We start from the raw sequence: 72,089 nt of genomic DNA, 5'->3' as shown, positions 1-72,089 counted from the left end.
ATCAACAGACAATTTGCTGGAGGAACTTAGTGGGTTGAGCAGCATCTATGGGAGGAAGGGAATTATCAACATTTTGAGACAAAACCCCGCATGAGGACTGAGAGGGGAGAGGTGAGGTGTCAGATAAAGAGGAAAAGGGAGTGGTGAGAATAGAGACTGGGGTGATTGGTGGACTGTGGAGGGGTGCAAGAAGACAGGCAGGTTGTGCCAAGTAGGGCAAAGTTAGTCAGGAGATTCCCAATTATGTTCACTGAATCTCTGGCAGCCTTTGAGCAGAGAAAAATCAAATGAGCCTTATAAAGATTTCTGTCAGGTAGGTCTCAATTTATCTGAACACCTCTGTCTCTAGGTCATGAATGAAGACCTTCCATATCATTGAACAGACAACTTAAGATAGTATAGCTCAGTACAGGTCCTCTGGCAACATTGAGCCAAACTATTTAAACCTACTCCACAATCAGTCTAACTGTTCCTTCCTTCACAGCCCATAACCCTACATTTTCCATACATCCATGTGCCTAGGAGGCTCATAGATGTTAATATTGTATCAGCCTCTACCAGTATCTATCTGGAAGTGTGTTCCAGGGACGTTCTATACTCTATGTAAAAAAATCCTCCTTCTGACATCTCCCCTGAACTGTCTTCCACTCACTTTAAACAGATGCTCTCTGGTATTGAGATGCAGCATCTTTTCTTTCAGATTGCTGAAACCCCCATATAGAAATTACTGAGCCAATCCCCTAACACAGATACTCAGGAAGATAATTTCATATTGTCATTCATGTGCCTCCTGAAGGCAACGCTAAATGACTTAGCCCAACCTTAAATGGCTCACATGCACAATCCAGTTCAAGGGTATGATTTTTCTTTGAACAGGTTCTCTGTGTCTGCTTTTCATATGAATTAAGCTGTACCTATTGTTGTTGATTAACTTGGAGAGGTAAAATGCAATGAAATGGTTCTGACTCCGAATCTGAAATGGTTTTAAGCAGTGAGCTATGAATTTGAAATCTTTGTCTGAAGGTAAAAATGAAACTTTGTAGAGGGGAAATTTACAGGGCTGGGTGAAAAAGCAGGAAGAGGGAACTCCTGGGATGGACTGGTGGCTTCATCTCTGGTGATTTAGCTGATGGAAGCTGTTGTCTCCTCCTCAGGTGCTAGGTCCCACAACTACCTTCAGCCCCGAGATATTTTACTCAGGTGACAAGTGTAACGCTGTCACTGACTATCGAGCTTGTTACCATAGACAAATCTCCATGCCGCGGACTGATGTTCAGCCAGACAAAGAGAAGAGGTGGCGGCAGATTCCATCACATCTAAGAGAAAGTAACGCGAGATCAATGGATCCGGGCAGACACATGGAGCAGCCATTGCTGGTTGCCAATCTTGCCGCACACCATGGAGCCACATCTGTCAGTGATAAGTGATCACGCTGTTTGGCCCAGTCCACCAGCTCTCCCACCTGGGCAGTCTTTGCACATTGCCCCAATAGCTCAATCTAAACTGAGCCATGGGACGGTGATATCACTTTAACCATTTTACTGCTGCAGGAATGTTAGTAGGGGACTGAGCCCTCAACATCAGCGTGCATGAGCATGGAAGGCAGGAATTCCAGGCAGGTTCATGGAACACAATGCTGTCAGGATTATAGATGTACAATACAATGCAATGGTTTTGCTGTTGTTGATTTTGTAATGGTAGCTAATAGTGTTATTCCGATGCCTCTCGGTTAGACACTCCCACATAGGAGGAGTTCTCACCGTGTACATTTAGGGTTATTGGTAAAGATCAGTTGAGGATCCTGCATGCTGGTGTCCTGGTGTGCTCTGCACTATCCCTCAATAATGAACACTTTGTTGTTTGGTGTGTTCTGTTTTGTTGCATTCTCTGTTGCCTGCCAAGCATTGTAGACAGGCTACGTTGGCGCTGGAATGTGTGATGATACTTACGGACTGCCCCCAGCACATCCTGGGGTGTGCTGGTGATGAGTGCAAATGACTCATTTCACTTTATGCTTCGATGTACACATGATGGACTGCCAACACAGATGCCTTGTGCAGGAAGGCACAGAGTCGACTGTACTTCCTTAGAAGGTTGGCGTCATTCAATGTCTGTAGTGAGATGCTGAAGATGTTCTATAGGTCAGTTGTGGAGAGCGCCCTCTTCTTTGTGGTGGCGTGTTGGGGAGGAAGCATTAAGAAGAGGGACGCCTCACGTCTTAATAAGCTGGTAAGGAAGGCGGGCTCTGTCGTGGGCAAAGTACTCGAGAGTTTAACATCGGTAGCTGAGCGAAGGGCGCTGAGTAGGCTACGGTCAATTATGGATAACTCTGAACATCCTCTACATAGCACCATCCAGAGACAGAGAAGCAGTTTCAGCGACAGGTTACTATCGATGCAATGCTCCTCAGACAGGATGAAGAGGTCAATACTCCCCAATGCCATTAGGCTTTACAATTCTACCGCCAGGACTTAAGAACTTTTTAAAAGCTATTATTAATGCTTTTTGAGATAGTGATTTAGATGCATATCATATTTTTTACTTAGTTAAGTATTGTATGTAATTAGTTTTGCTACAACAAGTGTATGGGACATTGGAAAAAAAGTTGAATTTCCCCATGGGGATGAATAAAGTATCTATCTATCTATCTATCTATCTAAATAAACCTGAATCTGAATCTTTTAGCATTGAGCCTCCTGGATGTGTTCTCTCTTTTCTGAAAGCACATCTTGAGTGTTACCTGAGGTAGTACACAAACACTGAACACAAACATCCCGGATCGATGCAGCTCTAAAGAAGGCAAGAGAGTGGCTATATTTCATTAGGAGTTTGAGGAAAATTGGCCTGTCAACTAAAATACTTGCAAACTTCTACAAGTGTACCATGGAGAGCATACTGACAGGCAACATCATTGGCATGGGGGTTGGGGGGAGGGGTACTACACAGGATTGTAAGAAGCTAGACAAAGTCGTAAAATGAGTCAGCTCCATCATGGGTACTAGTCTCCATCATATCCAAGGCATCTCAAGGAGCAGTGCCTCAGAAAGGCGGCATCCATTATGAAGGCACTTCATCGCCCTCTTCTCATTGTTACCATCAGGAAGGAGGTACAGAACCCTGAAGGCACACACCCAATGATTCAGGAACAGCATCTTCCCCTCTGCCATACGATTCCTGAGTGGACATTAAACCCATAAGCACTACTTCGCTATTTTTCTGTTTTTGCACTACTTTTAGTTTAACTATTTAATATGCACATAGAATTTCTGCGATCTATTTATTTGTTTATTTTTATTAATCAGGTATTGCATTATGCTGCTGCCGCTAAATTAACAAATTTCACAACATATGCAGGTGATACGAAACCTGATTCTGATTAGTGAGGTTCCCTGCCACCTACTGGCGGAGGCAGAAACTGCATCCATTATCATTGTGAATGACCTTCCTAAGCACTATTGAATTTCTACAAGTCAATGATTTATAATATCACTTGTGAAATTCTTTGGACCATTTTACTGTATGAACGTTGCTGACCAAAAATCCAGTTCTTTGCTATTTATAAAGGTCAGGAAATTGCTGAATTCGTTGGACTGAGAAGCACATGGGGAAGTCCTTTAGCAGAATTACAATTACACCTGATGGCTTTACAAGCCAACGTTTGGATTATTCCAACAACACACACAAAATGCTGGTGGAACACAGCAGGTCAGGCAGCATCTATAGGGAGAAGCACTGTCGACGTTTCGGGCCGAGATCCTTCATCAGGACTAACTGAAAGGAAAGATAGTAAGAGATTTGAAAGTAATGGGGGGAGGGGGAAATGTGAAATGATAGGAGAAGACCGGAGGGAGTGGGATGAAGCTAAGGGCTGGAAAGGTGATTGGCGAAAGTGATACAGAGCTGGAGAAGGGAAAGGATCATCGGATGGGAGGCCGCGGGAGAACGAAAGGGGGGGGGGAAGCACAAGAGGGAGATGGAAAACAGGCAAACAACTAAATATGTCAGGGATGGGGTAAGAAGGAGAGGAGGGGCATTAACGGAAGTTAGAGAAGTCAATGTTCATGTCATCAGGTTGGAGGCTACCCAGCCGGTATATAAGGTGTTGTTCCTCCAACCTGAGTTTGGATTCATTTTGACAGTAGAGGAGGCCATGGATAGACATATCAGAATGAGAATGGGACGTGGAATTAAAATGTGTGGCCACTGGGAGATCCTGCTTTTTCTGGCGGACCGAGCGTAGGTGTTCAGCGAAACGGTCTCCCAGTCTGCGTCGGGTCTCACCAATATATAAAAGGCCACACCGGGAGCACCGGACGCAGTATACCACACCAACCGACTCACAGGTGAAGTGTCGCCTCACCTGGAAGGACTGTCTGGGGCCCTGAATGGTGGTGAGGGAGGAAGTGTAAGGGCAGGTGTAGCACTTGTTCCATTTACAAGGATAAGTGCCAGGAGGGAGATTGGTGGGAAGGGATGGGGGGACGAGTGGACAAGGGAGTCGCATAGGGAGCGATCCCTGCGAAAAGCAGAAAGAGTGGGGGAGGGAAAAATGTGCTTGGTAGTGGGATCCCTTTGGAGGTGGTGGAAGTTACGGAGAATTATACGTTGGACCTGGAGGCTGGTGGGGTGGTAGGTGAGGACAAGGGGAACCCTATCCCAAGTGGGGTGGCGGGCAGATGGGGTGAGGGCAGATGTGCCGGAAATGGGAGAGATGCGTTTGAGAGCAGAGTTGATGGTGGAAGAAGGGAAGCCCCATTGTTTAAAAAAGGAAGACATCTCCTTTGTCCTGGAATGAAAAGCCTCATCCTGAGAGCAGATGTGGCGGAGACGGAGGAATTGTGATAAGGGGATAGCATTTTTGCAAGAGACAGGGTGGGAAGAGGAATAGTCCAGGTAGCTGTGAGAGTCTGTAGGCTTATAGTAGATATCAGTAGATAAGTCGTCTCCAGAGATGGAGACAGAAAGATCAAGAAAGGGGAGGGAGGTGTTGGAAATGGACCAGGTAAATTTGAGGGCAGGGTGAAAGTTGGAGGCAAAGTTAATGAAGTCAACGAGCTCAGCATGTGTGCAGGAGGCAGAGCCAATGCAGTCAATGAAGTCAGCACCTCCCTCCCAACTAGGATGATTCCAGAGTTATTGAACATGTCGCCAACGCAGTGGCTTTGAACCTGCCAGAGTTTCGGGAACAAAATGCCGTCACTTGCTTCCTACGAGCTGAGGACCAGTTTGCTCTGCGAGAAATCTCCACCGACGATACCAAATTCTACTGTGTGGTAGCATGGTTCAGCAATTCCACCGTGGTGAGAGTGGTGAGTCCGTTTGAACAGCTGCCTGAACATGATAAATACCAAATACTGAAAACTCACCTTTTACAGACTTTTGGACTATCGGAGTCTGGGCACGCCAAGCAATTGTTCTCCTTACCCGGTCTCGGGGACGCTAGGCCTTTGGAGCTGATGGACCACACGCTGTCTCTGCTGGGAAATCACATCCTTGTTTCATTTTTAAAGAACTCTTCATGTAGCAAATGCCTGAGCAAGTTTGCATAGCCCTTGTTAATGCACTTGAGTGGACCATAGGGAGCTGGCTAAAATGGCTAATAGTTAATTCCTCCTCTTTTCTCTAACTCAATAAGCCCAGTCAGCCAGACCCACAACATAAGGATGCCTGTGGCTGCGAAACAGATGACGCTGGGCCTGTGATTTTACCATGCTCGCTCTGGTCGGAACACTAGGAAGTGCCAACCACCTTGCAGCTTCAACACTGCCAGTGCATCAGGACGTCAGAGGTCTGTAAACACTGTGGGTTCCAGCTGCCAGGGTCGCCTACTGTTCATTGTGGACACTCTTTCAGGGCAAATGCTTCCTGTGCGACACGAGTGCACAAGCGAGTGTGCTGCCAGCATCCCCTATTGATGAGAAGGCAAGGAGCAACAAAACTTTGCTGGAGGCCGCCAATGGCAGCAAGATCCAGACTCAGGGGGTACGACGGTTACACATGGGACTTCGCCCAGTCTAAGGAGGCTAGAGCTCTGCATGGTGCAGATTTCCTGTATGCCCAAGGATTGTTGTTCAACCTTATAAACTGTCAGCTTGTTGATGTCAAGAACTTTGGCTTGCTGCCCTGCTCCCCTGGTAAGGTCCCCACAATGACTCTGCCTAGCGCATGCACCACTGCACGTGAGTTTACCCGACTGCTGGGTGAATTCCCAGACCTCACCAAGCCTATATTCTCCACAACTGTCATAAGACACGGGGTCGAGCACCACATTCCCACAACTGGCAAACCAGTCTGTGCTCGTGCGTGTAGACTGGATCCAGAAAAGCTGGAAACTGTGAAGCCTGAGTTTGCCTATGTGGAAGGACTCGGAATCTATGCTGGTTGAATAGCCTCTGGGCTTCATCCCTCCGTATGGTTCCTATGTGCGATGGTGGTTACTGCTCTTGTGGTGATTACCGATGCCTTAATGAGGCCGTCACTCCTGATCATCACCCAGTCCCACACATCCAAGACCGTTCAGCACGTTTAGCTAATTTTTCTAAAGTCGATCTATTTAGGGGCTACCGGCGAGTGTCTGTGTGCTCGGAGGACATTCCCAAAACAGCTGTGATAACCCCGTTTGGTCTTTTTGAGTTTCTGCACATGTCGTTTGGACAGAAAACGCAGCGCAGACTTTCCAACGGTTGATAGACTCTGCACGAAAAGAGTTAGATTTTCTTCCCATTTACCTGGAGGACATACTTGTTGCCAATGTCCGAACAGATATTTCATCTTCGCACACTTTCCGAGTGCTTAAGCCAACACGGGTTGATTATTAATCCTGCTAAATGCAATTTGGGTTGCAACCATTGACTTTCTTGGCCATCGCATCTCCGCAGAAGGTGCAAAGACCCTCCCATCAGAGATTTCCCACCGCCCCACACTACTACAAAACTCCAGGAGTTCTTAGGCATGGTGAATTTCTATCACTACTTCATCCCATGAACTGCAGAACTTATGCTCCCCCTGTACAGTGAGCTTAAAGGTAATACCCCTAATCAGATTCTCGACTAGTCAGCCGACATAACCAGGGTATTTGACGTTACCAAACTAGCTCTTTCTACTGGCACATCCACCCACTCCGCAACGCACCCATAGCCACTACAACTGATGCCTCAGACTATGCTCTGGGTGCAGTGCATGAACAGCTGGTTGGAGATGTGTGCCAGCTGCTTGCCATTTTCAGTCAGCTGCTAGTTCCCCCCGTAAGGGAGTAGAGCATGTTTGACCGTTAGCCTCTCGGTCTCTATCTGGCTGTTCACCATTTGCATTTTCTTCTAGAGAGTCGCCACTTCACAGTGTTCAATGATCACAAACCCGTCATGCACGCAAAGTCCAAACTGTCAGTCCCCTAGTCTGCATGGCAGCAATAACAACCGGCCTACATATCGGAGTTCACAACGGATGCACAACATATCAAGGGGAAAAATAATGCCGTGACCGTTTGCCTCTGCTGTTGAGGCCATACACATGGCGATTGACTAGGCCACATGGCAACCGACCAAGTTACTGACCCAGAGGTCTAGGCTTACCAAACAGCAGTCACGGGCCTGTGGTTGGCTAACCCTAAGTTCAGAGAAGCTGGTGTTTCTCTTCTGTGCGATGTCTCAGCTGGTCGCCCTTGCCCCATCGTGCCCACAAACTGGTCCAAACTGTTTCCGACTCCATACATGGACTCTCGCATCCGGGCTGGAAGGCCACACAGGATCTGGTTGCACTAAAGTTTGATTGGCATGGCATCAAAAACGATCGATGCATGTGATTGGACAGCAGTTTGAGTGGAGTGCCAGTGGGCAAAAATTAACCTTCATATTCTGGCACCACTGGCATCTTCTGGCAGTTTGACCACGTCAATGTGGACCTTGTTGGTTCTTTTTCTTCCTCCCACATTTTCACACACCTTTTACCATGGTGGTCCATACCACTAGGTGGTCAGAGGTCGTCCCTCTGTGTTGACGACTGCCACAGATGTGGCTCGGGCATTCATCAGGACTTGTGTGGCTTGGTTTGGCACCCCGTCTGGTATTTCCTTTGACAGCGGTCCCCAATTCATTTCATATCTCTGGGCTGTGATAGCCTACAACCTCGGCATTAGGCCACACCACACCATGACGTATCACAGTCCAATGGCCTACGCGAGCAATTTCACTGCTCCTTAAAGGCTGCTCTGAGGGCTTCCCTGACCGACGAGTGTCGGCATGATTGTCTTCCATAGATCCTGCTGGGACTCAGAACTTCTCCAAAAGACCACCAGCTGTTGTCATTGGCTGAGCTGGTATATGGGCAGCCATTATGACTTCATTCCTGATACCATAACCACCTGGTTGGCCTCTCAACAGTGTACCTTCCTCCTCAGTAAATTCAATTCATTTCCACCTGTTCCTTCCTCCCATCATGGCATACAACAATCTTGGATTTCTGTAGAGCTACATTCCGCCTTGTTTGTTTTCATCCGCCATGATGCACACCAACATCCCCTTAGACCCCCTTACGATGGACTTCCACATTTGGGAACAGGGAGAAAAGAGTTCTATCATAGATAAGAGGGGTAAACCTGAATGTATTTTGGTAGATCCCCTTAAACCAGCCCACCAAGATTTGGAGTATTCCTCTGTCATACCCCTGGTGTCACAACATGACCAAGAGTGTGTCAACGTACTTCTGGATGAGCCAGAGGCACCTGCGGTTCCCCCAGCCATGGAACATAAGGATCTGAGCTTGGCGGCTCATCCGAGCTCCAGACAGGCTCACTCTGCCAGTTTTAGTGAATTCTGCGGGGTGGGGTGGGGGGGGGGGGGGGTGTTGATGTGTAGGGTAACGTAATTGGGAGAAATGTACATTGAGTTGGGGTTTAGCTTTAAGAGGCTGGTCTGACATGATTATGTTATTACGTAAAAGGGTTTTAGCATACTGTGGTAGTATAGGTTTTGGAGTTAAATCAAATGTGCTAAGGGGTTTTTTAAGCATAAAACTGTGGTGAACTAGATATACCTGTCTGGACTGCTCCTGTGGCTCCTCCCACTGACCCCTGTATAAAGGCGACTGTGGCCTGTTGCCCAGCCTCATTCCCCAGGATGTAGTGTTGTTCATTCTTCCAGTCAATAAAAGACGATACCTCGCTTCCTACGTCTCAGCGTGAGTTATTGATGGTGCATCAAAAACACCTCACTTCATTTTATTTGCGGAAACCTAAAGGTAGACTGAGCACCTACACGCCGTCTGCCAAAAAAAGTATGATCTCCTAGTGGCCACCACTTCCCATTCCCATTCCAAAACGTCTATTAAAGGCTTCCTCTATTGTTGCGATGAGGCTACACTTAGGCTGGAGGAGCAACACCTTATATTCTGTCTGGGTACCTTCCAACCTGATGGCATGAACATCGATTTCTTGAACTACTGGTAATGGCCCCTCCCCACCTTTACCATTCCCCATCCCCTTTTCCCTCTCTCACCTTATCTCCTTGCCCGCCCATGGCCTTCTTTCTTCCATGGACTTCTGTCTTCTCCGATTGGATTCCCCCTTCTCCAGCCCTGTATCTTTCACAATCAACTTCCCAGCTCTTTACTTCACCCCTCCCCCTCCTGGCTTCACTTTGTATTTCTCCCTCCCTTCCCCCCAACATTTAACTCCACTCCTCCTGTTTTTTCCTCCAGTCCTGCTGAAGGTTCTCGGCCTTAAACGTTGACTGTACTCTTCTCCATAGATGCTGCCTGGCCTGCTGAATTCCTCCAGTATTTTGGTGTGTGCTGTTTGGATTTCCAGCATCTGCAGATTTTCTCTCGTTTGTGGGTAGGTTGAAACCATTGCCTTTGGTTTCTTACACCAACACTATCCACCTCCGTCAGTGGATGCCAAACCATAGCCACAGAAATATTGGCATTGCCTCTGACCACATGCATACTCCACTCCCAATACCACGTACACAAGAACAAATTGTGATATTTGACCGGAAAGAAATGACTCACTCATCCTCCTCCTCATCATTCCTTCCACTCTACCTCTAACATTGTGTTTGGGCATACTTAGGCATCACGGAATCGGATGAAAGTTTTGTAAAAAGTTTTTATTTCTTCCTACTTTCCAGAATCAGAATTATTATCACAGACCTATGACGTGAAATTTGTTGTTTTGTGGCAGCAGTGCAATTGAAGATATAAAAATAAATAAGAAAAAAAGAATAATGAAGTAGTGTTCACATCAAAATGGACCATTCAGAAATCTGATGGCAGGCAGGAAGAAGCCTGAACAATTGAGTGTGGATCTTCAGGCTTCTGTACCTCCTCCTTGATGGTAGAAAAGGGGGCACAGGTGAGGGTCCTTAATGATGGAATTTGTCTTCTTGAGACAGTGTCTTCTGAGGTAACCTCAGTGACTTGTGACCGTGATGGAGCTGACTGAGCCTATTATACACTGCAGCGTCTTGCGGTCCTGTGCGTTAGAAGCTCCATACTAGGCTGTGAGGCTTTCCACTGTACATCAAGAGAAATTTGACAGACAGACAGACATACTTTATTGATCCCGAGGGAAATTTGCAAGTGTCTCTGATGACATAAAAATCTCCTCAAATTTCCAACAAAGTTGAGCCTCTGCTGTGCCTTCTTCATGATAGCATCAATGTGTTGGGCCTAGCGCGGACCCTTGGAGATGCTGACACACGGGAATGTAAAGCTGCTCACCCTTTCGACAAGGCTGATGCATGTTCTCCCAACTCCCCTTTCCTCCACAATCAGTTCCTGGATCTTGCTACATTAAGTGCTAAGTTGTTGGTGTGACACTACTCAGCCAAACCAATCTATTTCACTCCTGCATCGCCAGCGGAGATTCTACAAACAGCAGTGGTGTCATCAGCAAACTTATGGAAGACACTGTTACTAAGCAGCAGAAACACTGATTAATGCGCCAGCTCCGAATAGCACTAGGGCTCTGTGTTTTTCTCCTAAGCGCGGATCAGTCAGCTGAACGCCGACTGACTGAACCCAAGCTGGATCCTTCTTGTGAGTGTCATTTCATCATGCTGCCACAGTTTAATCTGAACGTCGTGGGTTCAAGTCCCACTGGGATATGACTGCACAGTCTACACTCACACCAGTCCTGTCCTCGAGCAGTACTGCATTCCTGGAGGTAGATGGGATGCTAAACTGAGAACACAGTGCTTCCTGTGGGATTCATCAAAGGTGTTGCCCTGAGCGACCTCCTGAGCTTAATTACATCACCAGCTTAACAGCTCATTTTTTTTGACCTAGTGCTTGAGGGACTTTACAGCTATGAGAAATGACTAAGAAAATAAGAGTGATGCCCATCCACATTAGCCTCCTGAGAATGTCAAAGTGGTGATGTAATGGGAAGTTCTTCCTCTGCAAAGGACAATGCAGTTATCAGCTGAACCACTAGGGAGAGCTCATATGGTATAAATAGATGGATGGGAATAAATGTGTTGCTGTAATCAGCATATTCGTGTAGAAGCTAGCAGTCACATCATCAATAATAGTTAGGTCATATATCTTTCTGTCTCGTTGCTGTGAGGATGTTTTCCCCACAAAGGGAATCTACAACCAAGAGTTATAGTCTCAGAATAAGGGGTCAATTGGTCATTTTTGACAAAGATGAGGAAGAATTTATTATCTTAGAAACCTTTGAAATTTTGTAAGTAGGTGTTCCAGAGAAAACTAGAGGCTAAATCACTGGGTATGTTGAGGGTTGAAATAGATTTTTTGACCGCAGTGGCGTTTTAAGGATCAGGCAGGGAATGTAATTGAGGCAAAAAAATCTTGTCAGCCGGAAGGGTAGACCTGAAACAGCCAAATCTTGGACCGAATTATAATATTTTTGTAAAATCAACATGTGCATAATGCTGGAAGACCTCAGCAGGTCAGGCAGCATCTATGGAAATCAATCAAAAGTCAGTTTTTCGGGACATTTCATCAGGATTGGAAAGGAAGGGTGGGGGGTGAGGATGCCAGAATTGATGGTGGGGGGGGGGGGGGGAAGGAGGACAAGCTAGAAGGTGATAGGTGAAGCCAGGTGGGTAGGGGAGGGAGGGAGGATGAAGCAAGAAGGTGGGAGGTGATCATTGGAAAAAGCAAAGAACTGGAGAAGAAGGAATCTGATAGGACAGGAGAATGGACCAGGGGAGAAAGGAAAGGACACCAGGGGGAAGTGATAGGCAGGTGAAAAGAAGAGGTAAGAGGCCAGATTGGGGAATAGAGGATGAGGGAAGGGTGAGGGGAAAATTACCAGAAGGATAAATCAATGTTCATGCCATTAGGTTGGAGGCTACCTAGATGGAATCTGAGCTGTTGCTTCACCAATCTGAGAGTGGCCTCATTGTGGCAGAAGAGGAGACCATAGACTGACATGCCAGAATGGAATAGGAATATAAATTATAATGGTTGGGCACTGGGAAATTCTGCTTCTGGTGGATGGAGAGGAGGTGTTGGACAAGAGGTCCCCCAATTTACATTGGGTCTCACCAACGTACAGAAGGCTGCATTGGGAGCACCAAGGATACATGTCAGGAGGGGGAATAGTGGAGAGGGACAAATGGAGAAGGGAGTCAAGGAGGACACAATCCCTGGAGGAAAGTGGAGAATGGGTAGGCGAGGAAAAGTTGTGAATGGTGATGTGGTCCCACCAAAGAGGCCAGATGTTGTGGAGAATGATTTGTTCAATGCAGAGGCTCATGGGGTGGTAGGCGAGGACAAGAGGAACTCTATCCCTGTTAAGGTGTTGGAAAGATTGGGTGAATGTGGATGTTTGAGAACTGGAAGAGATATGGGTGAAGGCAGTATCAATGGCGGAGGAAGGGAAACACGGTTCTTTGAAGAAGGAGGAGGACATCTCTGATGTCTTAGAGAGGAAAGCCTCATCCTGGGAACAGATGTGGTGGAGTCAAAGGAACTGAGGAAAGGGAACAGCATTTTTACAGGAGACAGGGTGGGAAGAGGTATGGTCAAGATAGCCATGGGAATTGGTATGTTTATAAAAGATATTGGTAGATAGTTTGACCCCAGAGATGGGGACAAAGAGATTGAGAAAGAGGGGAGAGGTGTCAGAAATGAACCAAGTGAATTTAAGGGCATGTTGGTAGTTGGAGGCAAAGTTAATGAAATTAATGAGCTCAGCATGGGTGCATGAAACAGCCCCGATACAGCCATCAATATAGCACAGAAAGTTGTGGAGTATTACCAGGGAAAGCTTGGAACATAGACTGTTCCACACAGCCAACAAAAAAGGAAGGCATAGCTGGGCCCCATACAGGTTCACATGGTTACAGCTTGGGTATGGAGAAAGTAGAAGGACACGAAAGAGAAGCTGTTGAGGTGTGAGGATCAGTTCTGCCAGATGGAGGAGGGTGGTGGTCTGTTGTCAAGAAAGAAGCAGAGGGCTTTAACGCTTCTTGTTGGGAGATAGACTGGACATCCATGGTGAAAATGAGGTGGTCAGAGCCAGGGAACTGAAAGTTGATGAGGAGATCGCTAGTGTGTGAAATGTGACAGATGTAGGTGGGAAGAGAATGAACAAAGGGGGATAGAATTGAGTCGAGGTATGCAGACAGGAGTTCAGTGGGGCAGGAGCAGACAAAAACAATGAGTCTAATATTTTTCTTGGGCAAAATGTTAGTATTTACATCTTATCTGGACAAATTAACTGACACATTCTGAAGAAGATAGCAATATTTTAGTCCCTTTCTAGACACTCTAAAGCATTTTACTGTTAATGATGCACAGTTGTAGTGTAGACAGTCTTGTAATGTAAGACCATTTGGCAGCCAATTTGCACAGCAACTTCTCACATACAACAATTTGATCTAGAGTATAAAAAGAAGAATTGCAGATGCTGGAGATATGAAGAATAAAAACAGAACATACTGGAAACAGGCTGCGTGGGTGAAAAGAGAAACCTAATTAACATTATGGGGGGAAAATTTAAAAGATCTACAGGGCAAGTTTTATAGCACAGAAAGTGGAGAATGTCTGGAATGTACTGCCAAGGATGGCGTTAAATGCAGATGCAAAGGAAGTGTTTAAGAGGCAGTCGGACAGACACATAAATAAGCAGAGAATAGGGGGATGTAGGCCATTTGTGGATAGATGAGATTAGTTGGATTGATGTCATGGTTGACACAAACATGATGGGCCAAAGTGCTTGTTCTGTGTTCCATTTCTGAGATGATATTCTAACATCTCAAGATCAATAAATATAGCCATGATTTTGAGAACTTCTCTTTTTCTTTTCTAAACTAGTCTTTAATCTCTTTATGAATTATACATGCTTACAGGGAGCAGACATGCCCTGTGTGAAAATACTGCACTGATGTGTCACCATAGATTTTTGTGGTCAAGTCCCAACAGTGGCACTTGTATCCATGATCTTGTGAACCTGAGGCTCCATTGTCCTTAATGCAAGGATAAGGATACCATCAACGTTTCTCCAGTTACATGTTTGTTTTCGAGGACATTTATAGTGTCTTGTTTATTTGTTAATCTTATTGGTGGGTAAAGTCTAATCACGGTGAGGATGACGTTCATGTGGATTTGTCTTATCCTGCACAAAAAAGTAAACAGATAAGAAAATTAGGTCACATAATACACCAAAAGATCAATACATGAGACAGAGTCCAAAAATCAATTTGAAATGGACCTTAACAGGCAGCTGTGTTTTTCAATCTCAATTTACAAATAGCTGTTCCTAAATAAATGTAGCCAATTAAAATACAGAATAGAATCGGGATGCTGGAACTCAGATAGCTGCATTGTAAATCACTAAGAGTAGAATGTTGTAAAGTCTGCACAATTTGTTCAAATAATGCCGATCTCTGTTTTTTTTGCATTTTATTTTCAAACCATGACAATTCCATGTTGTGACTGGGATATCCTACGAAGAAAGTTAACATTTCACACAATATACACAAAATGCTGGAGGAACTCAGGACTGATGGAGGGTCTCGGCCTGAAACACCCACTGTTTATTCTTTTCCATAGATGCTGCCTCCTCCGCTGAGTTCCTCCAGCATTTTGCGTGTATTACTTTGATTTTCACCATCCGCAGTTATTCTCTAGTTTGTGATTTCACACAATATTCTATTTTCCCCATCATAATAAATTGGTAGGCCTACAATACCCCTTCATTCTTTTAATGAATTTCATTTTAGAAGCCTAATGTGCCATATACAACCATATATGTGGAAAAAAAACCCTAAATAAACAATATGGTATCACTTGCTTTGACTGCTCATGCTGATTGCAAAACACTTTTCAAATTGGATCCTTATACAAACATCAAGAAGCGATTTCCCAATCAGACAGCTCAGAATCTGAGTAACTTGTTTAAGCTGAATTACTAAACTCACCAAAACAAACTAGGATTGCAAACACACTTCATTTATAATTTTCTTTTGGCGAAATTTAAAAGAAAAAATACATACTGAAGGTGAAAATACAAATCTTCTTTAAACCCTAATAAAGTCGGATTAGTTCTCTTGTAAAGAGACATGTTTTAAGGCAGAAAGGGTTTGTTGATTGATTGATTGATTAATGATTAATTTATTTTGGTTTTTGTGTGTGTGTACGTGTGGGAGTTCCAGTCTCTTGCTTGTTGCCCGGAGGATTGAGTGTGACGCCTTTCCTGCAGTACGGTGTCACAGTGTGAAGGTTCCCCATTACCCAAAGTAGGAGCGGGAAATCCTGGACGATGAGGCTGGACGGCGGCGATTCCCTTGGCTGGGCACTGGCCGCCGTCCTCTGCCTGTCTCTGCTGCTGCCGCCGGGGGAGTGCCAGGATACTGGCAACGCCACGGCGCCGAACACCAGCAGGCCCGGGTCGTCGCCGGCTTGGGGCAAATCTAACGACGGGTCGGCGATTGGACGCGCCGTGGCCGTGGTTCTCGGCTTCAGCGCCCTCGGGCTCATCTACCTCTTGGTGCGGGGCCTGCGGTAAGAAAAACCGGGACATTGGGCCGTGGGGAGGGTGGGCGGAAGGTTGTCGCGGAGAGAAGGAAGGGGTAAAGGGGGCTAAGGTGAAGCGACAGTGGAAAGGGAAAGAGGAGGAGGGTACAGGAGGAGGAGAAAGAGAGGCAGGGTCGATAGTGAGATGGAAGGAAACTGAGTGGTGGCAGTTGGGGTGCCAGAAGAAGTCACAGGCTGGGTTGGTTAACATAAAACAAAATTGGGCGTTAATAGGATTAGCAATGAGTGGGTTTGTAAATCTGTAGGATATTGTTTTATTGTATCGTGTAAACTGGGAAAGGAGGGTGGATAAAGAATGGTTTAAGAGAAAGTAAAGATGCAACGATGAATAAGGAAGAGAAGTGGGGAGTGGAGTTAGGAAGTGAGGGTATGGTTTGGTGGGAGGAAATGGTTTAAAAACCAGTCGACTCAAGTTTTGTTTGCTGTAGGTACTTCAATAGATGAATAGCATAAAAGCCTAACTCTGCCCATTATTTTGAGAGAGAGATTTGAGTCTGCAAGATTACTAGTCAATGTTTACCAAGAACTTTGGGTGAAAACTCTTGCCAGTTTGGGTAATTGCCTTAAGTTTATTTTAAACAAGCACCACTGTTCATAATCTCACCTTTTTGTTAATAATCAATGCATTTTGTTGCTGGTTTTGACAACTTAATGTTTGCTTTAACATGCTATATATGTGCCAGTGAACTTGCCTGTGATGTGTCATTGCTGCATAGTTCATAAGACATAGGAGCAGAATTAAGCCATTTGGCCCATCAAGTCTGCTCTGTGATTTGATAATAGTTCATTTATTTTCCCTTTCAATCCCATACTCCTGCCTTCTCCCTGAAACCTTTGACACCCTTACCAGTCAAGAACATGTCAACCTCTGCTTTAAATAGACCATTGTTTTGGCTTCCACAGCTGACTGTAACAATGAATTCCTGATTGAAACTCCTGGCTAAAGAAATCTTCATCTCTGTTTTTAAAGGGATGTCCTTCTATTCTGAGGTTTTGCCTTCTGATCCTAGATTCTACCATTATTGGAATCATTCTCTCCATGTCAACTTTATCAGTGTCGTTCAGTATTCAGCAGTTTTCAATGAGGTCACCTCTTATCTTTCTAAATTGGCCCAGAGCCATCAAAAGCTCCTTATTTTAACCCTTTAATTCCCTTATCAACTTTGCAACATGTCTTTTTCAAATTCCTTGAAAAGTTTCAATGACATTGTACATGATGAATTGCTTTCAAAAGTGCAATTGCTGTTGTGCATCTGAGTAAAAAGCCAACTATGTTTGTGCAGGACAAACAGCTTTGAGGAAACTGATTAATCGTTGGCTGTGGTATGACTGACTGAGAAAAGAATGGTGATAATTGGATCATTAGGAGAGATTCCCTCCCTCCCCTCTGTCCCTCTCTCCAGCTCACTCACCAGTCATTGAGTACTTCCATGGCAATTTCAGAGTGAATGTGAGCCACAGCTTTAGAAAATCTTCTTACAAAACTGTATTTCATTACTTATCTTGCCACTTGAGTTTGGGTCTTGAAGTAGACTTACAAAAAGTTCTAGTTTGATTATTCCGTTGAAGTTGGACTAAATGGTTTAGGTTTGAGAGAGGAAATTGGGACACATTAGGAGGACTAACAAGGAGAGGTTAATGGGAACAGAAGCATTATCAAGAAGGCTATCCATTGGTTTTGCAGTATTTTTTGCAGTAGCCAGGCTACTTCTTTCTAAAGTGGCTGTTCACTGGCATTATTTTGAAGATAAATGAGAACTATCCCTCTTCTCCTGTCTGCACCTTTCCTTCAGTTGTTACCACCAAAACATTATTATTTGACTGCTGATTTTGGAGCTTTATATGCAGAATTTTGGCTGCCACATTTCCAGAGAAAATGCCTGACAAAAGTCCTGAGTCTTGAAGGGTCACGGCCTGAAAAGTTGACTATGTTCTTTTCTGTAGAAGCTGCCTGACCGGCTGAGTTCCTCCAGCATTTTGTGTATATTGCTCTGGATTTCCAGCATCTATAGACTTCTCAAGTTTATGCTTGATAGAATATTCAATGGAATCTGCAACAACAAAAGAAGAATTTACATTTTTTAGGTCAATAATCTTCCTTTGGATTGTTGTGGTGACTTGAATGTTAAATATTGGTTCTCTCTCCTCAGGGGCTGCATGAACTGCTGCGTATTTCTTGATTTGTTTCAGATTTCCAGATTGTGCAGTTGGTAGTTTTTGAATAAACAATCAGTTAATTCACTGGACAAAATCAAATTCTTTGAAGCTGGAAATCTGAGCTAACTGAAAATGCAAGTGAAACGGTGTCCGTGAGAAGGTGTTAATGCTTCGGGTTGATGATCTGCAAAACCTGAGAGAAAATAGAAAGTGTTTAAAGTTGCTGATTAAGTAGAGAGAGATGGACAGGGGTCTCAATGAAGAACAGAAGACACTGAATGACTAAAAAGATGACTGAGCCAGGTGAAAAGAGGGTAAAACCCCTTCTGTGTCAAGTAATTTTTTTTTGTTTTGTACCTCAGGCGAATGATTAAAATTCCACACATTTCCTTTCTGAATGTTAAGTATCTTGCATGATTCAAATACAACTAATTCATGTTTTAAAAACTTGATCTCGTTCTTGAGCTCTGAAGTACTCAGAGACTACCCTTATTCTTGTGACATGTCACTTAATAAAATAAGAGAATCTTTTGTATATAAAGTTTATTGTAATTACCAGGAAGTGTTTAATTTAATGTCAAGATGAACTGTGTCTGGTTAAGTATTATTGAAGTGATTTGGGAGTGGTGCCAGAGGACTGCAGATTTGCTTTATTCAGATAGATTTGGCAATACAGTTGGTCAGTGTTAATAATGGGGATGTTTTAAAGACATTAAAGCAAAGCAAACCTGGTTGGCAGTCATGAAAATGTTATTGTTAGTTGTAGGATTTATTAAAAACAAATTTGACGTGCTCGCTTCGGCAGCACATATACTAAAATTGGAACGATACAGAGAAGATTAGCATGGCCCCTGTGCAGGGATGACACGCAAATCCGTGAAGCGTTCCAAAAAATTTAAAAAAAAACAAAAAAAAACAAAAAAAAAACCAAATTTGAGTGTGTTTTTAGAAGTAAGAGCTAATGAGGATCGTGGTTAAAGCATTTTATAATGTCCCATGTAATATGCTTGTTGGCAGATTTGAGACTCCTGTTATTAAAAATGGAAATATCTTTTTAAAGTACAAAACTTGGTGAAACACAGAACAAAGAGAGGTTTTGAATGATCCTTTTTTCAGACTGGAGGAAAGTATACTGTATTGTTCACTGACGGTAGGTTTTGGGATTACTTCTGTTTTTGTGTATTATACTAAACAAATCATGTCAAAGCTTTCATGTCACATTTAAACTTTGATACGTTACTAGCTTCCTCAGTGTTCACTGTATTTCTGGAAGATATTGAATGGAGAAATAGGAGGGTGACAGTAATAGTTCAGTGCAAGTATGAAGCAATTCATTTGATAGGAAGAATGAGCAGTAACAATCATAATCTTTATAGCAGGATAGCAGCAACATTTAACTTCATTTTAAGTTTGAGTCCGCAGCTCTACTGTACCATTTTTTTTAATTGAATTTTCAAATAGGTTACAGGAAGAAAAAAAAATTATCAACCCTTTGCTACAGCTACAGCTGTGGAAAATGTGTCCAGATTCAACTTCTGAAGGAGCATGTTACAGCACTGAAGAAAGAACTGGATGACCTCAGGTTGCTGAAGGAAAGGATGCTTGAAGAACAGGAGACCCCAGGGGATGTACCTCTCGTAAACAGGTTCACCCTCTTAGAAGCTGTCAGGACAGAAGATACTGCCAGTCTGAGAGGCGGACAGGTCTGTGAGCTGAAAATTGGTGCAGAAGCAGAGCCGAGGAGTCAGACATCAGGAAGAGCCGTGGTAGTAGAGGACTCCATAGTAAGAGGTACGGAAAGGGGTTTCTGCGGCAACAGGCGAGATTTAAGGATGGTGTGTTGCCTCTCTGGTGCTAGGATACAGGACATCACGGACCGATTGCAGGGAATCCTCAAGGGTGAAGGTGAACAGCCAGAAGTGGTAGTGCATGTCGGCACAAATTACATCGGGAAGAAGAGGAAGGACATTCTGCAGCGGGACTTCAGAGAACTCGGAAGAAGGCTGAAAGGCAGGACTTCCAGGGTGGTTATTTCTGGTTTGCTTCCAGTTCCTCGTGCTGGAGAGGGCAGGAACAGGGAGATGATGGATCTGAATGTGTGGCTGAGGAACTGGTGCAGGAAGCAAGGATTTACATTCTTGGACCACTAGGATCTGTTTTGGGGTAGGGATGAATTGTACAAAAGGGATGGGTTGCACCTTAATAGGCGGGGGATCAGCATTCTGGCAGACAGGTTTGCCACTGCAACACGGATGTGTTTAAACTAAGTAGTTGGGGGGAGGGGATGAACTGGAAATATAAGGATGGAGTTAAACGGAAAGTGAAAATAAGAAAAGTTAAAAAGGACAACAGAATCAATGGAGTAGAAAGCTCAAGAAGAGATCATACAGTATGGCCAAGTGAAATAGGAATTGATATGAAAGGAGAGGGGAGTAACGAATTATAAGTATTATATATGAATGCATGAAGTATAAGGAATAAAGTAGATGAGCTTGAGGCTCAGTTGGAAATTGGCAAGTACGATATTGTGGGAATAACAGAGACATGGCTTCAAGCGGACAGGGCCTGGGAAATGAATATTCAAGGATATACATCTTATCGAATGGACAGACTGATTGGCAGAAGAGGTGGGGTGGCTCTGTTGGTGAGGAATGATATTCAGTCCCTTGCGAGGGGGGACATAGAATCAGGAGATGTAGAGTCAGTATGGATTGAACTGAGAAATTCTAAGGGTAGAAAGACCCTAATGGGAGTTATCTACAGGCCCCCAAACAGCAGTCTGGATGTAGGGTGTAAGTTGAATGAAGAATTAAAATTGGCATGTCACAAAGGTAATGATACAGTTGTCATGGGGGATTTCAACATGCAGGTAGACTGGGAGAATCAGAATGGTACTAGACCCCAAGAAAGGGAGTTTGTGGAGTGCCTCCGAGATGGATTCTTAGAACAGCTTGTACTGGAGCCTACCAGGGAGATGGCAATTCTAGATTTAGTGTTGTGCAATGAACCAGATTTGATCAGGGACCTGGAGGTAAAGGAACCATTAGGAGGTAGTGACCATAATATGATATGTTTTAACCTACAATTTGAGAAGGAGAAGGGAAAATCGGATGTGTCAGTATTACAGTTGAACAAAGGGAACTATGGAGCTATGAGGGAGGAGCTGGCCAAAGTTCAATGGAACAATACCCTAGCAGGGAAGACAGTGGAACAACAATGGCAGGTATTTCTGGGAATAATGCAGAAGGTGCAGGATCGGTTCATTCCAAAGAGGAAGAAAGATCCTAAGGGGAGTAAAGGGTGGCCGTGGCTGACGAGGGAAGTAAAGGGCAGTATAAAACTAAAAGAGAAGAAGTATAACGTAGCAAAGATGAGCGGGAAACTGGAGGACTGGGAAGCTTTTAAAGAGCAACAGAAGATAACAAAAAAGGCAATACACCAAGAAAAAATGAGGTACGAAGGTAAACTAGCCAAGAATATAAAGGAGGATAGTAAAAGCTTCTTTAGGTATGTGAATAGCAAAAAAATAGTTAAGACCAAAATTGGGCCATTGAAGACAGAAACGGGTGAATTTATTATGGGGAACAAGGAAATGGCAGATGAGTTGAACAAGTACTTTGGATCTGTCTTCACTAGGGAAGACACAAATAATCTCCCAGATGTAATAGTGGCCAAAGGAACTAGGGTAAAGGATGAACTGAAGGAAATGTATATTAGGCAAGAAACGGTGTTAGATAGACTGTTGAGTCTGAAGGCTGATAAGTCCCCGGGACCTGATGGTCTGCATCCCAGGGTACTTAAAGAGGTGGCTCTAGAAATCGTGGATGCATTGGTAATCATTTTACAGTGTTCTATAGATTCAGGAACAGTTCCTGCTGACTGGAGGGTGGCTAATGTTGTCCCACTTTTCAAGAAAGGAGAGAGAAAGAAAACAGGGAATTATAGACCGGTTAGCCTGACGTCAGTGGTGGGAAAGATGCTGGAGTCAATTATAAAAGATGAAATTATGACACATTTGATAGCTAGATAGATAGATAGATACTTTATTCATCCCCATGGGGAAATTCAACTTTTTTCCAATGTCCCATACACTTGTTGTAGCAAAACTAATTACGTACAATACTTAACTCAGTAAGAAAATATGATATGCATCTAAATCACTATCTCAAAAAGCATTAATAATAGCTTTTAAAAAGTTCTTAAGTCCTGGCGGTAGAATTGTAAAGCCTAATGGCATTTGGGAGTATTGACCTCTTCATCCTGTCTGAGGAGCATTGCATCGATAGTAACCTGTCGCTGAAACTGCTTCTCTGTCTCTGGATGGTGCTATGTAGAGGATGTTCAGAGTTTTTTGGATAGCAGTAGAAGGATCAGTCCAAGTCAGCATGGATTTATGAAAGGAAAATCATGCTTGACTAATCTTCTGGAGTTTTTTGAGGATGTAACTATGAAAATGGACAAGGGAGAGCCAGTGGATGTAGTGTACCTGGACTTCCAGAAAGCTTTTGATAAAGTCCCACATAGGAGATTAGCGGGCAAAATTAGAGCACATGGTATTGGGGGCAGAGTACTGACATGGATTGAAAATTGGCTGGCTGACAAGAAACAAAGAGTAGCGATTAACGGGTCCCTTTCGGAATGGCAGGCTGTGACCAGTGGGGTACCGCAAGGTTTGGTGCTGGGACCGCAGCTGTTTACAATATACATTAATGATTTAGATCATATATGTCAAACTCAAGGCCCGCGGGCCAAATCCGGCTCGCGGAGGAATTATCTTTGGCCCGCGAGATATTATCTAATTACTATTAAAGCTGGCCCCAGTAAGAGTGGATTGGTGGGCAGGATCCGGGAGAAGATGCGGGAGGAAAACGGCACAGGTGAGCTGACAGCTTATCACTGCATCATACACCAGGAATCGTTGTGTGGCAAAGCCTTGAAAATGGAACATATAATGAGCACCCTAACATGAGCAGTTAACTTCATAAGAGCCAAAGGTTTGAATCACCGCGAGTTCAAGTCGTTTCTGGAGGAGTTGGGTTCAGAATATAATGATTTGCCCTATCACACAGAGGTGCGATGGTTAAGCCAAGGAAAAGTGCTGAAAAGATGTTTCGAGTTGCGTGAGGAGATCTGTCAGTTCATGGAAAGCAAAGGGAAAGACACAACAGAGCTCCGGGATAAAAAGTTGCTTTGTGAAATGGCGTTTCTGTGTGACATCACGAGCCATCTCAATGCGCTCAACCTGCAGCTTCAGGGGCGGGGTCGTGTGATCACAGACATGTACGCTGCAGTGAGGGCTTTTAAAACCAAGCTGCGCCTGTGGGAGACGCAGATGCAGCAAGAAAACTTGAGCCATTTTCCATGTTGCCAAACTATGAAAGAGCAGGTTTCTACCGCAGTGTTCCCACGTGCAAAGTTTGCTGAAAAACTTAGCATACTTGGTGCCGACTTCACACGGCGATTTGCCGACTTTGAAGCCCAAAAAAGCAGGTTTGAACTGCTCAGTAATCCATTTGCAGCTGACGTGGAAAGCGCACCAACCAACGTACAAATGGAGCTGATTGAACTCCAATGTAGTGACACACTCAAGGCAAAGTATGACTTGGTGGGCGCTGCACAGTTTCTACGTTTCATTCCCGACACAATGCCCCAGCTGCGTACCCAAGCTGCTCAAATGCTCTCTATGTTTGGCAGCACATATCTGTGTGAACAACTGTTCTCTTTGATGAAGATAAACAAAACATCACATAGGAGTCGTCTTTCTGATGAACACCTTCACTCAATTCTGAGGATTTCCTCAGCTCAGAGCCTGACTGCAAACATTGATGAACTTGCATCCAAGATGAGATGCCAAGTATCTGGCTTAGACTAGTGTGAATCACAGAGTGTTGGCCTGTGGAAAAATGTTTTCATTAGAAATTACTCCAGAAAAGCTGCAGCTAAAGCCATAAGAAATAAATGCAACTGATTTTTTATTTATTTAATGTTCAATGTTGTTTTTGTAGGCAATAACCTAAGTTTTGTTAGTTCCAGGGTAATATGTGTAATAAATTCAATAAGTTTTGCAATAAACGCTGAACCAGTCCAGCCCTCGACTTGTACCAATTTTTTAATTTTGGCCCACTGTGTATTTGAGTTTGACACCCCTGATTTAGATGAAGGGATTAAAAGTAACATTAGCAAATTTGCTGATGACACAAAGCTGGGTGGCAGTGTGAAATGTCAGGAAGATTTATGAGAATGCAGGGTGACTTGGACAGGTTGGGTGAGTGGGCAAATGTATGGCAGATGCAGTTTAATGTGGATAAATGTGAGGTTATCCACTTTGGTGGCAAGAACAGGAAGGCAGATTACTATCTAAATGGAGTCAAGTTATGAAAAGGGGAAGTACAATGAGATCTAGGTGTTCTTGTACATCAGTCAATGAAAGCAAGCATGCAGGTACAGCAGGCAGTGAAGAAAGCTAATGGCATGCTGGCCTTTATAACAAGAGGAATTGAGTATAGGAGTAAAGAGGTTCTTCTGCAGCTGTACAGGGCCCTGGTGAGACCCCACCTGGAGTATTGTGTGCAGATTTGGTCTCCAAATTTGAGGAAGGACATTTCTTGCTGTTGAGGGAGTGCAGCGTAGGTTCACAAGGTTAATTCCCGGAATGGCGGGACTGTCATATGTTGATAGATTGGAGCGACTGGGCTTGTATACACTGGAATTTAGAAGGATGAGAGGGGATCTGATTGAAACATATAAGATTATTAAGGAATTGGACACGCTGGAGGCAGGAAGCATGTTCCCGCTGATGGGTGAGTCCAGAACTAGAGGCCACAGTTTAAGAATAAGGGGTAGGCCATTTAGAACTGAGATGCGGAAAAACTTTTTCACCCAGAGAGTGGTGGATATGTGGAATGCTCTGCCCCAGAAGGCAGTGGAGGCCAAGTCTCTGGATGCATTCAAGAGAGAGTTAGATAGAGCTCTTATAGATAGCGGGGTCAAGGGATATGGGGAGAGGGCAGGAACAGGGTACTGATTGTGTATGATCAGCCATGATCACAGTGAATGGCGGTGCTGGCTAGAAGGGCCGAATGGCCTACTCCTGCACCTATTGTCTGTTGTAAAAGGGATAAGTTTATTTTGAATTAAAGGTCTCTTTGCTAATAAAGATTTCTTTATCTCGTCATCAACATTTATCTTATTCCATAAATCAATCAAACGTTTTAGTATAGGAGATTCTTTCTTTTCCCGTATCCATTTAGATTCCCATTTATATATAAAATCTTCTGGTATATTTTCTCCTATTTTGTCTAATTCTATTCTAATCCATGCCGGTTTATCTTCATCGAAAAAAGATGCAATAAATCTAAGTTTATTTGCTTTGTAATAATTCTTAAAATTTGGTAATTGTAACCCTCCCAGGTCAAATTTCCATGTCAATTTTTCCAACGATATTCTTGACATCTTACCTTTCCAAAGGAATTCCCTCACACATTTATTTAACTCTTGAAAAAATTTCTGCGGTAATTGTATTGGTAATGTTTGGAATAAATATTGTAATCTAGGGAAAATATTCATTTTTACAGCATTGACTCTACCTATTAATGTTATTGGTAACATCATCCATTTATCAAGATCCTCTTGAATTTTTTTCAATAATGGCAAATAATTTAATTTATATAAATTCTTTATATCATTATCAACTCTTATACCTAAATACTTTATACCATTTATCGGCCATCTAAATTGAGTTATTAATCAACATTGACTATAATCTCCTTTAGTAAGGGGTAGAATTTCACTTTTATCTCAATTTATTTTGTACCCTGATATTTTCCCATATTCTTCCAATCTAGAAGATAATTTACGCAACAAATGTAATGGGTTAGTTAGATAAATCAGAACATCATCAGCAAATAAGTTAATCTTATATTCCTCCTGATTAACTCTGAAACCCATAATATGAGTCAGTTCTAATTAATCCAGCTAATGGTTCTATTGCCAACACAAATAAAGCAGGTGATAATGGACAACCGTGTCTAGTTGACTTTGTTAACTGAAATGATGTTGAAATTTGGCCATTTGTCACCGCTTTAGCTTTGGGGTTAGTATTTAAGGTTTTAATCCATTTTATAAAAGATACTCCTAATCCATATTTTTCCAATACCTTAAATAAAATCTCCCATTCCAATCTATCAAATGCTTTTTCTGCATCCAAAGCAACTGCTACACTCATTTCTTCCCTCTTTTGTGCCAAATGAATTATGCTAAGTAACTGAGTTACATTATCTGCTGATTGTCTATTTTTAATAAATCCTGTTTGGTCCATGTGTATTAATTTTGGTAAGTATTTAGATAATCTGTTAGATAAAATCGTTGCTATTATTTTATAGTCCGTGTTCAACAAAGAAATAGGTCTATATGATATTGGCTTTAAAAGATCTGTCTTTTTTTGGCAATACTATTAAAATAGCTGTCGATAAAGATTCGGGAAGTTTATGCGTTCTTTCCGCTTGGTGTATTAGCTCCATAAAAGGAGGAATTAATAAATCTTTAAACTTTTTGTAAAATTCAGGCAGAAAACCATCTTCTCCTGGAGATTTATTACTCTGAAGTGATCTTAGAGCTTCTTCGACCTCTTTTAATGTAAAAGGCACATCTAATCCCTTCTGTTCTTCTGAATTCAATTTTGGGAGAGTTATTTGTGATTAAAAACCTTTCTATCTCAACAATATCATTTTGTGATTCTGATTGATACAATTCAGAATAAAAATGTTTTAAAGTTTCATTGATTTCTAAAGGTTTATAAGTAATTTTATTTACACTTGTTCTAATTGCATTTATCGTTTTGGAAGCCTGGTCTGTTTTTAACTGCCAAGCAAGAATCTTGTGTGATCTTTCACCTAGTTCATAATATCTCTGTTTAGTTCTCATAATTGCTTTTTCTGTTCAGTATGTCTGAAGTGTATTATATTGTAGCTTCTTATTAACAAGTTGTCTTTGTTTTTCTTCTGTCATATATCTTTGAGATTCTTTTTCTAATTTTGTAATCTCTTTTTCCAATTGATCTATTTCTACCATATATTCCTTCTTAATTTTAGAAGTATAACTTGTTATCTGACCTCTCAAATATGCGTTCATCGCTTCCCATAATATAAATTTATCATCAACTGAATGTGAGTTTGTATCTTAAAAAAAACTGAATGTTTTTTCATAAAATCACAAAAATCTTGCTATTTTAATAATATTGAATTAAATCTCCATCTGTAAATCGATTCCTCCTTATCCATCATTATCATTGTTATTATCAAGGGGGAATGATCTGACAATATTCTTGCTTTATATTCCATATTTTTCACTCTGTCTTGAATATTCGCTGATAGTAAGAAAAAATCTATCCTTGAATAAGTTTTATGTCTATTTGAATAAAATGAATAATCTCTTTCTCGGGTTAATTCTTCTCCATATATCAATCAAATTTAAATCTTTCATCAATGATAAAGTTAATTTTGTTACTTTTGGTTTTGTAACAACCTTTGTTGACCTATCTAAAACTGGGTCTAGACAAAAGTTAAAGTCTCCACCTATTAATATTTTATCGTGTGCGTCAGCCAAATTCAAAAAAGCCTCCTGTATAAATTTTACATTGTTTTCATTTGGTGCATAAATATTCATGAGTCCATAGTTCTGAAAAGATTTGACAATGTATAATTGCATATCTTCCCACAGAATCAATTAATACATTTTGTATTTTAATTGGTAAAGTTTTGTTGACCAAAATTACAACTCCCCTCGCTTTTGAATTAAATGAAGCTGCTATAACATTTCCGACCCAATCTCTCTTTAATTTCTGATGTTCTATCTCTGTTAAATGTGTTTCTTGTATAAAAGCTATAACTATTTTCATTTTCTTAATGTATGTTAAAATTCTTTTTCTTTTCACCGGTCCATTAAGCCCATTAACATTAAAACTTAAAAATTTCAGTAAATTAGTCATTATTTTTAACGGGGTTACTCCAGTCTATAATAATGGAGACTTGAAATATTATATTTCAAGTCTCATAGTACCTTGGAGAATTATTTTAAAATTCTCCATGTTGCTATGTGTCTCCCCTCCGATCATCCAGGCAAAGAAAGAAAGGTAAAAGAAAAATAGATTAGAAAGAAAAAAACAACAAAAACCCCCCTGCTAATGTTGTGAATGAAAAAAAAACACATTACCCCCCTCCGTTGTGCGGGTCATGGCAAATGCCATGATTACACACGTGAATCCCGTAGCGATCGATCTGAAGTTCCTCCAGCTTCCCCCGTAACATGAAAAAAGTATATATAAGATGAGAAAAAATAATATCACTACTCTCGATTAATATTTCTCAAATTTTTACCTTTCTCCCCCGTATCATATAATTAAAAGTATATTTAAATATTCTTCTGTCCTTAATGTTCATCAACTCACTTCAGTGTCCCCGTCTTCATCTTTAATCTGTTTCATTTTTAAATCTTTACTGTGTCTAGTGAATATTTGGGAGTTCTTGTGCAAACTCCTCTGCATCCCGATGATCAGTAAAAAATCTTCTTTTTCCGTCATCCAAAAAAATTATCAGTGTTGCCGGGTGGCGCAATATAAATTTATAACCCTTTTCCCATAAAACTTTTTTCGCTGGGTTAAATTCCTTCTTTCTCTTCAAAAGGTCATAACTTGTATCAGGATAGAAAAGAACTGCTTTCCCTTCTATCATCATCAATGGCTCATTTATCTTTCTGGCACATTGGACAGCAGCCTTCAGGATCTTTTCTTTATCTTGATATCTTAAGCATTTTATCAAGATTGGTCGTGGGTTTTGATCTTAAGGCTCTGTGGACCCTTTCGATTTCCATCAACTGGGTTCCCTCTTCCATTTCCAAATTTTCCGGGATCAATTTTTGAAAATTTTTTATTGGATCCTCTCCCTCTATCCCTTCTTTAAGACCAACAATTTTAATATTATTTCGTCTACTAAAATTTTCAAGCACGTCTATTTTTTCTGACAGTCGTTTTGTTTCTGGTGTCCAGGCAAGAATATTATCTTCCATTTTATTCACTCTCTCAGTAGTGTATCCCGTTATTTCTTCCAGCTTTTTAAACTTTCTTGTCAATTTTCTCCTGTTTTTCATCATTTTATCAAACATAGCCTTCATATTTTTAATATCTTTTATTATTTTTAATGTTTTTAATTCTTTTAATTCATGCATTATTTGCGCCAAAGTTTCTCGTATGTCTCCAGAATATCTTCCACCTCCAACCTCTTCCTGTTGTTCTTCTTTTACCTCCTCATCTTCATCTGTATGTTCCAGAGAATCCGAATCCACCTCGGGTTCATTTTCACTTCCACTTCCAATCGTAGCTGGGATTTGTAGTTCAAATTGCTCAGGTTTGCGCATGCCCTTTCCTGCACACATGCGCAGTTCCTGTTGTTCCTTCTTGGAGACTGTTGATGTTGCCGCCAATTTCTGTTCTGTATCGCTGGAGGTAAGATGCACTTGAGTCCGAGGCTTCTTCATGGTGGCCGGCTCAGCTTGTAGTATCTTCAAAGTAGAAGTTTTCTTCTTTGTCTGTTTAGGAGGCATATCTAAGGAAAATCCTGAGTAGTTTAGACGTAGTTTTTAGAAAATATTTACTAACTTTTCTTCACTTAAACATTAATTTATTAGTTTTTTTTACGGGAGAGCTGGATTTCCACGTCTCGATCCTACGTCATCATGTGACGTCCCCCTACTGTACCATTATTGAGATAATTTGTCTCATAGCTGATATTCAGAAGTTGTTATCTTGTTCTTCATCTATAATAAAATGTTTACAGGAGCAGAGATACAGAAACAGAAAAATGTACAGTGTACATGAGCCAATCATGATTTCACACGGCATAGGCTTTGTGATGGAGCATGGTGCTAAGACAGTTTGAGTCATGCTTAAAAGAAATAAATAAAAAGTTGGGAATACTCATGAGGGTAGGCAGCAATTATGGAAGCAAAAACATTTAGTATTGATGACAATTGATAATATCTCTTCCTTGCTGATGAACAGCACTGCTGCACCCTGGGTGTGTGCTTAGCCCACTGTTCTAATCTCTCTATACCTATGACTGTGAGGCTAGGCATAGCTCAAATACCATCTATAAATGTGCTGATGATACAACCATTGTTGGTAGAATCTCAGATGGAGATGAGAGGGTGTACAGGAGCAAGATAAACCAACTAGTAGAGTGGCGTCACAGCATCAACCTTGCACTCAATGTCAGTAAGATGAAAGTTCTCACTTTCAACTGTCGTTCATTCTTTGGGGCACTTCTCTGTTTTCATGGATGTTTGCAAAGCAAAAGCATTTCAGGATGTATATTGTATACATTTCTCTGACATTACATTTGACCTTTGAACCTTTGAAAGAGGTGATTGTGGATTTCAGGAAGAGCAAGACGAAGGAACAGGAAGTGGAGCGAGTAGGCAGTTTCAAGTTCCTGAGTATAAGGAGGATCTAACCTGGTCCCAACACATCGATACAGCTAAAAAGAAGGCAAGACAGTGACTATACTTCATTAGGAGTTTGAAAAGATTTGGTATGTCAACTGTTACGAATGAGGAGCAACTCTGATGGGCAGAAGGGTGCAAAGTCGCCCCCCCTCCCCTTTTTGAGAATCGCAAAATCGCTATTATTTCGGGTCTGATACCAAGGAAATGAGAGATTGATAACGCTCATGAAAAATTAATGAGAGAGAGGCCCACAGGTTGGAATGTCTCCTATTGACAAAAAGAGAGATTACTGTTATTGTCTCTTGGAGAAGGATTGTGTATTGAGTACTGTTCTATTCATTGAAACCCCTCGGGGCAACCAGAGTGGTCTGGTTGAGGGATTGCATCATCCCAACCTGATTGACACCTGAGACCCCGTGAGTGGGGATAAAAGTAGGGTCTGGGGAAACACCCCTCAGATGCACCAAGAGAGACGCTACGAGACCGGTGGGGGCTTGTGTGTGTGTCCACCCTTGCCTGGGTGATGAGTCCTCCACGGAATGGTCTAGCTAAAGGACGGAGTGGTCATACGTGAATGGCCACAACAACAACGCATCAACGGATCAAGATCGTAAAAGGAAAGTCGGCAAGTTAATAGCTGTTATTCTCTCTCTTTCTCTCTCTCCAACAATTGCAACACCGTGAACAACTACTGCAGCCTGCATGAACTGAACTGAACTTTATATTTCCATCGGACAATTCATTATCCCCTAGATAACGATAGAGCTTATTTCTTATTGATTATTATTATACCCGCACTTTTAAGTTTAGTATTGATGACGTATATTATCTGTATATTTGCATTGATATTATTTTTGTGTATTTTTACTAATAAATACTGTTTAAAAATAGTATCATCAGACTTCAACGGATACTCCTATCTTTGCTGGTAAGATACCCAGTTACGGGGTTCGTAACATAACAAAAACACTCAAAAACTTCTATAGATGCCCTGTGGAGAGCATTCAGACAGGCTGCATCGCTGTCTGGTATGGGGGTGGTGGGCTACTGCAGAGGACCGAAAGAAGCTGCAGAGGGTCGTAAATTTAGTGTGCTCCATTTTGGGTACTAGCCTACAAAGTACCCAGGACATCTTCAAGGAGCAGTGTCTCAGAAAGGCAGCGTCCATTATTAAGGACCCCCAGCACCCAGGGAATGCACTTTTCTCATTGTTACCATCAGGTAGGAGGTACAAAAGCCTGAAGACACACACTCAGCAATTCAGGACCAGTTTCTTCCCCTCTGCCATTCGATTCTTAAATGGACATTGAACCTGTGAATACAGGTTCATATTAAAATACATATTATTTCTATTTTGGCACTATTTTAAATCTATTCAATATGCATATGCTGTTATTTATTTTCTTCTATATTACGTATTGCTTTGAACTGCTGCTGTTAAGTTATCAAATTTCACAACACATGCTAGTGATAATAAATCTAATTCTGATCAGAACTGACAAAGATTAGAAAATGAGTGTTTTGAATTGTAGGCAGGGAACTAATGGGAATATCAGTGACAACATGGAGAACAAAAGTCATAATGATGTGATGATAATTTCTTGCATCTATTTTGATGAAATCTTAACAGGAGAGAAATGAAGACAAAAGACCAGAAAGGGGATGGAGGTGTGGGGGGAAGTAATTAAAAATTCTGTAATTGCTGGAAAAGGGATTGTTGGAAATATGAATGGATTGGTGAAGGAAAACAAATTGCACCTTGATAAGCATCATCAGAACTTGCCAGTTTTGACACAAGCTGGTAAGTCTGGTTATATGATATAGATAGATTTGTTGCTCGGTCTTGAGGCTGAAACTTGGAGGGTGAGATACTATTTCAATTATTTATTTTAGATTTTGTCCTTTGTCTTTGGCTTTTTGAACTACTGAAGCAGAGAGGTATGAAGAATTTTTTGTAGGCAACTGAAAGCTCAAGATGAGTCTTCCAGACTGATAGAGATGATATGCAAATGGTCATTTATTGGACCCCAGCTGGAATATTGTGGCCAGTTCTGGGCACCTCATTTTTAGATTTGTATTGGGAACAAACTGCAGAAAGGTGAGGCAACACTTGCGAATCTGCTGGGGTCATCTATTGCGTCTGGTGCTCCTGATACAACCTCCTTTTCATTGGCAAGACCTGCCTTAAATTGGGGAACCATTTCATCAAGCACCTCCGCTCCATCTGCCAAAAGTAGAAATTGGCGATGGACAAACGTTTTAATTCCCGTTCCTTTCCAGTGTCAAGATGAGGCTGCCTTCTGGGTGGAGGAGCAACACCTTATATTCTGTCTGGGTAGCCTCCAACCTGATGGATGAACATCAATTTTTCCCCAATCTGCCCTCTTTCTTCTTCTCACCTGCCTATCACTTCTCTGCTGGGCCCCCTCCTTCATCCCTTTCTCCTAAGGTCCACTCTCCTTTTCTATCAGATTCTTTTCTCTCTAGCCTTTTCTCTTTCATAACCACCTGGCTTCACCTATCACCTAGCTATTCTTCTTCTCACCCCCCCCCCCCACACCTTATCCTTTCATGTTCGCTGTTCCTTTCCAATCTTGAAGAACGATATCGGCCCGAAACGTTGACTATTTATTCATTTCTGTAGATATTTCCTGACTTGCTGAGTTTGTCTAGTATTTTGTGTGTGTGCTGCTGAATTGAATCAGAGATGCAAGATTTCAAATCAGGGAAAAGACTCAGGCAGAAAAACCTAGGAGTTTTCAGTGTACTAAGGCATTTTAGTCAGGGGAAATATTTACAATTTTGAAAGCATTGGCATCAGAGGAGGTGGATTTAAAGTAATTTATGCAGCAAAAGTATTATAAAATAGTGGGTTGCTAGAATGCATTGTCTGTATTGATGGTAAAAGCTTATTGGAGAGGAGCAGCACACAGTGCTGGAGGAATTCGGCCTGTCAAACAGCATCTATGGAAGGAATGGACAGTCACTGTTTTGGATTGAGACTGGCTGGGAAATTTCAAAGGAAAAATTTAAAGCTGAGGGGAATTTGGGTTCATGGTAGGTTTATGCGATTACATAAATAATGTCAGCATCTAAATTCTGATTGCTACAATATACTTTCCCATATTGTTTGTGAATTGATAATTTTTGTCCAACTGCAGAAGTAAAACATTTAATATAGTGCTATTGAAGTGCTTAATTGAGCTTAGTTTCCAGCTTACAAGATAAAATATTTAGTATTTTATAATTTTTATTAATAATGTTACTATTTCAAAGTAATCAATTGTTTGACTCAAGTTGAATGGTCAGTTAATAATTTCAGGCAGATCTGGTTGAGGGATGAATTTTGGTACAGACTCTTGAATAGTGAATAGTAATGATACTTATTCAAGCCTCAAGCAGGCAGATGTAAGGGGTTTATTGCACGCTGTATTTTGGACAGCTTTTATATAATTTTTCTATATACACTCTCGTATCAATAATGATTACTGCTTGCTGTACTATTCAGCTTTCCACCCCTTTCTGAGGTAATGTTATGCCCTTTGGAAGACATTTCCCAAGTCTGATTACAGTCTGGTAAGCTAGGTTAATTCCTGTAAATTGACAGAGCTATTTCAAAGGTAAAACTGAAATGAATATTTTTCTTTCTGAGCTATGTTCCAGGGGAATATTCTGCTGAAGTTGGTGCTGTTATTTCATTTTCAATGACATTCTGGAAGGCAATGTGGAGCTGTAGGGGATAGGCTCCATCCTTGATGTCATTTGAAAAGAACTTCACTTTAAATGTCTGTTCCCAGACTACTACTGACTGGTTCTAAAGCCCGAGAACAAAGGTTGAGCATGAGAGACAGCAGTCGAATTGAGATGAATATATTTACTCTTTAATCTGCTAACTATATTCAGGGTTGTAATTCATAAGGGTTCAGCATACATTTAACCATTAAGGAATAATTGGTGTTAATCACTGAATAGAAAATATAGACTCTGGGAGAGTTCTGTGTTTCAAGAGGGTGCAGTTTTCTACCCTGCATATTCACAACAGCTTTGGATAATTCTATAAGTTTGTAGCACTTTCTGGTTTTAATTTAAGACAGTATTCTCTTTACCTGTTGTTAGCAAGTTGTGCACTTGGGCCCTTTTTGGGAATACAACTCTTAATGCTGAGAGTGTGCTGCACTGTCAGATGGGTTGCTTTTTTCAGTTGAAATATTAAATCTTCCACTGAAAAACATAGCTAGCCTTGTTCTATGCTCTAAACTTGACACTCAGAACTCTGCTGCCCTAATTTGCATCATCTTGCTCACTCATTGACCCCGTCTTTACCAACCTGCACTGACTCCCAGTTGTATAGTCTATTTAAATGCTTGGTTTTGTCTTCATTTGCTCTAGCCTATAACCTTTTGAGACTCTTAGTTCTACTTGATTATCACCAAGTTTAATTGCCATTAGCTGTCTAAGGCCAAATTCTGAAATTCCCTCACAGACTGCTAAATGTTTTCTCGTTAAAACTGTTGAATCTCCTCATCTCCTATGTAGTCAGTTTGTTTATTTTTGTTTGCTGACTGTTCTGTAAATGACCTTTGGATGCATTTGTTATACAAATTCATTGCTGCCTGTGTATTTCAGGCTTCTTGCATGTGTGGTTAATTTTCTATGCTGACATTGACCAAAGGTGGCTATATAAGCATGAACTTTTACATTGTGATTCAATAGAGGGAACAACTTGTTCCAGAAAATTTTCACAAGTTAACTTCATTTTGTTTTGCAGAACTAAAGAAGGTTACATTTAGAATGGGTGAAAGCAATTTAAACCTACTTAAGTATATCCCAGAAGTTCTTGTATAGAATTATAGTACTGTACATACAATTCAGCCTAGGAGAAGGCCAACTGGACCACAAGTTAATATTCCAAATGAGTCTCCTTTTACTCTTTTCTCCTCTGCACTGTAGTCTTCCAAACCTTTCTTCAGTTGTTCATTCAGCTTCCTCCTAAATATACGTATGCTATTAATGTCGACCATTTCACGGTAGGAAGTTTCGTATTCTAACCTCTGAAGTTTCTGTTGGTTTTATTTACAGAAGTGTGATATTTGTGGTGTGGTTCACGTACTTGCCCCTGGTTAATCAGATCAGGTGAAAATATCTGAAAGTCAAGTAGTTGTAACACTCAGAATAAGCTGAGTATACTGACTAAAACGACAGGATATATTGGGAATGTTTGCCTTTTTCTTTAGAGTCAACTAAAATAGGGTTAAGTTATAAGTCAGTTACTGTTGTAGTGTCATCCTTTAATTTAACTGGGGCATTAAATGAACTGGAAGCCAAGTGGTAAAATTTTCTTTTATGTCAAAAACAGTGACAAGTAAGCCATTCAACCCATAAACTTGTTCTGTCTCTAAAAAGGAGTTATCATCCCTTTAACTTTGTTACTCTTTTAGTTATTGAGCAGAACTGGATTTTTAGCACAAGAAATTCTGCTGCATCTGTTCCCAGTATGGAGCTTTCCTTTCCAGGATATCAGATATGTCCTTCTACACCAAAGAATGGGGTTTACCTTCCTCCACCATTGATATTGCCTTCACCTGCATCTCCTCCATTTCCTGGACATTCACACTCATAACATGAACCTCTGCATCCACCATGTCAATCTCTGCAACTTCTGCCATCTTCAGTGGGACCGTACCACCAAATACAATTCTACTTTGCCCACCCTCTCTCCACTTTCTGCAAGGGATTCCTCCCTCTGTGATTCCCTCCATTTGTTCCACCCTGCTAATCCTCTTCTTGGCAAATATCCCTGCAAGTGGCCAAAGTGCTACACTTGTTCATTCACCTTGTGGTGGATCTCCATCCTGGGCCCCAAACAGTCCTTCCAGGTGAGGCAGCACTCCAGCTATGAATCTATTGTATCCACTGCCCTCAATGTGGCCTTCTTTGTATTGGTGAGACCTGACGTAAATTGGGGGACAGCTTTGTTGAACACGCCCTCTTCATCTGTCAAAAGCAGAATTTCCTAGTGGCCAATTATTTTAATTTTAATTTCCATTTCCTTTCTGATATGAGGGGGTGCCACGATGAGTCCACCCTCAAGGTGGAGGAGCAACACCTTGTATTCCATCTGGGTAGCCTCCGACCTGATGGTATGAACATTGATTTCCCCTTCCAGTTTAAAAATAGTCCGCCCCCCTTCTATTCCCTACTCTGGCCTCTCACTTCTTCTCACCTGCCTATCACTGTTTCCTAGTGCTGCTCCTCCTTCCGTTTCTCCCATGGTCCACCCTCCTCTCCTGTCAGATTTCTTCCTCTACAGAAACAAGAGACAATCTGCAGATGCTGGAAGTCGAAAGAACACACACAAAATGCTGGAGGAATTCAGCAGGCCAGGCAACATCTATGGAAAAGGGTAAGCAGTCGATGCTTTGAGCCGAGACACCTTATTAGGACTCCTGTAGAAGGGTCTCAGCCGGACACTCGGACTGTTTATACACTTTGATAGATGTTGCCTGACCTTCTGAGTTCCTCCAGCATTTTGTGTGTGTTGCACTGGATATTTTACTTTGTCTAACGATGGATTTCTGTTCTATTTGCTATATTGCATTGTAAAAATGTTTAAAAAAAATGACTTGAGAGCCCATTTTCCTTAAGTAACCCAAGGTGTTAAAATCCCTAATGAGGCAATTAGAGCACTTAAATAACCTGTTTAACATCAGTGTTTTAACCTGCAGTCTGCACCATTAGCATTGTGTTTAACACAAAGAGTATAAAGCAACTTACTGGATCTATTGCCAAGCCTGCTGTTTCTGCTCTAGCAGGGCAACAGAGGTTGCATAATATCAGCAGTCACGCATTTCATTGCCAGCTGTTACTTTGACTCAGTCTGTGGCACTCAGTTTTAAAAAATATCAGTTTATATTGACAGAGCACCTTTTGCAATATTACATGGCAAAACACTACATCAAAAGAAATCTGTTGAACTGCAGCCACTGAGTAATGCAGGAGAAATGTTAATTTTTTGCCAGAAAACACCCACCAACAGCAATGAAATAACGATCAGGTGCAATGCATACAATGTGCTAGAGGAGATCAGCAGGTCAGGCAGCATCTATGGATGGGAATAAACAGTCGATGTTTTGGGCTGAGACCCTTCATCAGTCCTGAAATGTCATCTGTTTATTACCAACCATCTATGCTGCCTGACCTGCTGAGCTCCCCCACTACATTGTGTGTATTGCTCTAGATTTCCAGCATTTGCAGTACCTCTTGTATCTGTGAATAATGATCAGGTAATGTTTTATTGAGAATATTTGATAAATTACACTTAAGTCTGGAATTTAAATATACATTTAAGAAGGTTGGGAATGGGGGAGGAACATGAAACATCAACATCCTAAACTATCAAATGAACTTAGCATACTACTTTTTAAGCTATTATCTGAAAACTGTTTCAATCCATTCATCTCCTTTGAAATGAATGAAGTTGCCAAGTCTGTGCCAGGTTTAATCCATCACAGATTGAACTCCCAGATTTCCCAGTGATTGTATTAGAAGGTAGTTCTCTAGTGCAGAAATTTGTGCATTTAGTATTGAAACATGTAGATTGACATCTGCAAAGACCTTGCAAGAATCTCAAGACTTTTGGATAAGAGGCCAACAAATTTGGATGATCAGTCTGGCCATAACTTGTTTATAAAATTGTGCGCCATTGTATTAAAGTTGCAGTAGGAATCTGACTTTAGTTCCTTCTGTTCAGTAAACCAGATTTAATATTTATCTGCAAAAAGGGAGTGTTTCTTGACAAATGATCCTACCAGTAACCACAGCAACAAAAAAGAAAATGCTTTGCATTTCTGGAAAGAGAAACAAAGTCAATGTTTCTGGTCCAAGACATAATATCAGAACTGGGAAAGGAAACTAAGTTCTTTAAGTTGTAGAGTTGAATGTTGGAAGAACAAATAGGACAAAGAGAATATTGGTGAGTCAGACTAGGGTTGCCATGGAGATGAACTGTAAGTGAGGTTATCTGGTCTATGGATTAATGAAGGCAGAGTGTGTGACAGAAAGAGAACTTGAACAAAGGACCATAAAAGTTACGAAATGAGGGCATTTAAGAGTGAAAACAGAAAGGAATATAAATGTTGCAAAGTGAAGAGACAGGACATGCCATAGTATGGGGTGCCATGGTAGCACAGTGGTTAGCACAATTCTATTACAGCTCAGGCGGCTGAAGTTCAAAATCCAATTCTGGATACGCTATAAATGAGTTCTTCCAAATGACTTCTTCCAACATTCACTCAACAACTTAAAGAAATGACCAGTTTTCTTTCCCATTCTGATAGCATCTTGATACCGAAATATTGACTTTGTTTCTTTTTCTACAAATGCAAACCATTTTCTTCTCTTTTTGTCGGCATTGGTAGGGCCCTCTGTGTGGTATTTTTATATTCACCCTGTGCTTCAGGTTGCTCTGGTTTCTCCCACAGTCCAAAGACTTGCTGGTTAGTAGATTAATTGGTCATTGTAAATTGTCCTGTGATTAGACTAGGGTTAAGTTGATGGGTAACACAGCTCGGTGGGGCGCAAGGGTCTGTCCCATGCTTTATCTTGATAAAAGTACTCAGCTGGTCTGGTTATTGAGAGAGAACTGAGGTAATGCTGCAGTTGGATGACCTACGCACAACTGTCCAGAACTCACAGACCTTTGATAAATAAACCTTTGTCTAAAGCAGAACTGGGCAGTAATGCTGTAAATCATTCATTACAAATCGTGGCTTGATATTCCTCTGTCCGTTAGCATGGCTAGATCTACGGCTATGCATTTCTGCATCTTGACTTTTTTTCCTTATCGTTCTCACTCTGCACACATTTCATTGCTCTTAATCTTCCTTTCTTCAGATTCTGTTTCTCTAATTGTCCTCATTAACAAACCAACTGAATGACCTCATTTACAGCCTATCCCCATGGCAACCTTAGTTTCACCTCATCATAAGTATTTCCTACATCCTTTTCATCCTACCCTGTCTGTAACTTAAAACCATGTTTTTTTTTCTTTACAATTTCCACAAAGGTTATACCGATACACTAACTGATGTACTGAACATTTCTTGCACTTTATTTATGACTTGGGTTTACAAAAATAATTTTTAATCATTGTTAAATGAAGAAAGTGAAAAAATAATACATTTTAAGAGCAATTTTGTTTTGCTTTTTAGGTTAAAGAAAAGTCAAAGGAAGAAGTATGGGTTGCTGTCCTCCTTTGATGATCACGTGGAGATGGCTCCAATGGACACAGATGATGATGACACAACATTATTTGAAGCAAAGAGCATGAGGAGGTGATGTTTTGTTGTTGATGCTGATTCGGATGATGTGCTGTGCCCAGTCCACATCTGTTGAATTCCATGACTTTGTTCATCAGCTTTTGAACCCTAAAAGAGTTAACTTTTCATGTATTTGGGGTGTGCTTATATATTTTGAAGTCTTCTCATCTCCCACACTTTTAAGACTGAGTATATTAAACAAATATAAAATAAATGGTTAGAGACAACTTTTTATTTGAATAAATGAAACTTTTAAACTGGCCTCTTTCATTTAAGAATTGCAGAATTTTTGATGACGTGAGTCATTACAATTAATATACATTTCTTCTTCTGATCCAAAGCTCATATCAATGCAGAGGAGAGTAGTGAACCCATTGCAACTCACTGCCCTGCACAAAATCATGTAACATTTTGTCCATGGTGAACTACAATTACAGAAAGGACCTTGTAGATGAACATATAGTTTAAACCCAGAACAATTTTTCCTGGTCAGCCAAGATAGAAATTCAGACATGATGAGTTAAAGGTTTTTAAATAAACTGTTTATAAGAGTACTACAAAGTTGTTTTACAGGGAGCATGAACAACAAGTTGCACATCTTGTTAAGTTGGGTATTAGTCAGCTGGTTGCCAGGTGGTTATGTTGAGCAAATTTTAATGAAAAGTAATTTCTTAAATGTGATGTAGGTATTTTGGAAGTTTGAGACTAAATGGGCAAAATAATGATCTTTGACCAAAAGCTGACCACCTACGCTCAATTTTTGATAACGTCTTAAAAATAAATTTTATAATGTCTGAAAATGTATTTAAAATTGCTGTGAAAATGAGGGACACTTTCCTCTCCGTTGTTAGGGAGAGAGAGAACCTGTGGTTTGTCAAATGCCGGATGAAATGTGAAGTCTTTGGGGTAACTGCAAGTCTGTGTCTTTGCCTTTGCTATTACCTCGCTCACACTTGTGCTCCGTGGTGGTGATGATGATGATGCTTGTTTTTTTTTGCCGGTGGTGGGGGAGGGAGAATTGGTGCTCGCTGCCACTTACATACAGGGGGGTACTTTGGGGTTCTCAAGTTTAACTGTCGTTCATTCTTTGGGACACTTCTCTGTTTTCATGGATGTTTGCAAAGATAAAGCATTTCAAGATGTATATTGTATACATTTCAATGACGTTAAATTGAACTTTTGAAATCTGGTCAGTTGCATGACTGTGGTGTTTTTGATAATGGTGGTGAAGTGGCATATTTCCTTCCATTTATGGTTGGTGATTTCATACTGCACCTGCCTTTTTGAGGATAGAAGGGTAAATTTAGCTAAGGATCACTCTTGCTCTCAATTTGGCAAAATAAGGGAATATACATTTTTCATTTATGACTTAGAATGTTGTGAAGTGATTCTAGAGAGCTTGATCCAATCCTTTGATCCATTGACCTTTTGCAAATGTTTGCCATGGATTTCACAGTCTAAGAGGCTATCGGATACTGAGAAGAGGTCTTGTCGTTTGGACAGAGTTGATCGTGATTCACAAAGCATCTTACTTTTTTTAAGCTAACTAGATAGAGTTTGCTGAAGATATTGAATGCCTAAAGTGGGAAGTGTGCTGTTTTACATGTATTAATCTTCTCTTGCCATTCAACACTGTCATAAAGAAATAGTAAATGCTCAGCTTAACACACAGATATTTGATCTTCTGTAATAGTTGAAACTCTGTTTTACTTTCTCTTTCAACCTTTACAGGAGCGTTAACTACACTGCCTCACAAACTTGCTGACTTTCAACCACTCCAAATTCTTCAAGACATGCTCCACTTCTCTGCTGTGAGTTTGATAGGTGTTCTGTCCTTTGCTTTACACAATCCTAGCTGTTACATTTTGCACCCCACCTTATTCCCATTAACAAAATGCCTTTCCCAATTTCTCAACGATCCCTTTTCTAAATATCCATGCATGTTTATCTGAATGTTAATGTGTGATTGAGAGAGGAATAAATTGAACTGAGGAGAGAGCACACACAAAAGGACAGGCTCAGAATGCAGAGGACTTGGAGTATTTATAATAAATTACTATAAATTGCACATTTAGATGGAGATGTAACGTAAAGACTTTTACGCATGTATATGAAGAATGTAAGCAATATAGTCAATTCAAAAGAAGAGGAGAAAGAGTTTAATGGAGTGGGTTTTTAAAAGTCCAAAAAATATAGGAGAAAAGACTGAAAGAAGCAGGGTTGTATAGTTGTCCTTTGTTTGAGGAAAACTGCTCTACCTATTTGTCATCTTTCAATTTTGCATGATAAGCAAAACTTGCATTTATCCACTTTGTATATCAAATTTAAATGGTTGCTTGCTGAATACAGCAAAACTAATCTTTTTTTAGCAAAAAAATGATTTTTGCAGTAAGTAATAAAAATGATAGTTCTGTGCCCTGATTTTGCAATGGAAAGCAAGACAGTGCTGCTGTTTGTAAGGAGTTTGTACATTCTCCCTATGAGCACATGGGTTTCCTCTAGACACTTCAATTTCCTTCCACATTCCAAAGACCTACAGGTTAGTAGGTTAAGTGGTCACATGGGTGTAATTGAGCGGCATAGGCTTGTTGAGCTGGAAGGATCTGTTACTGTGCTGTATCTCTAAATAAAATAAAATGTCCAGACAGGGAGTTGAGTCCAGTTGATGGGTATCTCTTCCATGTCATTCTAGTCTTTTACAGAAGAATGGTATGCACATTAAGCTCCTCATTATTTTGCCTGGAAGTTCTGTGCCATTACCTTTCCTTTGTCACTCAGCTGGTAATAGAAAATCTCATTAAGTTGATTATTGGGGATTTCAGTCCCTCAGAATTTAATTAGTGTTTAGTCGCTATGAAAGTTTTCTTTTGAAAATCACATGTGCCTCTTTAGAAAAGATTTCCCACTGCTCTTCCCTCTCCTACCTTCGAGATTTGAAGTCACAAAAGCCTATTTGGAAATGGCTGCATAGAGCAGCTTGCACTGATGTGAATTCAAATTAATGTTCTTCAGTAAGAGGTTTCTATTTAAAGGTAAACACAAAGTACACAGCAGATGCTGTGGTCAAATCAAGCTTTTTTGTACGTTCTATTTAAAGGTCCTTTCAGCAAATTTGTGCATTTTGTAAATTGTCTAATGCTTGGGTTTCAGTAGATTTTAGCAGGGAATTCTAAGCTTTCAAATGCTTGGACACGATTAGTGTTTCATTTCTCACCCAAATTTTCTGTTTCCTTTGGTTCAAAATAACTTTCTAGCCACTGAATCATGTTTGCTTCTTTTCAAGATCTCATTAGAATTGAACACTTAAAATAAGCTGATATTTTTAGCAGTCTGATGCTTTGTCAGAAGTGTCACATTTTGAATGACTTGTTAAACTGAGTCCATTCTGCTGGATGAACATGAAAGATCTCAGACACGGTTGAAAGTGCATAGGCATCTTCCCAGTATCTTCAACTCGCATTGTTAAAACAACAAAATTTTCAATGTATAGGTGTGCAGGATCTTGCTGTGTGTAAATTGGCTGCTGCAATTACACTATTATAATCCAGTTAAACTTCAAAATTATTCTATTACTTATAAGGAGTCTATTAGTTGTAAAGTATGAAGACTTCACAGCCCCCAGCATCTTATGATGCCTGCTGCTGTTCCTGCAGGAGATGCTTGGAGCGAAAGAGTGTATACATCGATGGGTGCTGACATGCAAGTTCACCTGATTTAAAGCCAGTGCCATGAGCTTGATCTCCCGTTATCTTGGATCCACCTTGCTACAGAATCAAGACCCCACTCTACCAAGTCCATGTGGCAGCTGATGTGCAATGGCTACCCTGCTGTGTAAGAATCACTTTTGCCTAGGATCTGAAACATTAGGCTCCTCATGGATGTGTGCATATGTGAAGCATACAGTGTCTTGGCAGACGATGCTGCTGCTTCACAAGTCAAACCCAGATTCAAAACCTTCTGTGGAGTGTGATTATGTCTGCTTCTCCTAGAAACACTGTTTTCTTTCCATATAACAAAAGGATTTACAGATGGTAACTGTAAGATGCCTCTAGTCTAGGTGGGTGGTAGGACAGTTGGGGAAATAGATAAGCAAGTGAGTAAAAGATGATTACCCATGCTTTCATGGGTTGATAGGATTGCTCTGATAGCTGGCATGGACTTGTGGGCCAAATGGTTGCCTCTATATTTTCAAATGACTTCATGAAGTACAGTATACTCTCAGTTATCTGCTAACCATGGGGAATGTGGTGCTGGTTCCATGTACATGTAGGTTGCATGAGAATTCTGGAAAAATACTATAAATCACACATTAGTATCCTCTGCATAAATCTATGAATAAATTGCCAAGTTATATATTATCTCCTCACCCTTTTAAATAACGTTTTACCCTGCAATTATATAAATTAAGGCAAAACACAGCAATAATCAAATGAATGTGCCTGCTATCACATGAAGTGCCTAATCTTCAAAGAAGACATTGCTTCTAATCAGCTTGTAACTGCACTGCCCTTGTGTATATACTAAAACAATATTTTGAATAATGCTTCGAATAAAATTAATTGAGTTTATGTTCATAAAAACAAAATCTCTTGTAGGTAATATATTGACTTTGATATTTCAGATTAATAGATTTTAGTGTAAGTGGTAGTTAATCTGGGCCAGGCTTCCACTTAAACTCAAATCACTCAATTCTAAATGTATAAAGGCCAGAGTAATTTATTAGCTGTGCAGAGTACTCTAATGGTATTTCATCAGCTTCAAATTAAAATCTATGTTTTAGCAAATAAAATTTGAAAAAAACTTAAATATTCTTTGAAATTTGTTGCTGGTCGCATGAGAATTCTGGATGCATAATTACTGGATCAATAAGAGTTTACTGTATGACCATTCCAATTATAACAGACCTGACTTGATGCCCAGTTATCATACCCCAAGAGCTTTGCCATTGACATTGCCATCTTGTATGAGATGTGGACAGGAGATGGGCAGCTCAAGAATACAGTGACTAGTTGTCTTCATGGGGTGAGCTTTGCTACGACGAATGAGCTGGTGAAGTATCTCAGCAACTTGCTCTGTAGGATAAATGACCATTGAATTGGTTCTAGCAACCTGCACACTATGGTCATCAGTATGGCAGGTCATCCTGGAAGCTATTTATTATGATACGGTCAGCCTTCACTAATCTGACCACCTGTAATCCGGTTCCTTCGATAATCCAGCACTGATTTCAAATTTTCTGTGCAACTGTAATTTCAAATTTCCCGGGGCACCCTACCAATCTGCTGCGCATTGTTTTGGTTGCGCTAGATCAGTTCACGTGTTGGCGCGCTCTTGTAAGCACAGACAGGCGATTCCTGCTTGTTTTCCTGCATTTATTAATATCATTTGCATGAGGCGCGGCCACCTGGCACCCATTCGTCTCACCCACCAGCGGCAGGAGAGCTGGCACACGCTGGATCAATCCGCTTTCTTGCCCGGCTGCCAGCAGACACGCACTGTCCTCCAGCGTCGCCTGACTAGCGCTCTGTTCTCTTCTGCCTACGACCTCAGATCAGACCCACTGAATTTAAGCATATTACTAAGCGGAGGAAAAGAAACTAATGAGGATTCCCTCAGTAACTGCAAGTGAAGAGGGAAGAGCCCAGTGCCGAATCTCCGGTGGCCTGGCGGTCGCGTGAAATGTAGGATATAGAAGACCTTTTTCCGACTTCTGCTTCTGCTCACCCAGATGTGCTGCCACTAACATCAACATTTTTGCAGAAACTGTTGTGCCAGTTTCAGCACCAGTTCCTGATGCCTCACTCATTTTTCAAGATGAAGATGTTGATAATCCTGACAACCCCACGCTTGCAGACATGTAACTTTGCCTGAAGGTATAGTAAACGTCTCACTTTAGAAGCTCAACTGTTCTGTATAAGTTAATTCCTGTACATTTACCTGTATCTTTTATTTTATCTGTGCCTGCACAGTATATTACTTTATTAAAATTTCACTTACTACTCATCTAATATTTCTGTTTCATTATTATCTAACTTGTACTGATTTACATGATGTTTTAAAGGTATGATGAGGCGGTTAGCTATTGCTTAATGTGATCCTTCTGTAATTCAGCATTTTCACTAATCCGGCACTCCTCAGGTCCCAGTGGTGCTGGATTATAGAAGGTTGATCTGTGTATCATGAGGAGTAGGCCCTTCCGGCCCTTCAAGTCATGCTGCACAGCAACCACCTAGCCTAATCATGGGGCAATTTACAATGACCAATTAACCTACCAACCAGTAAGTCTTTGGATTGTGGGAGGAAACACACACGGTAACGGGGAGAACATTAAAAGCTCCTTACAGGAAGCGGCAGGAATTGAACCCAGACTTGTGCTCCAGCCTCACATTCCAGAGAGCAACATCCTTGTTCAAAAGTTCAAATAACATATATGCCACTATTTAGAAACCTGAGATTAATTTTCTTGCAAGCCTACTCAATCAATAATTGAATAATAACCATAATAGAACCAATGAAAGACTGCACCAACTGGATGTTCAACCAGTGTGCAAAAGACAGCAAACTGCAAATACAAAAAGAAATAATAAAAATAATAAGCAATAAATATCGAAAACATGAGATGAAAAACCCTTAAAAGTGAGTCCATAGTTTGTGGGAATGTTTCAGTGATTGGGGGAAGTGATGTTGAGTGAAGTTATTCCCTTTGGTTCAAGACCCTGGCAGTTTGTTTGTTTATTTTATTGAGATACACCGCAGAATAGCCCTTCGAAGCTCACCGCCCAGCAATCCCCCGACTTAAACACAACCTAAACACGGAGCAATTTCCAATGACCAATTAAACTACTGACCGGTAGGTCTTTGGACTGTTGGTGGGAACCAGAGCACTTGGAGGAAACCCACGTGGTCACGGGGAGAACGTACAAACTCCTTACAGGCAGCAGCGGGAATTGAACCCAGGTTGCCGATACTGTACAGCGTCGTGCTAACCACTGTGCTACCGGGCCGCCCACCTGGTGGTGTGGGTCCTGAGGCTCCTGTGTCTCCTTTCTGATTGCACCAGTGAGAAAAGAGTGTGAACTGTATGGGGGTGTGTCTATGATGATGAATTCTTCTTTCCTGCAACAATACTCCATGTAAATATGTTCAATGATGGGGAGGGCTTTACCCGTGATGGACTGGACTGTATCCACTACTTTTTTCAGGATTTTCCATTCAAGGCATTGGTGTTTCCATACCAGGCTGTGATGCAGCCAGTCGATATACTCACCCCAACATATCTATAGAAGTTTGTCAAAGCTTCAGATGTCATGCTGAATCTTCGTAAACTTCTAAGGAGGTCTAGGAACTTCGTGTTTTCTTTGTAGCTAGGCCTAGGACAGGTCTGAAATGAATACACTGAGGAATTTAAAAGTAGCTGACCCTCTCCACCTCTGATTCCCCCAATGAGGACTGGCTCATGGACCTCTGATTTCCTCCTGAATTCAATAATCAGCTCCTTGGTCTTACTGACATTGAGTAAGAGGTTGGTGTGGTAGCACCAGTCAGCCAGATTTTCAATTTCCCTGCTATATACCGATCCATCGCCACCTCTTGGCTTGCCGTAACAATCCTGATATCCTTGGCAGCTTTCAGTGATAAGATCAGAAAAATTATAATCCTTTGATAAGACATGATTTGACAAGAGGGAGTAGGGGAAAAATAACTTGGATGGAGTGCTCATATCAAAATACCTGGAGCATAGCCTTGTCATAATCAATTCCTGTTTTGTCAGTGAATTGAACATCAAATATGATATCAATATAACCCACTGTCTCACCCCTGCCTTAGCCCTGTCACCTGTCCATAATCTCCAAACAAGAGGTATTTTCATTAACCTTGACCCAAAATAATGGCAGCAAGAGAATGTGACAAGAAAGTCAACATAAAAAGGCTATAAAGACCCTGCAATGATAACTCCCATGGATAAGCTGACAACTTGCAACCAAGAAGAATGACCATGACATCTAGACTGCCTTGAAATCCATTGTAATTAGCACCCCTGAAGTTCTCAGAAAATATCAGGACTACTTTGACAAGAATATCCAGGCATTACAGCAAATTCATGACAGCTTGAATTGGAATCTCCCCCATGCCTCATCTTCAGTAGTTAAGGTGATAAGCCAGAGGAGCAGAATTAGGCCATTCTACCATTTGATCATAGCTGATTTATTTTCCCACTCAATCCCATTCACCTGGCTTCTCCTTGTCACATATGATGCTGTTACTAATCAAGAACCTATCAATCTCTGTTTTAAATATACCCATTGACTTGGCCTCCATATCCATTTGTGGCAATACCTTCCACAGATTCACCACCATCTGTTAAAAGAAATTAAACTGCAGTATGCAGATGGTGGCTTGCATTTGTTTATGTTTGGAAGCTGCTCAAGTCATTATTGCCTAATTTACTGAATCATATAAGAGAATGGACCTAACAACTCATATCCACAAAACAGGGATCCTCTTCCAGCTTGCTTCTGCTGTACAACACCATCACCCCAAAGAGATTGTAGAAAGTGTAGACAGCTTCCCCTATATGGAGTTGCCTATCAAGGAAGGGAGGCTTCTGAAGAAATTTACCACAGCCTTCAGTTTCTCACCACAAGAGTCTTGTGCTTGGAAGACAGGAGTAAAAAAGAATAAGTTGGTGCCAGGTTTTAACTCTGCAGTGGAGAGCAGCAGGTTAAATAAACAAGCTCTCTTGATAGCAGTGTTGGTGTTTGCTGTTTAAATCGAAGTAACCTCTGTGCTTTCAACAAAAGGGGAAAATATGTGAACTAATGATCTTGCCCACTTAGATCGTTAATGATTGACTGATGTGAAATCAGAAGCCTTAATCTATTGTATAAAGTAACAGTCAGAATTGATAAGGGGCTTTTAACTAAAGTAGTATCATTGCCACCCCACCATATCCATGAAACTGTATCCTAAAGTTATAGAAAGCATCCTTCTTTTCATCTATGTATCCTGCACTCTCTGGGACAGAGGTTCCCAATCTGAGGTTCATGGACCCCTTGCTTAATAGTATTGATCCGTGGCATTAAAAAAAATAGTTGGGAGCCCCTACTCTAGGAGGAAAGACTTGATCGTCTCACTTGGGATAGTTTGCTCAGGTGAGTACATCCAACAGCTTGCTTTCCCAGCTATCTGCAGCTGAACCCTCTGGACTTCTGGATATAGTTTTTGGTATTCAATGTGATTTAAAATCCTATATTCATCCAGGGACAGATGTTCAACCACTTTGACCTAGAACAAAGAGTTTTAACTGTTTACTTTGTATGTTTATGGTATGTAGATAAAACTGGCAAGGCTATTGTTTGTTATCCAACCCTAGTTGCTGCTCAGCTGAGGAGGCAGTGCAGTGGTTCTGGAGTTGGCCTTGCAGACAAGACCACGTAGAAATGGTAAATTACCTTCTCTGAAGGACAGTCGTAAACCAGGTTGATTTCTGCAACTGTCTAGTACTGGTGCTATTGTTATTTTGTTTCAAATTGAATATTTACATTTAAATTCACTCCCTACAATTACATGACTCAAAGTACTATCGCCTGATAAATGATCCAGGTCATTGGATACGTGTCAAATAATCTTATCACAATGCTATGGTAACATAGAACTTCACACACAGTACAGACCCTTTGCCCCACAATGTTGAGCCGACCTATTAACCTACTCCACGATCAATCTAACTCTTCCTTCCCACACAGCCCTCCATTGTTGCTTTGCAGTATTATCAATTCAGAACTAGGGGCACTAGTTAAAATCCTGCCAAGGCAGTTCTGTAATTTAAATTGTTAATTACCTTTGTGAGCTTGTATTAATTGTGGTGGCCATGAAACCACTGGATTGTCATAGAAACAAATTGGTTTGCTAAGATTCTTTTTAAAGGGTGGAGATCTTTTGTCCTTGCCCACTCTGGTCTGTGTCTGACCCCAGACCAGAGGTTCCCACTGTTTGGGGTCCACGGACCCCTCGGTTGATGGTAGGGTTCCGTGGTGTAAAAAATGTTGGGAGCTCCTGCTCTACACCTATACAGAGCAATGCGATTGACTCTTGCATCATACTCTAACAACACAAATTGGCCTCTTGGCCCATCTGGTCTGTGCCTACTGAGTTTCTAATCTAAACTAGTTCTGTTTGGTCCATATCCCTAAACGTTTCCTATCCATGTACTTATCCAACTGCTTTTTAAATATACCTGCCTCCTTCTTCTGGCAGCTCATATTCAGAAATGATCAACCAATCGATAGTAATTAAAGATGGACAGTAAGTGCTCTCCTTGATGTGTCCGTCACTATATGAATAAATTGTAAAAATTATTGCATTAAATGGAGTTAAATTAATTACAAAGATTTTCTGTGGTTAATCATTTTTCATTTGTTTCCTCCAGCAGCTTTGCACTTCCTACTTCAAGTCTGCAAAATGAACCAGTCTCCAGTCTGAAAGCTGCCTTGAGCTGAACATCCGAGTAGCTAGAGTTGCCCCATCCCTGCCTTTACAAAAGTCGATTCACTGCTTAGAAAGGATATTGGCACAGGCTAATAATACCTGATTCTGAAAAAGCATTGATGTAGCTCTCTGGAAACAGCTGAATTGAATAGTAACTGAGGAAGAGAGACATAGGGAAGGGTCACTTTGTGTCTGGTTAGGAGTAAATTGAGTTTATGGCAAACGTGTACGTGCAGAATAGTAAGTCTTTATTTCCAGAAAGTGCATGTTCCTATTATTTTTTGTTTTTATTCAGATAAAATCAGGGCTTTTTACTTTAAATGATCTCTTTCCTGATCATTCATTGCAGGGTCCACTGCTTAAAATGGAATTACTTTTACTGAAAGATTATATAAACTTGACTTATTCTTGGTAACTTCATTCACTTGATTTTTCCCTCTTCAACCCAGATTTATACTTTATTGCTGTCTTTTATAGTCCTGCTTAAATCTCAACTTGTTTGTTGCATGATCACAGTTTTAATCTCCTGCCCAATCAATTATGCATCTTTTTACATGACTTCCTTTAATAGTGCATGCACTGTTGTTGCACCCATTGTAAAAGAAAATGTTTAAAAATACTGCTTAGCTCAATGTTTTCTTATTTTATTGAACCATTAGATGGGAAGTCTGTGTTATGTTGCAATTTTGTAGGCAGATATCATTGCTATTTTAATAATGAAAATGCCTTTAGTGTTAAGTTAGCATTGTCTAAGTCGCACTATTCCTGCAGGATTGTAACCAGTGCAAACGACAAGCCCAGCTGACAGCCTGGATAATCCTCCAAGCATCATTTTCATCTTTTCATAATGTTATACGCGGCCCATTATGTTTATAATTGGACTGCATCCATTCTTACATTCAACAACCAGTGCTGTTACATTAATTAGATAAGTTGTGGAAATGGAAGTAGAATTCTGATTTGTTTCTGTGTAATAACCATTTAATCTTGACCTTTTTTTAAGCATCTAAGATTTTTGTTTCTGAATCTAGTTGCGTTGGACAAGTCACAGCTATTTAAATACAAACTGCAAAATGACAAATTTATAATATTAATTATATATTTTTGTTTGCAGATAATAAGCACCCGAGGGACGTACAGCGAATGCAACATTACCTGTTGTGCAATTTTTAAGAAGCTCCCTGTCGCCCACTGATTACCAACCAATGACTAAAAATATTCGTATGGTTTTATGTGGCACTCGACAAGTAACAATTCCAGGACAAGCAGGCTTTTCAGTAAAGGAACAGTGAATTTCTTCAGCTGGGTGGGGGGGGAAGGGGATGTTTTACACTGACTTTGAAATTTCTGTATCATTCTGTGTCATTCAAAAGACAAGTTGAAGATTTGTCTGAATTGTTTTTCTTTAAAATTCTGCTTCACAGCAAGTGGGATTTGCAAACTTTAAAACATGTATAATTTTTTGTAATGGAATATTTAAATTGATATTGTTGCACTGAGTGGAATGTTTGCTTTTATGCCATTCACTGTGGATAAATGTATGTATGTACATACAACAATGTTAATAATATTTTGTGTTTGGCAGAGAGCACGTGCTTTTTTGGAAGAAACAACTAAATCTTTGCCTAAAGTGGCACCCCAAATCTCATCTTATTTTAAATGCTTTTTCCATGGTCTTCCTAGCAACAGAGCTGTATTACACTTAAAACAGTGCTGTGTTACACTTTGTCCCTATTAAGTTATGGATGGCTATACAGAAAGTCTGCTAACCACCTAATATTTTAAAGTATAATGTTGTCATGTAGGAGTGCCTGCTTAAACAAAGGGAGCAATTAATTGGGTGTCATCGGTTGTTTAACATAGAATGCTTCTTTTGTATTCGTGATTCTAATGCACTGAAAAATTCTCTTGGGGAGGAGGAATGGGGAAAAACGGGTTTTAAAAATGAATCTCCTTTTCGGTGACACCAGTATGTAGAAACTGTCACCTGTAAGCAGACATTTCCATGGCACATTTGGGGAACTGACTTCACTTGCAAGGAAGAAACTTACCAGCTTGCTGTTGAATTAATTATTTTCAGTGCAACCAAGGTATACTATCTTACTTTGACTGAAATCCTGTTTCCTGTGTGCAATTCAAGGATTATTTCATTGTTAGCTTAAATAAGTTCAGTCCAGGCCAGGCCAATGTGGCATAACTCACAAAGTATATACTTGTTGGAACTGTGAAGCTTTTTACATGCCTTCTTGACAACATGAAGAAGCTACAATTGAATGCCATAGTTTTTCTTTAATTTATGTGAATTTAAACCTTTTAAAAATAATTTTGGTGCTCTATGTAATTTAACTGATAGGATTCATAGATGTAGTTAGAGTTGCTGAGAGAGTCCTCCGGAACACATTCCTGTACCAAGATGTTTAAGTCTGTACCAGAAGAGGGGTGAAGCAATTGGGGTTTATACAATGTAATGTGCCAAAATGAAAGGGGTATTTAAATTCAGGTTGGAGAAGGGTGGAGAGCTGCAGTGAAGTTTTGGCAGGACAGCCATTGGGTCGAAGAGTTTGGAGATGGGATGGAGAAATTGGGTGAGGGGGAAGCATTACAGAATAATTTGAGCACAAACCCTGTTCACTGTTTCCTATGCACAGATTGGCACAGCGTTTCCCTTCCTCTACTAATTTTCCTTATGTTACAAGGAGCTTGTGACTTTGGCACTAATTGAAGATAATATTTTAATTACATAAAATGTCCACTGAGTACAAAAACAAAATGCAAATTTCACGCCATTTTATGCAGTGGCTGAAATAAGCTTATAATTTATCTTAAATTCTGATTCAGGGTTTCAATTGTTTTATTAACAGGGAACATGAAGGAAAGAATGAAACTGTCTTTTCCTGTTTAAAAGCGATTACAAAGTGGGTTATTGACAGCAATTCCTGCTCTGTTTATTAGAAAGTTGATGGTTCTGAATGTATTGCTGATTCATTATTTCACTTCCATGTTGCAGTCAAAAGCAACAAAAGTGCTGAAAGAGAAAAAAATGGGTTAGAGATTTAGGGGAAAGTAGAAGTAGTGATACTGTATCTTTGGAAGAAATAAAAGCAAAAGACCAAAGCTCCATAATTATTATTTGTAATAATGCTCTATTTATTTAGTTATGTGATCTTCAGAATGAAACACATTTGTATGGAAAAAATGGAACTCTTCAATCTTTCCTTGGCATTAAGCACATCAATGCTAGATAGAGAGAAATAAAGTACTCCCTAATTTCTACCCAACTTAAGTTCAGCTGCTATCTGAATCTACCCACTGTTGATAACACCCTTTTATTGAACCAGGCTGACAAGTTTATTCTCTCTGTCTCTCTCATTAGGAATTGCTGCCTGTTTGATTCAGATCACCACCCAATGCCAAGTTAAGTTACTTTCCACAATGCGATTCTTGTATTCATAAGGACTTTGGTTGAGGCAACTTGAGCTCAATTCATATGCAGTCGTGTAACAAGCTTTTCATACTACTTCTGTATGAATATGGTTTTAGTCTAGGGCACCCTTGGAAAAAAATAAGGTGAACATTTTAAACGTCTATTTGCCTTATTTTTTCACAGCTGTTATAGCAATGGCAGTGGTCTGTTTTACATTAATTATAGATAATACTGCATCAGGCAATGTGTTGGAGGTAAGGCATGCTGTATAACTGGGCTTACAGTATTTATTTAATAAAGCCTTTCCTCAAAAATTATTTAAAGCTTAAAGAAAATAAACTGCAACTACTTTTCTGAATAAAAGGAGGGTAATTATCCCAAACAAAGGCAGTAAGTGGAGAACAGTCATGCTGAAAATGAACCTTTGTGATTAATAATAATGTGGTCAATAGGACTGATAGAATTGCCCAGTTGTGTCCACTTTGCCTGGCCATTTTGCCATCAGTATATACAGTCTTCCATGTAAATGGCACTGACCCCTCTTAAAATTGAGGCAGAGTTAAACCTATGTATGTGTTCAGTAGCCTAGAGGAGTGGATGTACATTGCTGCTTTCCCCTCCATCCACCGGACAAGCAAAACCAATCATCTGTTGTACGACACATTTGTCACTCAATGCCCTTATTAGTAGAGCTCCAGGGATGGACAAATTGACATTAAATGGATGGGCTGGCCTGCTTTAATTTGTTTTGGCCTCCTCTTTTCCAGCAACCCACATTCAGTTTTCTTTGGATAGCGCTGTTGAATGTCTTATAGGTCAGGGACCTGGCAGAAAATCTGACACTATGTGTGAGCAGTGTCAGATTATCTTTAGTCCATGGTTTCATGAATTGGCTAAGCTATTAATGGATTGAAGAGCTTTGTTACTGTACCCTGAAGCTTGTCAACAACTTTGCTTATTGGAAGACAATATTTAAGCATAATTAATTAGGTCATGAGCTAATCCTGGTTGACCTATCACTCGGACTAGTGCTACAGACCTTAATGGCTCTGATCTGAACAAATGTTGGAGAAAACTTGGCCAGGGTCTCTTCTGGGAATGAAACAGTGCTGAAAAGTGTGCTAATAGGAACAGATGAATGTGGTAATCAGTGCAAATTTATACCCTGCTTGCAGTCAACATTCAGGTTTTTCTAACAAGCATGGACACTAACTAGGAGAAGTGAAGGAAGTAGCATCACTCCAGGAACTGTCGTTTGCTGTGAAGCATCACAAAGCAATCAGCTGGCATTGAGAAAATGGGCCGGATGGCCTCTTTCCATGTCATACACTTTCAGATTTTTAATGAGGACAAATGAATTCTTCCACCTTGAACAAATGCACTGCAGCAGAGAGGTAGCTCATGGAGGCAAGCTGCAAGGAGGGTAGCAAACCGGACAGATGTGCGTCAGATTATTCTTTGAATGTGCTTGTTTACGAAAATGCAACATTTGGTCCCAGATGGTTTGCTCCATTCTTGTTTTGAAATCAGCTGAGAACTACAAAACTGGCAAATGTGAGTTACAGCAAGTATCATCGAGACATTAAGGACGCTGCTGAGCGTTCACCTAGTGTGAGAGGAGAACATTAGTCAGCCCTAAAAAAAAAATTTATGGATTATGTTATGTCCTTGTACTAATCGAGAGGGCAAAAAAACTTAAAAGTAAAATTTGTGCTTAACAGAAGAGTAAATCACTTTGTGTAATAGATCACTTCATGGTACATTAGCCATTTTTTCCCCCCAGAGAACAAAGCAAGTTTAATTTTGGACCCATAGAAAATATGTTTGTCTGTTTTCTTGCCTGCCAAATGGTGATATTCAGAAAATACAGTGAGTTTGTTAGCGTGTAAATGAGCAATTGGTTTTATTTTAATGAGTGTAAATATGCTTTTGTTGAAAAGGAAAATTTTCATCCCTGAACTTGCTGACACGCAGTAAAACTATTTGGAGAGATGCGCTTGTCACATTTCACATGACACTAGGTTTGGGAAAGGGGGCTTCTGCTTGTTACTGCCTGCCAATGACCCTTCTTGAGTAAAGGTCATTGGTAGGCAGTAACAAGCAGAAGCCCCTGCATTCTTGAGTAATGCAGTGGAAAATGAGTTGAATCGGGAACTGAGGTTTCTGCTTTCCTACTCCCTTCTAGCTTCCCAGGTAAAAAATGGCCACATGGGATACTAGAGCAATGCATCCAGACTAATATATAGCCCGTGCAGTTAAAAGGGGGAAGAAAATTTAATGTATAATTGAACAGCCGAGGAGTTACTGAGGGAGTTGGTCTGTGCAGCAGGTCTGTGTACTTAGCCCTCTTTTCATTGCCGTATAGCTATTATTATCTCAGGTTGTTGGAGCAATTAATTCCAAACTAACACTAGAAGTCACTTATTAACACAGTGTGAACTTGAAGTGAAATTATCTTTTATCAGCTAAATGCTTCATGTGATCTTTTGTTTTATTTTGCTTTTGTTATGTGGCAGTGTACTTTGCATTGAAGGGCTGTCACTTCGAATTTGGTTAGACGGTTGAGGTAAAACAACACCTTTTTTTGCTGTTTTATAGGCTTGACCTTGCCCCTATACAGCAGTATCTGGTTAAAACCCTTAGATCAAAGTAAGCAGATCATTGTATCTGTGGAGAAATTTGTTGGAGTTTTACTTAATTGTCTGTGAACAAATTATATTTGGATGGATGTGGTCCATAAGCCATACTAAAGTCCTGGGAAGCAGCGAACATCAGAACATAATTTATCTTCATCTCCAGATGGGCGGGTGTGCAAGTGACTGGAAGTGCTTATGAGATGGATTAATTAATTAATCCAACTAAATTATTTTGCATAAACACCCAGTTCTAAACCAAGGTTTATGCTTTGAACATCTGCTGAATTCCCTTTGTTTAACTAATCTTCATAACCTGCTGAGCGTTCCCTGACCTTTTATTATTCTTAACTTCCAGCTTTTCTGTTTAGTTCAGTTTTCTTCTGCTTAGCATTCGTAAGGGATTGCTATACAGAACAAAGTCCTTTTTATTCCAAATGTTGTAAATGTTTCCTCTGTAGTGCTTCTGGGGTTTGTATTTAAATTGCCTTTTCTATATCGGAGTGCCGTACATGTCACATTTTAATAAGGGCAGGTTTAGGGTTTGCACCTGCACAGACTTTATTCACTGTTCATTCCTAATGTGTTTGTTAGCAATATCTTACATATTTTGTTCTCATTGGTTCTTGTTAGGCTGCCTTACTTTTTGAAATTGCGAAATGGATCTCCCTCCCGCCCAGCATCACTTAAGATAGAATTGAGCCAGGAGCCAAGGATGCTGGTGGGTGGTGAGAGATCCAGATTTCTACTGATTGGAGCCAGAGGTTTCTCCCCATCACAATTTATGGTTCTGTCTCCTTGAGGCAATTCACACCCATACCCACCTCTCCCAACAAAAAAAAAATTAGAGTGGATGGAGAAAAATCATTGGCTCAATTAATTATCAAAAGTGTCTTCATTTGATGGGAACATGTTTTACTAAGGGGTGAAAGGCAGGCACAGGTACTTCAGTTCACATGTTTGTTACTAATATAACTTAAGTCTCAACCCTTCTTGTTATAGGTTGATTTTTGGTTTTTTTTTAAGTGTCTGAGATTGTAAAGAGACCATATTATAAACTGCACAACAATACCAAATGTAAAGTGTATATATGTACTTGGGTAGTTTCAGTTGTTCAACTATGACCAATAAATTTTTTAAAAATCAAAAGCATTGTTTTGCATCATTCTTTTAAACGTTAATTTCTGATGTTTTCCTTCCTACCAATGTGTGCTTAATGCTGTCAGTTTGCATGTTTAAATCGGGCATACAGTCTCCTATCACATTTTCAATGGGCACTGTTGAATAGATTGAGGGCAGAAGTCCCATGTCCTGAAATTAGAAAATCTAACAAAAAATAAACTATTGTGTTCAGTTCATGTGACCCTAAATCATGAGTTCCCAACCTTTTTTTTATGCCATGGACCTTTACCATTAAGCAAAAGGTCCATGGATCCCATTGGAACCCTTGCCCTGAATCAATCAGCTCTAATTCTGGCCTCACTCAATCTCGGGTGAAAAACCTTGCATGTATTCACCCTATCTGTACCCCTCATACTTTTGTATGCCTCTGTAAGATCTTCCTTCATTCTCTGAACTTCTGGGAAATGAAGTCCTCCTTGTGATGCTGACGGAAATATGAATACTGTCAAGAGACTAGGATTAACTCCCTTGACTTCAGCATTTAAAGTTACCAAATTGTCTGTTTGGCAAGAGAAGAAGGCACATGCACCAGAATAAATCTCAGCAGAAGGATGCCTTTTCTGGAGCTGCACTGGAACTGCAGTGCAGATTTTGTGGTACAGTCCCTGGATTTGGGTTTGAACTCTCAAAGAACAGAGACTAAGAAAGGAGTGTAATTAACAAAGGGCTGTGCCTGGATGTGGATAATGGCAGTAACTCTTGTAAATAAAGCATCTTTAGTAAAGTCATTACAACATGCTTCATAGTAGTATGACTTGGATGCTGTAGTGGTTAGTACGGTGCTATTACAGCTAGGGGTGTCCAGAGTTCATTCCTAACATCCTCTGTAAGGAGTCTCCACTTGTCCTCCATGTGGGTTGCTTGGGTTTTTTCCCAGGTTCATCAGTTTCCTCCTTTACGGTCCAAAGACATATCAGGTAGTATTGATTGATGTATTGATTATTGTAAACTGTTCCGTGATTAGTTCGGGTTAAATAGGGGTCGCTGGTGCAGTGGGTGGTATGGCTTAAAGGGTTGGAAGGGCCTATTTCACATTGTATTTCAAAATAACATAGAATAAAATGCCATTAAAAGTTGGACATGAAGCTATATCAAGGGATACCCAGGCATGTGGAGTAATGCTTGGTCAGCGAGGTTTGTCTTTTAAGGAGGTTTGGGGAAGGAAAGATTAGCTTTACTTGTCACATGTAGATTGAAATATAATGAAAGGTGTCATTTTGATCAATGACCAACACAGTCTGAGGATTGTGCTGGATGCAGCCCTCAATTGTCACAACTCTTTCGGCACCAAAATAGCATGCCTAAAACTCACTAACTCTAACTCTAACCATGCGTCTTTGGAAGATGGGAGGAAACCCATGTGGTCATGGGGAGAATGTACAAACTCCTTAGAGGCACAAATCGAACCCTAGTTGGTGATTGCTGGCACTGTAAAGCGATTGTGCTAACCACTACACTACGTGGCTAAATTCCAGAATATAGGACTCCAACAGCTGAGGGTGTAGAATTGTTACAGCACAGGAGGCAACCATTGGGTCTAACAGCTCTGACGGCAGCACACCTGTCAATCCCTTTTCCTTAAATATTTTGTGTGCACATCCAACTCCCCTTTGAATGCAGTTGGCACTTCCTTTATCATAGGCATAATTCAAGATTATAGCGGCCTAGTTGCCAGTTGTGGAGTAATTAGAAAAATTAGTGTGCATAAGATGGCGGAATTGTGCAGTGAACTTTGAGGGTTGTGAGGTTGGAGAAGGTTACAAAGATGGGGAGGGACAAGACTATTGAAGATTTGAAGATCATGATAAGTTTAATATAGATGTACTGGAAGTGAATGTACAGATTGTGACCTACATCCCTAGCCCTGAAAGCTTACTTGCATCGAAGTCTTACCTAGCCTTTAGATAAGGCCAAAGTATCTCTGGGGCTGGGGAAGTAGCTGAGCTTTTCAGAGTTGTATTATTCTGCCTTTCATGTAAAGCAACAATAAGCTTCCTGTTAATATTTCTGCTCAACAACACCCAAGTGTTACTGTCAATGCTGGAAATCTGAAGTAGCATTATGAACGAGTCATTGCTGTTGGGGACAAGGATCTCCATGCTCCTCATTCAGACCTTTCTGCCTGCACTATTCCACTGAAGCACAACACCAGTTTGAGGAATGGCCAGCACATTCAAGCTTGCAGGCTGAACAGTAATTGTTTGGAATTGCTGAATTCAAGCTTATTTCCAATTCTTTGCCCCGGCTCTGTCACTTTTTTTTGTCATTTAATCTTTTCTGTTCTGCATCCTATCACAGACCTCAGCTTCGGGTTTCTTGGCCCCTCAACTCACTCCCTTTCCTCGATTGGTCACTAACCTCCTCCTGTCCTGATGAAGGGTAAAATATCAGCTTTGCATCTTTCCATGGCATTTTCTACTTAGTAAGACCTTGCCAACAGGTTTATTAAGAGCTGAGGGTGAAAAATCCATGATGTCCTTTCTGAATTCATGCCCAATTGATATTACAGAAAAAATTCTAGGTTTAAATCCCTATCAGAAGGGTTTAGTGGCCGTCATTTATAATATGGTCATGGAAATACAACCAGGGATGTCAGATAAAATTAAGAATGAATGGGAAAAAGAACTTCAATGTCCTTTACCTACAGAGCAATGAGAGAAAATCTTACAGTTAGTTAACTCCTCTTCTATTTGTGCCAAACATGCCCTAATACAATTCAAGGTGGTACATAGGGCTCACATGTCCAAGGACAAACTTGCTTGACTTTATTCTCATGTTAATCCAATCTGTGCCAGATGTCACTCTGAAGTAGCCTCATTGACTCACTTGTTTTGGTCTTGCCCTTGCTTGCAAAAATACTGGAAAGATATTTTTGGTATTATTTCAACAGTTTTGAATATTAACTTGCAACTTCATCCTATTACTGCAATTTTTGGCTTACCAATGGTGGATAACAGTTGTTTATCTCCCTCAGCTCGGCGGATGATTGCATTTGCCACACTAATGGCTAGAAGATCTATTCTACTGAACTGAAAAGAAATGAATTCCCCAACTACATTTCAATGGTTTTCCCAAACTATTTCTTGTTTGAGTTTAGAAAAAATTAGAAGTGTCATTTTCGACCCTTCGGTCAAATTTGAAGAAACCTGGAGACCATTTATTCAACATTTTCATATGAGTTAAATTGACCTTTCCCAAACCTTTCTCTTATCATCTTTAATTATTTGGATAGAGGTGCGGAGTTATTGACACTACCGTGTATATTTGATATGATACCAATGCTCATGTTGGTTAAGTTAGTTTTTTAAATTTTTTTTGTTTTTTTTCCATTTTTCGTAACACACTATGAGTTTGGAAAGTTATTATATTTATGTTATTAACTGTTTGTATTTGTATTTTAGCCTTATTAATTTTGTACTCTCAAGCTCTCTGTATTTGATGTTTTTCTTTTTATGTTTGTTTGAAAACTAATAAGATCTAAAAAGAAAGAAAGAAAGAAAGAAAGGAAAATCCATGATACACCCTTCTAGAAATCATTGGCCACGTACCTTGACTCACAGAATGGCAGTGTCTCTTTGACTTATTGACCCTGTCTGTGGTCAGATTTTGGCTTGGTTCCAATCAATCATCTGCCAACAGTTGTAATGTTCACACTTACCCAGGAGACCACTGTCATCAGTCAACTGATTATCAATTAATTAAGACAAAGAAGAGAAAATCTGCAGGTGCTGGAAATCCAAGCAACACACAAAATATTGGAGGAACTCAGAAGTCCTGATAAAAGGTTTCGACCCGAAACATCAATGATACTCTTTTCCATAGATGCTGCCTGGCCTGCTGATTTCCTCCAGTATTTTGTGTGTGTTGATTCAGACAAAGATTAAGATTAGCGTTATTTGTTACATGTACAGCAGAACATACAGTGAAATCCATCATTTGCATCAAATCAAATCAGCGAGGTTTTTGCTGGGAAGCCCACAAGTGTTGCCACACTTCCAGTGTCAACATAGCATACCCACAACTCATTAACCTTAATCGTAGGTCTTTGGAACGTATGAAGAAACTGGTGCACCCAGAGGAATCCCACGTGGTCACAGTGAGAACATACAAACTCCCTATAGACAATGGCAGGAATCGAGTGCCGATTGTACAGCTGGTGATGTAAGAGCATTACTCTAACCACTATGCTGCCCAAATTCCCCACATGGGAGGGTGAACTGTGCATAACTGCAGATGCTATGATCCCCCTAAGAGCAGTAAAGATCCCCATAAAATAGCCAATGGTCTATAGTAATGAATGTTGGATAAATTCTTTCTAAACCTGATCACATGAACTGAACATTGAAGGATTCAGCAGAAGACCATAGCATTCATTTGAGACTCTTGTCTACATGAAATATTAGTGACTTATTAACTTTTTTGTCCAGTGTGTCCATTGGTGGTAATATTGCCTTTTATTTTTGCCCATCACGAAGGGCTTATAAACCTTTGCAGTATGGCCACTTCAACCATGTAGATGGGTAGGAGTTCTGACTATTGATGCCATGACAAAGAGGTGGTAGTATATTTACTAATTAGGATAGTGTGCAATTGCTGATAATGTTGAGGCTTTATTGGGCATCGGTCCGACTACACTTGGAGTATTGTGAGCTGCTTTGGATCCCTTATCTAAGAAATAACATGCTGGCATTGGAGAAGGTCCAGAGGAGGTTCATGAGAATGATCCCGGGAATGAAATGGTTAATGAATAAGGAGCATTTGATGGCTCTAGGCTTGTACTCACTGGAGTGTAAAAGAATAAAAATCTCATTGAAACCTATTAAATATCGTAAGGCCGAGATAGAGTGAATGTGCAGAGGATGTTTCCTATAGTAGGTGAGTCTAGGAGCAGAGAGCACAGCCTCAGAAAAGAAGTACATCCCTTTAGAACAGAGATATGAGGAACTTCTTTAGCCAGTACATATATATATATACACACACACACATACATATATGTATATATACATATATATACACATACATATACACACACACACACACACACATATACATATATATATATTTAGTTTATTAACTAAATAATGCATAAAAAGCAAAAAAGGATAGTAAGGTTGTGTACATGGAGGGACCTGGTGATGGAGTAAAGGAATCAAAGGCTATGGGGAGGAGGTAGGAGAATGGGGTTAAGAAATCAGCCATGATTGAATGGGTGAGCAGACTCAATGGGCTGAATGGCCTCATTCTGATCCTATATTTTATGGTCTAATTATGAAGGGACACTGTCAAGATTATGGACTTGAGAGGAGCTGTTTGAAGGACCCTTGTCAATTTGCTGCTGCAGTGAGCTAGATGTGGTGGGTGATCAAATACACTTTTGAACTGGATGGTGTCCAAGCCAAGGATTCCGTACTCCTCAGATGCAGTTCAGGATGCTTATCACATAATTCTCGCCAACAGCTATAAATTACAGTTGAAGGGATGAGATGGGGAAAATAACACTTTATTGTGAAAAATATAGGGAATTGCATCCTCAAATACATGATCCCTGGTGTAGTGTCACTAGTTCCGGTGAGCTCTTAGTTAATACCATTGGGGGAAACTGTTAATGAATTCTGCTTTAATTAGACAATTTACATTTCAGTTTTAATTGGGTTTTGTAAATTGTACACATTTAAGATATTGCTTTCCTCTCATCAGACTTTAACTTGGCCCATGGGCTGCATTAATTTTTTTAGCTCATTGTTTACTTGGTATTTTGTAATTTAACTTAACTGATAAAAGCTTGCATCTCGCACTGCCTATTGTGTGGAGAAATGTCTCTGGGCACTTCACTGAGATAAGACAGTGGTCTCTTTGGTGAATTACTTTGGTATGTTCGTGTTTAGGGGCCTCACCGCTCCCCCCCATGCTCCCCAGCAGGACTCATCTCTTACAGCAGGTACAGAGAAGAGCAAACTGAAAATTGCATTTGGAAGAATCTAATATTTTTGATTAATGATTCCTGTAGATGTTAAACTTCTTTGGGCCATAGGGGGGCAGCCTTGGACTGCAAAGCAATGTTGACACCTTCTCATGTAGACAGTACAAATGTTTTAGATTCTAATATTTTCATATTCACTCAAGTCTCTGACAGTAATGTCACCCCCACTCTCGATCCCAATCCTATTCTCAGTTGAGTGTAAACATCTTCATGCCAGCACATCAAGTATCATACCAAATACAAAGAAGCACTTCAAGGCTGTGCTCATCAATGCATAGAACCAAGGAAAAGTAATAGGGTTAGTTTTATGAAATACCGTTAACAAGATTGTATTTTGGAGTCTATAGGTGAAGATGCGAAAATTGTCCAGGGTGTTTTGCAGTTGGAAAGTCCTCCGCCGCCTGGTTGGAGTCTGTAACTACATTCAAAGTTCAAAGTTCAAAAGGTTAGAAGTAAATTAATTATCAAAGTACATACATGTCACCATATACAACCCTGAGGTTAATTTTCTTGTGGGCAAACTCAATAAATCTATAGAATAATAACCTTAAAAGAATCGATGAAAGACTGCACCAACCAGAGTGCAAAAGAGCAAACTGCACAAGTACAAAAATAAGAAATAATAATAATAAATAGATAGGCAATAAATATTGAGAAAGTGAGATGAAGAGTCCTTGAAAGTGAGTCCATAGGCTGTGGGAACATTTCAATGATGGGGCAAGTGAAGTTATCCCCTTTAGTTCAAAAGCCTGATGGTTGAGAAATAACAACTGTTCCTGGACCTGGTGGTGTAAGTCCTGAGGCTCCTGTAACTTCTTTCTGATAGCAGCAGTGAGAAGCGAGCTCTCAGGACATGGTGGGGGACCCTGATGATGGACGCCCCTTCCTTGCGACAGTGCCCCCCTGTAGATGTGCTCAATGTGGGGAGGGCTTTACCAGTGATGGACTGGGCCCTATTCACTACTTTTTTGTAGGATTTCCCATTCAAGGGTATCAGCGTTTCCACACCAGGCTGTGATCCAGCCAGTCAATTTCCTATCCACTACACATCAATAGAAGTTTGTCAAAGCTTCAAATGTCATCCCAAATCATCACAGACTATTGTTTACTCAGGAATTCCAATTTAAGTGCCATGTGGGCAATTACACCATTAAATGTTGATTTCAAAACGTAATCATATACATAATTGCAACACACTCAAAATGCTGGAGGAACTCAGCAGCCCAGGCAGCACCTATGGAAAAGAGTACAGTTGAAAAAGATGAGGAGTAGATTTAAGAGATGGGGGCGGAAGGGGAGGGAAAAACACAAGGTCATAGGTGAAACTGGGAGGGGGAGGGGTGAAGTAAAGAGCTGGGAAGTTGACTAGTGAAAGAAATACAGGGCTGGAGAAAGGGGGAAGGCTATGGAAGAAAAAAAAGGGGGGGGAGGAGCACCAGAGGGAGGTGATGGGCAGGCAAGGAAATTAAGTGAGAGAGGGAAAATGGGATGGAGAATGGTGAAGTGGGAGGGGGGTTATTACCGGAAGTTCAAGAAATCAATTTTCATGCTGTCAGGTTCGGAGCCTACCCAGATGGAATATAAGATGTTGTTCCTCCAACCTGAGTGTGGCCTCATCGTGACAGTAGAGGAGGCCATGGATCGACATAATGGAATAGGAATTGGAAATGGAATTAAAATGGGTGACCACTGAGAGATCCCATATTTTCTGGCAGACGGAGTGTAGGTGTTCAGTGAAGCAGTCTCCCAATCTACACCTGGTCTCACCAATATACAGGAGGCCACACCAGAAGCACAGGACAGAGTATATGACACCAACCGACTCACGGGTGAAGCGTCGCCTCGCCTGTTTGGGGTCCTGAGTGGTAGTGAGGGAGGAGGTGTAGGGGCAGGTGTAGCACTTGTTCTGCTTGCAAGGATAAGTGACAGGAAGGAGATCCGTGGGGAGGGATGAAGGGACTAGGGAGTCACGTAGGGAACGATCCCCGTGGGAAGCAGTAAGTGGGCAGAAGAAAAGATGTGTTTGGTGATGGGATCCCTTTGGAGATGGCAGAAGTTGCGGAGAATTACGTGCTGGATGTGGAGGCTGGTTGGGTGGTTGGTGAGGACAAGAGGAACCCTGGTAGGGTGGCGGGAGGATGACATGTAAGCAGACGTGTGAGAAATGGAAACGATATGGTTGAGAGCAGCATTGATAGTGGAGGGAGGGAAGCCTCTTTCTTTGAAGAAGGAAGACATCTCCTTTGTTCTGGAATGAAAAGCCTCATCCTGAGAGCAGATGCAGGGGAGATGGAGGAATTGAGAGAAAGGGATGGTGTTACAAGTAAAAGGGTGGGAAGAGGTAGCTAAGAGAGTACGTGGTTTTATAATAGACATCAGTAGATAAGCTGTCTCCAAAGATCATGCAAATAACTTGTTACTTTCTTTACTATTAGTTTAATGTTGTTAGATCTAAATTCTGGTGCTCTCTTCTCTAAAACACTCTGAGAACTCCATACCTTGGAGAGAGAAGTTAGCATTGTCATTAAGTATTTTCAAGGCTGTGAAAGATCTTTGGCCAATAAGTAAGTAAAGAGTTGTTGGGGTGGACAGGAAGGTGGACCTCAGACTTTGACTGTGTCAATCATAAATAAACCACAAGTAGGGTGCCCCGGTAGTGTGGCACTATTACAGCTCAGGCTTTGGAGTTCAGAGTTCAGTTTCAATGTCATCTGCAAGGAGCTTGTTTGTTCTCCCCGTGACCCGTGGGCTTCCTCTGAAGGTCCAAAGACGTTTTTGTTCGTAGGCTAATTGGTCGTTGTAAATTGTCCTGTGATTAAGTGTTAAATAGGTGGGTTGGTGGGCTGTGTGGCTCATTGGAACAGAAGGGCCTGTTCTGTGCTGTATAATAAAACAATAAATAATAAAATAATTTTTTCAAAAATTCCTATTAAATCAGGCAATGTCAGTGCAGAAAGAGCGTTAACATTACAGATCAACTTTGGTGCAGTTCTAATGAAGGATGATTGATCGGAAGCAAAATTTCAGTTTCTTTCGCCAAGATTTCCAGCATTCTGTGTTCTTATTTCAGATTTCATCTTGGTTGTTGTGTTGTAAAAATCCTGATAAGAACACACTTGGGGTATTGATCAGAGTTCTGGTCAGCACTGCAGGAAGGAAGTGGAACAAAAGAAGCAGAAGGTTGACCTGATGCAAGTATATACAGGTACAACATGCATAGGGTAGATAGAATGTTGTCCACGTGGTAATGTATATAAAAAAAGTAAGAGGACGCACACCAGGCTTAAGGTGAGGAGTAGAAGGGGATTTGAGGGAAATTTGGCATTGAGTAGTTGGTATCTGGAATTTGTTACCACAGGAAGTGGTGCAATCAGATAAAATCTCTATGTTCAAGAGAAATCTACAGAGTTAAGGCATAAAAGATATGCATATAATGCAGGCAGATGGGATTGGTGTGGATGGGCAGACAGGTTGGTGCATACATGACGAGCCAAAGGGCCCATTTCTGTGATGTACAATTCTGTAACTCTGTTTCCAACATCAGAATCAGAATCTGAATCAGTTTTAATATCACTGGCTGAAGTCGAGAAATCTGTTGTCTTTGTGGTAGAGCACAATGCAACGTATAATAATAGAGAAAAAATGTGAATTACAGTATACATAAATATATTAAATAGTTAAATGAATAAGTAGTGCAAATATAAAAATAAAATTTACTGAGGTACTGTTCATAGGTTCAATATCCATTCAGGAACCGATGGCAGAGGGGAAGAAGCTGTTCTTGAGTCATTGGGTGTGTGCCTTCAGGCACCTGTACGTCCTTGCTGATGGTAGCAATGAGACTGGGGCACGTCCTGGGTGATGGGGGTCCTTAATGATGGATGCCACCTTCTTAAGGCGTCGCTCCTTGAAGATGTCCTGGATACTGCGGAGGCTAGTGTCATTAGGTTCACAACTTCCTGCAGCTTCTTTCAATCCTGTGCAGTAGCACCCCGCCAGCTCATACCAGACGGTGATGCAGCCAGTTCAAATGCTCTCCACAGTTCATTTGTCGAAATTTGTAAGTGACTTTGGTGACATACCAAATCTCCTCAAACTCCAAATGAAATATAGCTGCTGCATAGTCATGATGTCAGCATTTGTGTAATAATGGCAGAGCAGGCTCAAAGTCCACAAGACCTAGTTCTGCCCATATTCTTACAAGCACCTTTGAGTGGGAGGATTGCAGTGGCCCCACCACCTTGGAGACAACTAGAGATAGCCACTAAATGCTGTTGGATGTGATATCCTTATTCTCCTAAATTTGAACATTAAGAATGCACAACCCTAGATTTTGTAAAATTCTTTCCTCCACTAAAATCGGGAGCATCCTGTTGGAGACAGCAACCACAACCCCACCCCCCCCCCCACCCCACCACCACCACCGAGATAATAATTCAAGTATTCGTTGTTCATGTGCAAGTTTGTCAGTATTCCTACAAGTCAGTAGTGGGAGCTCCATTTCACTTGGATGAACCAGGGGCACCTGTGACCTGATATCACCATTATCATCACTGACGGTATTTGGAGATCAGCCTGGACAATACCTGTGCCTGAAGGGGTCAGTAGTACACCACATGGTGCATTTTCACCTAATTAAGCAATAGCAACCGAGACATATTAAACTCTTATAGATAGTGCTTTATGTTTTATTAAATTTGTATCTCATAACACATAGAGCACAATTGACCTACTGTTCAGCTTTAGTGATGTAGCTTTTTTTCAGGTTGCTTATCATTTTGTAAAAATTGCACACGTTAACATCTTTAATTAAGACACTTGCTGAGATGTGGGGTTGGACAGAAGGAGGAGTGTATGTCTTAAGTTGTGTGAGGTTGCTTATAAAATGTTCTTCTCGGGCAGTCTCTTGGGGCTGACGATCAATTAGTTCCAATTTTGTGAGTCCTGAGAAAAGAAGCATTAAACACTGGAATTAGTCAGCAAGTCAGCTAGCATCTGTGGGGAGAGCTACACTTCAAGTTCATAGCCTTTCATCAGAAGTGGGAAAAGTTGGAAAGTAAGTGTGTTTAAACATGCAGAGAAAGAAAGGAACTGCCTGTAAAAGGAGACTCAAAGAGGCTGATGGATACAGGTGGCTGAGAGAGGTTACTGAGGACTTGCCACTGCCAATCTGCCTAGAGGAGATTATACTGTACTGTGCAAAAGTCTTAGGCACAAATGTATAGCTGAGGTGCCTAAGACTTTTACAGAGTACTTTTGTGAGTATCGTACTATACTGCTGCCACACAAAAACACAAATTTTATAACGTATTTGAGTATGATAAACCTGATTCTAATATCGGTCTCTATTGTGGACTGAGAGTGAGAAGGAGGCAGGGAGAGGGAATAATGATTGGGAAATGGGGAAGGGAGAGGGGAGGGAGTGGGAAGTGCCAGAGAGACATTCTGTAATGATCAATAAACCAGTTGTCTGGAATCAAATGACCTTGCCTGGTGTCTTCGGGCTGGGTGTGCCTGCACCTGTGCCATCCCCTGCCCCTGGCTCTCCTTCATCCACCTGTCCCATACCCCTCCTTCATCCACCTGTCCCATACCCCTCCTGCGGCACTTCTCACCATTCCCAACATCCTTTGCTTCCACCAAACTTGTTCTCTGCTCCACATGGACAAATACAGTACTGAGCAAAAATCTTCACACACACACACACACACACACACACACACACACACACACACACACACACACACACACACACACACACACACACACACACACACACACACACACATTTCTGTAGAAATTTGACAGAGTCTTTGGTGACATACAAAATCTTCTCAAACACCTAATGAAATATAGCTGCTGATGTGCCTTTTGACTTGCAGTACTGTGCAATGTTACTACATATATAATAAGATTTTGTATGTAACCGAAGACCCTCACAAGTTTCTACAGACGTACCATTGAGACAGTTTAACTGGTTGGATCACTGAATGGCAACACCACTGCTCAAGCTGCAGCAGATTGCAGACTCAGCCACTTCCATCATGGCCACTTGCCTCCCAGCATCGAGGATATCTTCAAAAGGCAATGCCTCAAAAAGGCTGCGTCCATCATCAAGGGCCCCCTTCACCCAGGACATGCCCTTGTCTCACTACTACCATCACACAGAAAGTACAGAAGCCTGAAGACACACACTTAAAATTTTAGCAACAGTTTCTTCTCCTCTGCCATCAGATTTCTGAACGGATAATAAACCAACTTTGCTTTTGCTCTCTTTTTGCACTACTTAATTAATTTATATTTATATTTTTATTGGAATTTATAGTAATTCCTATGTACTGCTGCCACAAAACAACAAGTTTCATGACATATATTAATGATATTAAGCCTGATTCTGATTCTGAAGTCGAAGGAAATGAATGAAAACAGAAAGAGAGAGAAAATGAAAACGAACCAGTGTAGGAACTGTGATGCTGGAAATCAGAAATTAAAGTGAGAATACAGAAGATACTCATCTGGCCAGGCAGCATCCATAGAGGGAGGAATGAAGAGTTAGTGTAACAAATTGATGAATTGGCCAGTTCTGGTACCAACTAGCAAAGCTGGTAGTCTGAAGCTGCTGAATTTAGTGCTGAGTTTCAGCACCTAGTCAGCTTAGATTCTGTTCCTTGAGCTCATATTATTGGAACAGTATAAGCCAAAGACTGGGTTCAGAATGGAGAGTTGAAGTGACTGGGAGCACAGGACCATCCTCTTGGACTGCATAGAGAAGTTCTGAATGGTGTTTGCACAAATAACATGTTTCCTTCACTGAAAAGGAGATCATTGCTGAGACCACCAAGGCAGCACACGAAATTAGAAAAAGTACAAGTGAATTGTAGTTATAGCTGGAACCAGTGTTAGGGCCACTATGGAAAAGGGCAAGTTTTCTCTCTACTACTGTTGCATGGGAGGGTGTTTTAACAAAAGATGTGGGTTCTGGCCAAGGTTGAAGAGTAAACCAAAGTAATGTGGTGGGAATGGTCTCTTTGAAACACTGAGAGGGGAGAGAGTAACTTGTCTGCTGGAGGCTTCACGTTGAAGGAGGTGGCACAGTAGTGTAGTGGTTGGCACAACGCTCCACAGTACAGGTGATCCGGGTTCAATCATCGCTGTCTGTAAGGAGTTTGTACCTTCTCTCTGTGACCATGTGGGTTTCCTCTGGGTGCTCCAGTTTCCTCCCATATTCCAAAGACATAGTTTAACTGGTCAATGTAAATTGTCCCGTGATTAGGTCAGGGTTAAACTGGGGGTTGCTGGGCGGTAGACTGGAAGGGCCTATTTCACACTGTATCTTAATAAAAAAACAATTTTTAAATTACAGAGTAGGATCTGTAGAATGTAAAGGCTGGTGGGGAGGAAGATACGGACTGGGGGAAACTTTATCCTTGCTGTTTGTGGGCGAAAAGACTAGAAATGCAGGAATGCAACGTATGTGGTTGAGAAACCTGTAGAGGGATAATTGCGATTACGGAGAAAAGAAACCATCTTGGAGAAGTAGTGACGACTATCGGTGATGAAGACACTGATGACCATTATCATCAAAACAGACATAGAGAGACTAGAAAAATGGAGCAACATCTACTTAGGCAGCAGCATGGGAGGAAATGTGGTCAAAGTATCTGTGGGAGTCTGTGGAACTGTTTGATCAAAATAACTGTTGGTCTGTGGGATTGTTTTGGATCTCGGCTGATAATATATCCCTTGCAATAGAAAAAAGAAAGCAGGGAAAGGGAGGAGAAGAGTTGGAGGGGGGTCCCAAGAGTACTGAGGTGGGATCTGTAGACCCTTCCGTGTTGAGACAGGTGATAGTGGGTGGATGGTGTGGGAAGTGATGCATTCTTTCCACCTGTTTTGCTGGGCTTCTGATGAAGGGACTTGGGCTCCTCTGTGCCATCTTAGTTACTCCTTCTCAAGAGATTCTCACAAGATGGCGAGGATATTAACTGCCTTCCAAGAAGACTCTGAGGACATACTTGGAGTATTCTGTCGGTCCACCTGAAAATTGATGCTGTGATGGAACTTGGAATGGAGGTAATGATTCGTGAGCCTAGTGTTGTACAATGTTGCCCACCCATGTGAGCTGGCTGTACCCAGTTAGAACTTTGATTTTGGGCACATTTCCTGAATCAACATTGCAGTTACCCCCAATTAGGACCAATCCATCAAAGGGAGTATCAGAGGCAGCTGAACAAGTGTTTTAGGACCATAAGGCATAGGAGTAGAATTAGGTCATTCAGCCTACAGAGTCAGCTCTGCCTTTCAATAATGGCTGATTTCACCGACTGAAGTGTCTGGGAGACTGAAACATGGACTCTGCAACACCGAGACAGCAGGCGGAGCGTTTGCTAATCAGCGAGTCCTCGAGA

General features: G+C 41.0%; 1 protein-coding gene and 1 non-coding gene across 3 annotated transcripts; both read left to right on the top strand.

Moving 5' to 3' along the window:
- Positions 1–15,644: 15,644 nt before the first annotated feature.
- Positions 15,645–57,668, top strand: LOC140739809 (protein FAM174C-like). Of its 2 annotated transcripts, XM_073068355.1 has the most exons (4): positions 15,645–15,972; positions 39,867–39,989; positions 41,706–41,785; positions 51,577–57,668. In XM_073068355.1, exons 1-3 carry the CDS (start codon positions 15,731–15,733, stop codon positions 41,737–41,739), a joined length of 399 nt encoding a protein of 132 aa, XP_072924456.1. In that variant the 5' UTR covers positions 15,645–15,730; the 3' UTR covers positions 41,740–41,785; positions 51,577–57,668. The 2 variants fall into 2 exon arrangements, with proteins under 2 accessions (XP_072924456.1, XP_072924457.1); XM_073068356.1 differs by lacking the exon at positions 41,706–41,785.
- Positions 18,952–19,058, top strand: LOC140740424 (U6 spliceosomal RNA). The gene has a single exon (XR_012101855.1). It is a non-coding gene; the product is annotated as a U6 spliceosomal RNA (small nuclear RNA).
- Positions 57,669–72,089: the final 14,421 nt, after the last annotated feature.

The sequence above is a fragment of the Hemitrygon akajei genome, chromosome 16 (assembly GCF_048418815.1).
Source record: "Hemitrygon akajei chromosome 16, sHemAka1.3, whole genome shotgun sequence".
NCBI lineage: Eukaryota > Metazoa > Chordata > Chondrichthyes > Myliobatiformes > Dasyatidae > Hemitrygon > Hemitrygon akajei.
The sequence above is the reverse complement of the archived record's forward strand: the minus strand, read 5'-3'. Positions and strand labels throughout refer to the sequence as shown.

Coding starts and splice junctions, on each gene's coding strand:
- LOC140739809 (XM_073068355.1), top strand. CDS start 15,731: ATGAGGCTGGACGGCGGCGATTCCCTTGGCTGGGCACTGGCCGCCGTC. Junction 15,973..39,866: donor CTCTTGGTGCGGGGCCTGCG/GTAAGAAAAACC, acceptor TTTGCTTTTTAG/GTTAAAGAAAAGTCAAAGGA. Junction 39,990..41,705: donor GAAGCAAAGAGCATGAGGAG/GTGATGTTTTGT, acceptor CAACCTTTACAG/GAGCGTTAACTACACTGCCT.